The 71,162-nt window shown below is 34.1% G+C and overlaps 7 protein-coding genes across 8 annotated transcripts; all 7 read left to right on the top strand.

Moving 5' to 3' along the window:
• The first annotated feature begins 5,286 nt into the window (after positions 1-5,286).
• LOC133299435 (U-box domain-containing protein 54-like) lies at positions 5,287-6,735 on the top strand. The gene is made up of 4 exons (XM_061498890.1): positions 5,287-5,415; positions 6,003-6,127; positions 6,226-6,341; positions 6,453-6,735. The coding sequence occupies exons 1-4, from the start codon at positions 5,316-5,318 to the stop codon at positions 6,691-6,693; spliced, it is 582 nt and encodes a 193-aa protein (XP_061354874.1). The 5' UTR covers positions 5,287-5,315; the 3' UTR covers positions 6,694-6,735.
• A 1,617-nt stretch (positions 6,736-8,352) lies between these two features.
• On the top strand, positions 8,353-10,805 carry LOC133299434 (U-box domain-containing protein 35-like). The gene is made up of 4 exons (XM_061498889.1): positions 8,353-8,757; positions 9,761-9,879; positions 10,208-10,323; positions 10,403-10,805. Exons 1-4 carry the CDS (start codon positions 8,430-8,432, stop codon positions 10,659-10,661), a joined length of 822 nt encoding a protein of 273 aa, XP_061354873.1. The 5' UTR covers positions 8,353-8,429; the 3' UTR covers positions 10,662-10,805.
• An 867-nt stretch (positions 10,806-11,672) lies between these two features.
• LOC133299420 (DEAD-box ATP-dependent RNA helicase 21) lies at positions 11,673-16,121 on the top strand. 2 transcript variants are annotated; one of them, XM_061498871.1, is made up of 2 exons: positions 11,673-13,964; positions 15,608-16,121. In XM_061498871.1, the coding sequence occupies exon 1, from the start codon at positions 11,832-11,834 to the stop codon at positions 13,950-13,952; it is 2,121 nt and encodes a 706-aa protein (XP_061354855.1). In that variant the 5' UTR covers positions 11,673-11,831; the 3' UTR covers positions 13,953-13,964; positions 15,608-16,121. The 2 variants fall into 2 exon arrangements, with proteins under 2 accessions (XP_061354855.1, XP_061354854.1); XM_061498870.1 differs by having other exon boundaries at positions 11,673-13,998; positions 15,608-16,117.
• Positions 16,122-24,217: 8,096 nt separating this feature from the next.
• Positions 24,218-32,675, top strand: LOC133299423 (C2 and GRAM domain-containing protein At1g03370-like). Its single transcript, XM_061498879.1, has 9 exons — positions 24,218-25,088; positions 25,466-26,710; positions 27,937-28,119; positions 28,276-28,559; positions 28,673-28,789; positions 28,904-29,166; positions 31,186-31,354; positions 31,478-31,747; positions 31,967-32,675. The coding sequence occupies exons 1-9, from the start codon at positions 24,740-24,742 to the stop codon at positions 32,156-32,158; spliced, it is 3,072 nt and encodes a 1,023-aa protein (XP_061354863.1). The 5' UTR covers positions 24,218-24,739; the 3' UTR covers positions 32,159-32,675.
• A 17,676-nt stretch (positions 32,676-50,351) lies between these two features.
• On the top strand, positions 50,352-53,003 carry LOC133299429 (BTB/POZ domain-containing protein At5g47800-like). The gene is made up of 5 exons (XM_061498884.1): positions 50,352-50,675; positions 50,751-50,820; positions 50,913-51,311; positions 51,405-52,145; positions 52,423-53,003. The coding sequence occupies exons 1-5, from the start codon at positions 50,617-50,619 to the stop codon at positions 52,984-52,986; spliced, it is 1,833 nt and encodes a 610-aa protein (XP_061354868.1). The 5' UTR covers positions 50,352-50,616; the 3' UTR covers positions 52,987-53,003.
• Positions 53,004-56,891: 3,888 nt separating this feature from the next.
• On the top strand, positions 56,892-63,773 carry LOC133299425 (calcineurin B-like protein 3). Its single transcript, XM_061498881.1, has 9 exons — positions 56,892-57,153; positions 59,071-59,225; positions 59,891-59,973; positions 60,205-60,264; positions 60,652-60,760; positions 60,900-60,952; positions 61,739-61,819; positions 62,746-62,858; positions 63,484-63,773. The coding sequence occupies exons 2-9, from the start codon at positions 59,102-59,104 to the stop codon at positions 63,539-63,541; spliced, it is 681 nt and encodes a 226-aa protein (XP_061354865.1). The 5' UTR covers positions 56,892-57,153; positions 59,071-59,101; the 3' UTR covers positions 63,542-63,773.
• Positions 63,774-66,452: 2,679 nt separating this feature from the next.
• LOC133299416 (uncharacterized) lies at positions 66,453-69,736 on the top strand. Its single transcript, XM_061498868.1, has 6 exons — positions 66,453-66,504; positions 67,685-67,756; positions 68,295-68,397; positions 69,189-69,222; positions 69,309-69,377; positions 69,662-69,736. Exons 1-6 carry the CDS (start codon positions 66,453-66,455, stop codon positions 69,734-69,736), a joined length of 405 nt encoding a protein of 134 aa, XP_061354852.1.
• Positions 69,737-71,162: the final 1,426 nt, after the last annotated feature.

Raw genomic sequence — 71,162 nt, 5'->3', positions numbered from 1 at the left:
ACTCTTCAAGCCCAATGGGCTCTCGTGTGAGGGGGCGTGTTGAGATATATAGTCCCACATTGGTTATATGTGCAACTAATATGGAGTTTATAAGGTCTTGGGCACTCCCACCCTTTGAGCAGCTTTTGGGGTAGTGTATCCTAAGGTTCTTTACACAGATCGACATATTCTTTTGAGCACAAATGTGGAAGCGATCATTTTTATAATCTATTTGAGTTATTAAACTCTTCCGTCCATAAAGATGAAAGTTTTCCATGAGAGTTAGCATCCTGCATGGGAGCTTCGCGGACATCAGTTAATCAGTTAACACATGGCAAAGAAAGAGGAGCAAGTATAACTTTTTATCATGCCCCTTGGTTTGACAGTACATGTAATTAAAATTACTTTACATTTATGGATGGGAGGGAAGTATGATGGCTTATTAGGAGAAAGAAAACATGTGGAATTGGTGTGCCACTTAATTATGGGTGTAAACGGGGGGTTATCAAGTACCTACAGGCTACAGTATGGCTTATCCCATATCTATTTTTTAAATAATTTAAGTTTAGGTTTTTAAAAAAGTTTATTTAAAAATTCGGATATGGATCCTGACGTTAATCGGCAAGTGTACCGATCGCACAAGTAATATAGTAATACGAAAAGGTCGAACCCACAAGGAGTGTATCTAATATCAGAAAAAATCTATCCTTTTAAAATGAAAAGATTCAAGACGTTTTGACACGAATGTCAAGATTTGTGTAGAAATTGAATTGCAATTTAAAAAGTATTTTTGATTTTCTATTAATTGGAATTAACACAGGAAAAAGGTTTAGAGAATATGAGAGAAAACGTTGTAGTTAGAGAACACTCACCGATGATCCCCGCCTTTTACTCCGGATTGATTTCAAATACCAATATATATAAATATAATCAGACAATTTATCAGATAAAATATCAATGGTCAACCCTCAATTCCTTGATGAATTAACCCTTTAATCTCATATGGAGTGCTCTATAAAATTAAGCATAGAGATCGATAAATTAAACGTCTGCAATACAAAATACGTCTATCCCTAGAACACATTCATACCATCGTTCTACCCCCTTTCTAGATTAAAAGCCACAGATTCCTCTTGTTGGCCCTAATCCCCAAATTACCATTAACTACTAGATTGATCAATTCTAATAAAAATGATATCAATACGATCAGAGTAGAAACGAAATATAAAAAGATATATATAAAAGTATAAAAACCCAATCCATCGTATCAGGGGTTCACAAGGGCTTGTGACCCTAACCACAACAAAGGAGTTTAGCTAGCCATAGACATGGTAGCTATACAAGAATCCAACATAAAACAGAAATTAGATCCAAAAAGATGAAGAAGAATGAATTCTCTCTCTGAAAAACTCTCCAAAACTTAGCCTCCACCCGTGTGTATCTGCCAAACACCAAAGGAGCATAACTTTTATCTCATTTCTTCCACTTTTCCAAAAATACCCTCATAAATTCGCAACTTTTGTACTTCCCGCGCTCCATCGCGCGGGATCTTGCGCTGTATCGCGTGGAAACTCTGGTCAATGTATGATAGCCTGATCTGAAAATTCTAGGTTGGCCACGCGGTACCACGCGATATAGCGTGGCTTCTCTGGAAAATGGCCCATGACACGACCAGTTTTCCTCTTTTTTGGATTTTTTTGTATTTTTTTGCTAAAACCTATATAAAAATAAATAAAAAGTGAGAAATAAAACTGAGATAATAAAAATCAAAATATAAAATAACTATGTGTAAAAACAACTACAAATAGACTTAAAATCTAATATTTTTGTCTAGGAAAACCATATATAGATCCACTTTAAAAAGTCTAGCCTAAAAGTCTGCAGGCTAGCTTTTTAATTTTTTTAATAATATAATATATTTATGATATATATTGCTCACTTAAAAACATATTTTGAGATCATGATTTGTAATATCAGTTTTTAAATTAATATGATTGATGTTATTTTAACAAATAATAAATATTTATTGAAAATTTAAAATATAATATTAAATTAAATTAGTAAAGAAGTGCAAATTATATACAGAGAGGGATATTCTTATTACAAAAAAAAAATTAATATCAATCCATTACCTATCTAATCATCATTGGATCAACATTTTCTCTCTTTATAAACTTTTCAGCATTCTCTCCCTGATCAATGGTGATTAGATAGGTAGTGGGTTGGCAGTAAATTTTTTTGTAGTAAGAATATCCCCCTCTTATATGTATATATACATATATGAAATTTTAATGTGATTTTTATGAACATTTTTATGTCATCTTTATAAACATTATTTAATGTGATCTTTATTATGAATAAGAAATTTTATCTTTTATATTTCAGTTTGGTTTGGGCCTATAAACTTTAGTTTGTAATTTGGTAGGCTTTATAAATCGTGTTAGGCTTTTTAGTTTTTAATAGACTAGTATAGGCTCTAAATATTTTATATAAGCTTAAGTTATCAAAGTTAAAGTCTGACCTCATATGACCCATTTACACTCCTAATGGCACTAGTTCCGTAGATGCGTGACTGATGTGGCAGGCTGACGCGGCAAGAGGTCATGTACTAATCAGGTGCGAGACATGCCCCGTATTGATTTTAGTAGGCATTTGATTGTATTAGTTTAAAAAAATTTATCCAATAAACTTAAGCAATTCTTTTATCCAACAATTTTAAAACATGTTTTTCCCCTTGATATTAAAATAAAGAAAAAAAAATTTAAGTATAGTTATTATCTGAATTCTAAGTCCTAACATTGTCTCTCGTTTAGGAGCCAGTATGTAGTAGTTCCAGTGCAATGCACTGCCAGAGAGAGAGGGGAGGAGAGAGGAGAGGAAGAGGGAAAAAAGGGGAGCAGAGAATTATTTTTCCTCGTTTAGGACTTCTTTTGTAAAACTAACAAAGTAATAATGATAAAATCATAAAATAGAGAAAAAAAATGAGTTTTATATTTGTTATGTTACATAACATAACTCTATTTCCTCCACACACAATGGAGAGAGAAAGTGAAATGATGAAAGGAAAAAAAAAATATATAGATCCCATTTTTTGACGTATGTGTAAGAAAGTGAAGTTATATTATGTAACTTAACAACGATAAAACCCAAAAGAAAATAATATATAAAAATACAAGACCTTTCGTGTTTTCGCTATACACAAAAGTCAAACTCATGGTTAAGATACAAGCACTTATTGCTCAGGACCTGAGAGGTTACTCTTACTCATATTTCTAGAGATGCAAATTCATGTGCAGATTGGTTAGCTAAGTCTGCTCTTCAGAAAGGATCTGAATTTTGGCATCATCAAATCATGCCAACTCAGCTTGCTCGTCTTTTTGATCAAGATCTCCATGGAATTATTGACCCTGGATAGTTTGTAGCTTGCTCATCTTTTTGATCAAGATCTCCATGGAATTATTGACCCTGGATAGTTTGTAGTTTTCTGTTGGTTTTTGTTTGGGGCTATGCCCCTTATTGTTATAAAAAAAAAAAAAAAAAGTCAAACTCTACCTTTGTTTCACGTCCTAATGCCAAATATGCAACTTAGGAAGGAGGAAGCAGTCTGTCTGATTGCTTATTCTTCGTCAAGAGAAAACCTTTGGTGCAATTGCTTTAGGTATATTCATATTAAAAAGAAAAAGTTCTTGGATCTTAAAAGTATTTATACAAAATAATATGGGTAAAATTAGAGAAAAAAAAATTTCTTTTTTAATAAAAAAGAATACTGAATTCGGTACTAAAGAAATTTCCCTTCATAAGGAAGAAATTTTTTTTCATTGAGGATCTTAGGCTGTTTTTTCTAAAATGCTAAACAAAAAAATTGCTTATCTAAAAACATATTTTTATAAAGAAATAGTTTCTAAAAAATAAATTGTTCTGTACACATATACATGCCACGCGTATAAAATGCAACTTTAAGTGTATACTAATAAAAAATAAAAATCAACCGACTAGCACGATGTAGTTTCTTAACCCCTCATTCAAGTAAATACAGTAAATACTTTTGTGAGATTGAACACAACTTTCAGCTATATTCTTAGGCACACACGTTTTATAATTAAATTGATCTCTTTCAGGTAAATAGTTTATGGGAAAACATTTTCTCTGAGAATTGTTTTTTTCCTACAAATGATTTTTCAATTTTTGTGCAATATTTTTTTTTAATAAATATGGTACCATATTGAAAATTGAAACACATAATGTATTTATTTATGGGTTATGTTTATCTTATTTTACATAAGATAAACAACTCTTTTACACACCCAAAAAGGAGTTGAGTCTCACCACTCTTTTTTCTCTCTCCTCTTACCTGGGGTCTCACTTATACTTTTATTTCTATAACATAAGATAATTTTTTCCTACAACATAAGAAAAATATATCTTTTTATTTATTTATCACTTTGGAAATTGAGCCAAACATATCAGTCAATATTATTAAATTTGGGCTCCCGTTTTTCCACCATGAGGGGAATTTAAGCCATTTTATCAATATGAGTGTTCTATATCAAAAAAATTTCAAATTTTTTTTGAAACCATTTCTGTATGAACAACGTGGTAAAAAGATTACTACACTGCGCCTAAATTTCAAACTGCCCAGCTTTAACCATGGTAGTGGTCCAAAATTCTTGGTCGATAGAGAATCAAAGTGAATTTACCGATTAATCACGAAACCCGGTCGATTAGTTATTGCAGTCGATCCGATTTCCGAAATTTTATGCAAAATATTAATAAAGTTGTAGGTTTATCACTAATATATAGTGTTGCTATTCTATTTATCATATATTTTTATATAAATTAATTTGAGCGATTCAACGGTGATATCACCGTTGATGAATGGGTAATTCATTAACCCCATACCTTGTTCTTAACAAAACAAAAAAAAAAACAAAAAAAGAGAAGGGAAGAAAATAATTAAACAAGCAAAGGGGGAGATTCTTCCTAATTTCTCATTTTCCTGTCTTTCCATCTTAATATTCAACAACATTTCATTCACGCCGCCACCAGAAAAAAAAGTAATAATATTGATCTCTTCTCTTCTAAACCCAAATATTAATTTGTTCTTCAATATTGCTAATATGTCGGCGCCAACGTTAACGGAGACCTTACACCATTCAGATGAAGGTGGGTCCATGGACATGGAATACCACGAAAACTCCGAAATGTTCAACTATGGTGTGAGTGAGATAGAGGAAGAGGACGACGAGACCCACCACCATGATGGGTCTATGGCCACCAATACCATTAATGAGGAACAAGACTGTGTTTATGTAGCAGTCGGTAAGAGCGAGACAAGCATGAAAGCTCTGTCATGGACACTCATGAACTTGGCTACTCTCTCCACCACACTTTATCTCATTCATGTATTCCCAGAGATCAACCACATACCAAATCCATGTAAGTCCCTCTCTTCCTTCCTAATAGTAATAAATTTCCCATCACTCTTCCTTTCTTTCTTTCTTTCTCTGTCTCAATCAATGGTAGATGCATGGGTTCAAGTTGGTCAAACCCAGTGCACTCATAGGCTAGGCCTACCTATAAGGTTGAAGTTGTGGGAAAGTGGTTGAAAATCTTGGAAGATGAGGTGGCAAAAAAGTCACGGGGGTGGAAACAAATATCTGCTAGCTATATATTGATCCAAAACTCTTATTTGATTGCCAACTTTTTTTCCTTTGGCATTTTGGTTTTTTCACTTCAAACTATGCATCTATTATGAGGGTACATGTAAAACGAACCATTATTTTCAGTAAACAAATGTTGTCCCATACCAAGTAAATGATTAAAGAGCAAAATCTAAATTTTGAGATTGTTCCTGTTTTGAACCAAAAAAAACGGAAATAAATTTTTAGAGTACGTTTCAGTGAAAATGCTAATTTCCTCAAATGTAATTTGTTATTAATAACCAAATCTCTCCACATGGATGATGGATCTAAAGGTGTGTGGATTAATGTGTCTTGCCACTTCGTTTCTGTTATACATGACAGTGGGAATAGGAATGGTTCCAAGGAATCAAGTGAGTGCTGAGCAAGTGGAGAGTTTTATGGCCCAAGAAAGAGGCAAGAGGAGAGAACTCCTCCACAAGTTCCTCCAATCATGCTCTAATTCCAAGGTACTGATTCTAATGAATATTCCAATTATAGACTAAACCCTTATTCAATTCCATAAAACTAAGAGATATATAAAAGTAACAAAAATTATTCAAAACAGGTTAAGGTAGACACCATCCTGATTGAGAGTGACTTAGTTGCAAAGGCTATCCTCGACCTAATTCCAATTCTTCAGATAAGAAATTTAGTGATCGGAGCCAACAAATTCCATCTAAGGTACGGTCTTAATTATACCATTATGTATCCAGGTAGAACTTCAATTAAGTTTAGCCTTACATATATAAGCATTTCATATTTTCAGCACTTACATTTTGGATCGATGAACAGAAAATCAAGATCAAGGAAAGGGAATGGCGTAGCCCATCAGATATTGCACAATGCACCACAAAGTTGCAAGGTGAGAATTATATGTGAAGGAAAGGAAGTAAATGAGGAGATGATGTCACCTCCTCCACAGACGCTTACAGCTCGAACCTCTGCTAATGACACTTCCATGACCAGAATTAATGAAGAAGATCAACAACATGATTCGGTTTCATGTATTTGTTTCAAACCAAAGTTTAGATGATTACTGTGTGTAACTGAATTGCAGCAACTTAAGCGGATACGTTCCATAGCTTAGTCAAGTTCTCTAACTCGTAATGAATGACTTTGAAATTTCAGCAGAGGAGATAAAAGCTAATTTTGGAAAGGAATAATCTTAGGGTTTAATATTTCTTTTGTAAGATATAAAATTATCTTCTACATATACATAAAAATATATAAATTCTTTTTTTTTCTCTTTTCTCCTCACATGACTCCATAAGGTGATGTTACTAAAGTAAAATATGTACTCAAGGTTCTTTTAATGGTCGAAATTTTTTATTTACTTTAACTTGTAATCATGGTTCCCTTTGTGTTCTATCTATCTTTTAAGAGCTCTTTCTATTTCTGATTGTCCTTCCATATATGACGTTTTTCATGGAGCTACCCTTGTTCATTTTGTTGTTACTTTTCCTTATCCTTTGGTTTTTTTTTTAAATCTTTTTTCGGTCAAATATGAATTCTCTCGGCATAGCTAGGTATGACGTACGTTTCAATAATATTGACAATATTGTTCGCGTGCAATTTTTCTGTATTCTTCATTATTTTTGTTGAAATATTTTAATCGATTCATCACTTCGCGATTAGTCTGATTTGAAGCGGATTTTAGGATTAAGACTTTAAACTACTCCTAAAGATAATATTGAAGAGGATCAAACATATTAATTATCACCTCCACCTACTTTGTTCTCTTGTGCGTATTCTTCATTCTTCAATAATTGTTTTCATGAATGTGTTAAAAAATTAATTTGGTGTTAAAATATTTTTTTAGTGTTACGTAATCATCCTTATGATCATAATTGTTTTCATATTAAACTAAGCATTTGACTTTAAAGGGGGTGTGCAGCCAGTTACGTCATGACAAAAGGCATATTCTGTTCGGCGTTCTCACTTAACTTTGAATATATATACAAGATATCTATGTACCTATTATACACGACTTTGATAATTTAAAAGCTAAGCTAGTCAATGATTGATTTACAGTTTTCTTTTCCCTTAGATGAATGCTTCTGTATAGAGTGTCAAACTAAACTCCAATTAATGCGATTGATTTTCTTTACATTTGATACATGCAACCAATTACAGTATGGGGTAATCTTACACGTATCAACCAACAACAGTCGGAGTAAAATTTGTACCGTAATTGTTATGGCCTGGAAGTTGTAGCTATCGTTTAAAGTCTTACTCTGTTAGAAATTGTCGATCAACTAGTCAAATGGTGTGGTCAAAGCATCAGATAATAAAAAATGATAAATAAGCATACCTCAAATTTGATATATATATATATATATATATATATATATATACGAATAAATAACTGGATGAAAAGGATTTGATATATTGCCACATATCTTAAGGGAAAACAAGGAAAAAGTCAAATCTAGTACGAAGGACTGCTGTTGTTGCTTTGATTATTCTCAGCCAAAGGTATACAAACACTCTATTGTATAAAAAAATAAAAAAATAAAAAATAAAACAAACTACCAAAAATAAATAAATAAATAAAACATACGCTGTAACCTATCCTTCTATCTTGTTATCTCTGCCCTCTAGTTTCGTCTTAATTACGTATACATAAATATAATGATGAAGCTCTAACCCAAAATCATAGATTCGTAGTCAACGTCTTTTTTCTTTTGTTTTTCCAGATCGATCACAAATCGATAAACGGTAAAAGAAACGAAATATTTGACGTAGAATTGGACAAGGCAAATATATATCATGTCAACAACAATATGGGAAACGGAGCACGATGATGAGTGCTTGCACTATGATTCCTCCAGCTGCAACCAATTGTTTGGAGACGAAGAAGATTCAGAGGAGTTGTTTGAGATCAATGTGAAGGAGCTTTTGGATGACTGTGAGAGCACTGTGTTCTCTCTTGATATTGATCACACAAACCAGAAAGATGTTGTTTATGTGGCAGTTGGTGGTGATGGAGATTCGAGCATGGAAGCGTTTTCATGGGCGTTGAAGCACGCCGTGACACCCTCAACCACCGTCTGTCTTATTCATGTTTTCCCTCAAGTCAAGCTCATTCCAAGTCCATGTAAGTCTTCTTCTTCTTTTCTACCCATTTTCTCTTACGCCTTCTTCCATTTTTCACTTCATTATAGTTATGTCGAAGAAATAAAATAACCCCCTTCAAGTTATTTTGGTAATTGGGATTTGATGATTTCTTGTAAAAAAATATGTTTGTGGTTATTTTCAAACCAAATTTTACGGATAATATATAAAATAACTCGTCATACTATAAGATCCATATTGAAATTCTATATCATAAACTTCATGTTCATTCATTAATTACTAATAGGGTTCGCTTTTTCTACAATTACTGCAGATAATTTATCTGCAGTAAGTCCAATACGATGTTTTGGGACGAAAATCATGCTCTTTTTTGTAATTTTAATTTATTTCAGGGTTATTATATTCTTTATAATTATAATTTTTTAATATTTCAATCCCAAAACGACGTTATTTTGAAAATAAATGCAAATAACTTATATGCAGTAACTGCAGAAATATTTTTCTTATAGTTTTATTCATAAGAAGATAAGAAGGTATTTATTGTTAATTTTCAAAATCATATTATACATACTAACATATTAGTAACAGAAAAATATTTCTGCAGTTAATGCAAATAAGTTATCTGTATTTACTTTCAAAACGACGATGTTTTGAGAATGAAAGATTAGAAAATTATAATTATAAAGATTATAATAACCCTGAAAGTTATCTGTATTTGTTTATCCTTCTAAAATGGTCAATTTAAAGAAAGAGCCCTTCTATTATCTCTGAGAAAAGTTTAAAATCTTAATTTTAAATCCATTCCAAATTTCAAATTAATCCATAAAAAATCTACATAGAATTACCGGCGGATAATCTCTTAAATAAAATAAAAGAGCCCTTGTTACTTCTTATCATCTTGATTGACCAGATGGTGTAAGCCATGGGTGGAAAAACAATATGTTGCCGCCATTTTAATAAAGTACTAATTAGCTATGTCTGTATGTGCTTGGCAATATTATATTATTTTGAATGTTCAATAACAGTGGGAAAAATTCCACGGAGTCGGGTAAATCTAGAGTATGTTAACATCTACTTGACCCAAGAGAAAGGCAAGAGGAAATTGCTCCTTCGAAAGTTCATTGACCTATGCATTGATTCAAAGGTACAGAAATCCCTGCTTTGTAAACGTAATATATATATATATATATATATAGGGCAGGATATTCTTACACCGATGTAAGAGTTAGAAGTCTTACACTCTATCTTGGTCATTGATCCACTTGTATTCAATGGCTCACATTACTAAAAAATTTGAGCCCTTAGATATAAGTGAGATCCGTGGACAAGATTGAGAGTGTAACTGTAAAATGATCCTGACCCATATATATATATATATATATATATATATATCATCTCAGTTCTTAAGGAGACTAGGCTTTTTAGCATTGATTGAAGATAGATTTAATGATGGGAACATTACTGACAAGCAGGTTAAGGTGGAGATGATGCTTATTGAGAGTGACAACGTAGCTAAAGCAATCGTGGACCTTGTCGGGAATCTTAATATAAGGAAATTGGTGATTGGAACTACCAAATCTAATTTGAGGTACGTACCAGCAGTTCATATGTGACTCAAAATTTATAATGATAGCATTTTCTAATTGTTTTATTATTTGGATGAGTAGAAAATCTGGGTCTAGAAGTAAAAATGCCATAGCGGACAAGGTACTCATAAATGTACAAGAAAGCTGTGATATTAAAATCATATGCGAGGGAAGAGAAGTGATTGACCAGATGATTGACAGCACTTCACCACCCTCCAGTGACACGGGCAGTTCCAGAGTTTCACATGATGAAGATGGATCCCGAGGTTTTGTCCCAATTAAGCGTTTTTGGCCCAATATGTTATGGTTATTTAGGTCCAGATTTTTATCACCGAGATGAGTAAATACTTTTTTTTTGGAAACAGATGAGTAAATACTAAATATGTATAAGAAGGCTTTTTTAATTTTGGGAGTGTTTTTAGGCTTGGAATATGCAAGTGACTGATTGTTGCTGTTAGGATTCAGTCGTACCTTAGAAAATAGAAGTGGTTTATACCCAAAGGATACTTGTAAAAACAGGGAAAGTCGTGTCTGACACGTTCCGACACGGCGACAAGCTGCCGAACACTTTGTTTTATTGAGAAAGACCGATGTAGTCAATATTTGTAGGTGGAGTTTTAATTTCTCAAGAATTAATGTATTTGCTATCAAATTTCTCATATAAATTTAGGAGTTCACTTTGTACAAACAAAAGTGGTCTAACTAAAGTATATTTTATTTTATTTTTCTGAACTATTTGATATATGTTATGAATTATTATTTTGGCGGAATACCTCTAGGTCCGATATTAAAAGTCAGTTTGGATGGGTTTTCAAAAAAAATATTTTTTGTGCCTTACTTATTTTTCAAATATTTTTTATAAAAGATAAAACTATTTATATTTTTTTTTAAATATTTGGTTTTTGAAAAGAATATATTTGACTTTTAACTTTTACTTTTTTTATAAATTAAAATTTTTAACTTAAAAAAATAAATTTTTAGCTCTTTTTATAACTTTTTTTAAAAGTAGGCATCCAAATAAATTTATTTTTTCTTTGAAAAGTTCTTTTTTATTTTCTTACAAAAATTAACTTTTGGAGAAAAAAAAAATCACATCCAAACCTGCCATAAATCCTTTCTCATGAAGCAACATTCAAAACTGCCAAAAGTAACTTGTTCAATTATTATCACTGTTATGGTACCTCAGACTAATAAACCTATACAGTATACACCTAAATATATGGGCCCAATTCTATTTTATGTGTGTTGAAACTGGGCCTTGCCCAAATATGGCAAGAACCAGCCCTCCCAAGTTCTGTCATTTTTTTTTTATTAATTTTCAGAAAGGAAAACTGCTTGGAAAGCAAATAGAGTAGAGGAATAGAAGTGTCTGGAATCAGGTCTGGTATTGTGTTTGAGCGCTGCTCTCCCCTCCTGCTATTAACCAAGCGATCTCTTTCTCTCTCTCTATAATTTCATATTCTTCTTACTTTACTCTCTCTCTCTCTCTGCCATTGCAACTTCAAAAACCATGAAACGCTCCACCGACGACGTAACCACATCCAAGCCAGTCTTCCTAACCAAAGCACAACGCGAGCAACTCGCCCTTCAACGCCGCCAAGAAGATATCGCCGAACAGAGGCGACTCCAGGAACAGCTGCTTTCAGGTAACCGCCCCTCCGATCCCAAACTCTCCTCCGACCGGGATAGGGATAGGGATAGAGACAGGGATAGGGATAGGGATAGAGATAGAGATAGGGATAGGGATAGAGACAGGGACCGCGACCGTGGCCGTGAGCGTGATAGGGCACGCGATCGAGACCGTGAAACTGAGCGAAGAAACAGAGAGAGGGAGCGCGAAGAGGAGGGTAGGGCTCGCGAGCGTGCTCGTTTGGAGAAATTGGCTGAGCGAGAGCGCGAGAAAGAGATGGAATCAATCAAGGAGCAGTACCTTGGTTCCAAGAAGCCTAAGAAGCGGGTTATCAAACCCAGCGAGAAGTTCCGCTTCTCCTTCGATTGGGAGAACACGGAGGACACCTCGCGTGACATGAACGTGCTGTACCAGAATCCTCACGAGGCTCAACTGCTGTTCGGGCGGGGGTTTCGTGCTGGGATGGACCGCCGTGAGCAGAAGAAGCTGGCGGCCAAGAATGAGAAGGAGATGCGGGAGCAAATCCGTAAGAAGGACGGTGTGGAGGAGAAGCCGGAGGAGGCAGACGCACAGCGGCGAAAGGAGGCCGCCGCTGATATGTATGATACGTTTGACATGAGAGTGGACCGCCATTGGAGCGAGAAGAAGCTTGAAGAGATGACAGAGAGGGATTGGCGTATATTCAGGGAGGACTACAACATCTCTTACAAGGGTTCGAAGATTCCTCGGCCAATGAGGAGCTGGATTGAGAGCAAGTTGAGCCTTGAGCTCTTGAAGGCTGTGGAGAAGGCTGGTTACAAGACCCCTTCTCCCATTCAGATGGCTGCAATTCCTCTTGGGTTGCAGCAACGTGATGTCATTGGCGTTGCCGAGACAGGTTCGGGGAAGACAGCTGCTTTTGTTCTTCCCATGTTGAGTTACATCACCAGGCTTCCTCCCATTAGTGAGGAGAATGAGGCTGAGGGCCCCTATGCTGTTGTCATGGCACCTACTCGTGAGCTTGCGCAGCAGATCGAGGATGAGACTGTTAAGTTTGCTCAGTATATGGGCATCAAGGTTGTTTCCATTGTTGGTGGACAGTCTATTGAGGAGCAAGGGTTTAAGATAAGGCAAGGTTGTGAAATTGTAATTGCCACTCCCGGTCGTTTGATTGACTGCTTGGAGCGACGCTATGCGGTTCTCAACCAGTGCAATTATGTTGTTCTTGATGAGGCTGACCGTATGATTGATATGGGATTTGAACCCCAGGTAATGGGGGTACTGGATGCCATGCCTTCCAGCAATCTGAAACCTGAGAATGAAGATGAAGAGCTTGATGAGAAGAAGATTTATAGGACCACATATATGTTCAGTGCCACCATGCCACCCGCTGTGGAGAGGCTTGCTAGGAAATATTTAAGGAATCCTGTTGTGGTGACCATAGGTACTGCTGGAAAGACTACTGACTTGATCAGCCAGCATGTCAACATGATGAAGGAATCTGAGAAATTTTATAAGCTTCAGAGATTGCTTGACGAGCTTAATGACAAGACGGCAATTGTATTCGTTAACACCAAGAAGAATGCAGATATGGTTGCCAAGAATTTGGACAAGGAAGGCTATCGTGTGACTACTTTGCATGGAGGGAAATCACAGGAGCAGAGGGAGATTAGTCTTGAAGGATTTAGGACCAAGAGATACAATGTTCTTGTTGCAACTGATGTTGCTGGACGTGGGATTGACATACCTGATGTGGCTCATGTCATCAACTATGATATGCCTGGGAATATTGAAATGTACACACATCGTATTGGGCGTACTGGTCGTGCTGGAAAGACAGGTGTGGCTACAACATTCCTGACTCTTCAGGATACTGATGTCTTTTATGACCTCAAACAGATGCTCATTCAAAGCAATAGCACTGTTCCACCTGAATTGGCAAGGCATGAAGCTTCGAAATTCAAGCCAGGATCTATTCCCGACAGACCGCCTAGACGAAATGACACTGTGTTTGCGCATTAGAGAGATTTTGAGGTAGGCACTTCTTTAGAAGGCATCCACTTTGCAGGTAATATGAAGTTTTCTTGGGTAATGAACATTTTGCTAGGGATGCTTAGCTGCCTAATCTGCTTTTCGCGGTTATATGATCTTGTATAAAGTTTAATTACAGCAGTCTTTCTATCCTGGTGTCATTATGGTTGCTTGTGTTCTGCTTAAGTAGGGTTACCATCTTGCTTATTATTTCTAACAGGAATTAATAGTTTTAGATGAGAATCTTTTGATTAAATTTTGTCATTTGGCTTTAATATTTTTTATCTTATGCTACAATGCTTGCTGTCTTTTCTGGTTATGTTTAAGGCTTTATCGAGGCCATGCTAAATTGTTACCACTTGTTAAATTATGTTTTGGTTTTGCTTAAGACTTAAAATTAGTTTCTGAAAATTTGCTGATGTCAAATCAAAGGTTGAATGGGTTATATTCTGAGTGCATCATATAGATGAACTACTAACTTATTTGTGTCCAATGTTGCTTCAGGTTTGGTTAATTTCAGTTCTATTTTTTGTGCCATTACCTCAGTTTATCTATTACCACCGTGGTCTTGTGCTGGTGCACCTTGAGTATAATAAGTCATATCAGAATTTTTTATTATTATTATTATTATTTTTATTTAACAAGGGAAATGCTTTACAAATATCAGTCTACTTTAGCTATTAGCACCTTTTGTCTCAATCATCAATAAGGCATATACATAGACATGTGTTAGGCTACCAGTTGTCCGAAAATTTATGGCTGATAAGGAAATGGCGGAAATGAGTTGTATGAAGTTTAACACTATATGGCTAGGTTTGAAAGTTTATCTGTACCATGATAGTAAATTGATAGCTGTAGATGCAATGTTGAATTAAGAGTTAGGTATTGGGATTCTAGGATTGGATGATCTCACAGACTGAGATAGTCCTAGAACTATGACGGATAAAAGCCCTGAAAATTAAGTCATTAAGCTAAACTGGACGATAGTACTCTGGGCATGTAGTATATTTCATGCTTAAAGCACAATGTATTTTTACTCAAGTAGAAGGAAGAAAGGTGCCATGTCCAAGTGGTTTCTATCTCTCCTAGTGAGAGGTGCCAAAAAGCGCATGCCTTACTAAACAAATACATTAACATTAAAGAAAAACCAGTAAAATATTTGACTATTTTGCATTGATTTTTGGCAGAAATTAACTACTCAAGCATAAAATTTTTAGTAACAATGAAAGACATTCAATTAACGAAACCCGAAGCTGCAAGTTGCTGAGAGTATCGAAGGCCAACTACTAGTTATTCTTTTAACATCCTGACTATTTTACCCCGTTAGCATCATAGCTAGCAGGTTGGATGGTTAGACTTTCAGAATTTTTTTACTGTTATCAGTAAGGTGCTAAAGGCGTGCCTTGCTTGAACCAGGAAGGTGCTCCTAAGGCACCAAGACTTACTGATCCTTTTTTAGCGCCTTTCCTCAATGCCTTAGGCACACCTTTTGATGCCTTTGACTGCAATGCTCAAATAGTCTGGTTTCATCTTGACTGTATGATCATTATGTTGTTAAAGTTGTTAATGCTTAGCTTTTGCGTATTGGTTTTCATTTTGTTGTCTGTGTTTTCATGTTGTGTTGAGATTTTATTCCATTTCTGCAGGTTCTTTGTTCCAAGTATAATTTTTCTGAAATTGAAGGTGCATAATCTTTAACTTATATATTGTTGATTAACTTCGGACAATCTGGCATATACTTCTAATTTATACAAGTCATGTATATGTGTCTTGTACTCTTGTTGATTTGTTTAAATATTCAGCTTATTTCTAATTTGCTGTCGCTTATGACTACTATTACTGTTACTACTACTTTTTCAGTTTTACCCTTTGCTGCCTAATTTAATTTGTGAATGTTTGTAGCATCTTTATGAATTAAGCAACTTAAGCTAGCCTTCTGAAATATAGAGTATCAGCTTCAATTAGATTTACAACTTGGTGATCATTGATATATGGTTATACAGAAAGTATGCAACAAACGACTGATATTAGTAATCAGATGACAGCAAACTATTAGTAAAATTTTGGGTTAGAAATGTATCGTATACTATTTAAATATTGGATTTAGGTTTTGAAAGTTATAGTTTAATGATGGAGGAATTGGCTGGAAATTGTTGTATGGCTTCAAGTTGGGAAAACATGTCCTAAGGTTGATATAGTAGTGTGAGATTTATGAGGAAATAAAAGTATTTAAATTGAAGAGAAAATTTGGAGATAGAAATTTCTGTGGTATAGTTGCAATTTTGTTAAGGAGTTGTCTCTTAATTGCTGTGTAATTATTCCAATATGAACACGAGGCTTTGTTCAAAACTTAATTTCAAAAGAAAAACAGAAAATATAATCGAATGCTCTTCGGATGACTCAACAGCCATAATTGTCACATAAAGAAGAACCGACTTTCTATTTTTATGATCAATAGGTTATATAAATTGAATGACTAGGGTCGTAGAAAAGTTCGTACATGATCTAAATTTTCACTTAATCCCCTTTGCTTGAAATGCTTGTTTGTGTTGAGCACAATTTAGAGATCCATACGAGATTTTTGCGTAACACTAGTCTGATATGTGATACGACATCGATATGATAGTTGTTGAAATTAGAGGATATCTCTGGTGCTTCAAGTGACGCTCGTCACAACCAAATAGCAAAATAAGGAGTGTACACGCTTGGATGGGTGAGTTTGGGAAGAAAAATGAGAGGGTTGATTTTTTATTTTAGAGGTAAAGACTAATAAAAGGTTTTTGAATTAAATGAATAAAAGATAATTGAAAGGTTTCCGAAAAACTCGTTTCATCGTTTGATTTTAAAAATTCTCCAACTAAAATAATGTTTTTTAAAATGAAAAACCTGTGTTTCTGCCCTTATATTTCTACTCATATCGAGAGTAAATTTGTATAATAAGAATGATTAGGTAGAAAGTTACTATACCTTTCAAACTTCAAAGCAAGAAAAATCTTAAACGCGTTTGAGCTCGTTTCTAGTCTCAACGGGAACATCTGATAACTTACCCTTACTATTGTCATATTCGTTGAAGTAACAATTCCCCCCGCCCCCCTTTATTGGCTAGTTTTTAATATAATTATTTTTAAATATTTGTTGTTGCTTGTTGCTCTTATGATATTATTTTTTAAATGATTTAATTTTTTTCCTTTATATTATAATAGAAAAGTAAAATTTTTAAAGTGTTTTTTATTTTATTTTTCAAATTTCAAAAAAATTTACGGGAAATAATTTTATCTGAGGTAAGAAAAGAAATATATTTTTTCCTTTTTTAAATACCGTCAGTACAAAAAGTTTTATCGCCAAATAAAGGTGCGCGGCGATATTAATCATATCAGAATCAGTCCTCTCGCGTGCATAAACAGTTATATTCTTTTTTTAATTGAAGTGTGAGCAGTGCGATGAAGTTTCACCTTGAATAGATATAAATCAACCCTCTAATATTAAGATTTTAGGTTAAAATGTAATATTAATTTATTTATCATGGTTTGTCATTTGGTGAAAGCATTCCTTACAAAGGATTTTGAGTTTCCCCTACTATTCTTAAAAAACTAAAACTAAAAATTATTTATGAGGCTTGTTATATTGTCTATCATTTTTTTTACTACTTTACTACTTCTTTTTTACTGTTAGATTAAATTAAAATTAGCGGTTTAAATAACTTAAAATTTAATTAAACTAAATAGATGTTTACCGAAAAAAAAATTAAACTAAATAGACAAATCAATAGATCCCAACTGCCATTGAATCCTTAATTTGAAAATGTATATTATAGATAGAAAAAATAAATCGTGGATAAGATAATTGACATCTGCATCTCACATATAATATTTGTTGCAGAACCCATATTCAATCTGCTCTCACAACGACAAAAACCGTTGATTTGAATTTAATTTAACGATAAGAAAAGAGGTGATAAGAAAAAAATTGTAGACAATATAACCGGCCTCATTGTTTATAGTTAAAATAACATGCACTTCAGTTAACATTGTGGTGGAACTGGTGGTGACAGTTAAACTGGTTATAAAAGAGAAAGTTGTTTACATTGATTAGATTTACACTCAGGAACAATCTTTGGTGTCACAAATAGCGCACTTTATAATATCTTAGCGGAAAATTCAGGGTCATACTTCTAATGCAAATCGGATAGTTCCAAAGAGATACCGACTTGGGTGTCAATTTGTGTTTTAAAATTGGCTCCTGTAGTGCATTCCAATATATGTGTCAATGCTTTTCCTAATAATTGCAAGTAGGGGTGTAAACGGGCTGGACTGCCCAAGTTTACGTTAAAAAAAATTCAGCATATCTGGCCTACTGACCTATTAAAGACTTTATTTGTAGGCCAAGCTCGGCCCATTTTTAAAAATAAGAAAGCCTAACATGGCCTACAGGCCTTGTAGGCCTCCCACTGTTGAATTTGGTGGTTTTCGCATTTTCTGAGAACGAAGCTAATGCTACGTTAAAGAAGTCATGTGTAGCAACTGGCAAAGCAGAAATTACATAGGATGTTAAACATCAATTCGTGAAGGAACTGTTACAATTAAAATAGTTGAAAGCTAAGAGGGAGATTATGTAGCTGAAATGAAATCTTTTCTATAATTCGCCTCGATTACTATTTTTTTTTCCTCTTGGGTTTTTGGTACAAAGTTTAGGAGTGGATGTTACGTGTGATTTATTATTACGTACAAGAATCGAACCAATATTCATAATATTCAATTTTACGATGAGCAAACTTCATTCACAACATCGATTTTAATTTATTTTAATAAATTAAATAGGCCTGCCTACAAGGCTGTAGGCTGGACTTGACAAAATTGGCCTATGACCTGTTTGTTAAAAAAGATTTTTTATAAGCCTAAGCCTACTCTACTTTTCTGAAAGGCCGGGTCTGGTCCGGACTCAATGTAGGCCGGGCCGGGCTAGCCTGGCCCATTTACACCCCTAATTGCAAGGATGTTGCATAGGGGTGTTAATGGGCCGGGCCAGGTTGTGTTGGATTTTAGTTTTAAAAGGTTAAATTTGTGTTTAAATGTATTAGATAGGCTTAGCCTGTAACCTATTTTGAATTTAATTATCGGTTTGTTTTCTGATTTATTTATAAAAAATTAGTCTGTTAAAAAAAAAAATAAGACAATAAAAATTTATCGAAATGGAGTACACGATCAACACCACTAATAATTCTACAAATATTTATAAACTCAATATATATCCAAATAGCATAAAATAGAACAAAATCATTTATAAATTTTGCGTAAACAATTTAATATATTGCGATGTTGTCTCTTCCTACATAAAAAAAACAAAAAGCAAGTCAGATTAATTTTGACATTTAATTATAATATAATAAGATATAAAAGAATTTAAATTAAGTAAATTAATACCATCTATTTTTTTATACCATACTTATTACGTAACCAATTAGCACCGCAAATTAATACTTGAATCGTATTTTCTGCCAAACTTGCCCGATAAACATCAATGACTCTTCCCCTAGCACTAAATGTCGATTCAGATGCGACTGTAGAGACTGATACTACTAATATATCTTTTGTCATCTTTGATAAAATATTATACTTTATGCTATTGTTTTTCCACCATTCCAAGACATCAAATGAAAGATGAGAATTATCCTCACTTAGAAATTGTTTAGAAGAAGATTAGTTAGAGTTCACCAACCACCAACCTTATCCTTCAGTGAACCTTTCTTCTCTGCTGCGGTTGTGCTGGTCTGGTGTGGACTCCGACAGTGTAGAGAGAGACGAAGAGAGGAGATGAAGTGAAGTGAAAGAGAGAAAGTAAAGTGATGATGGACCACGAAGAGAAAGTAAAAATTAGATTGAGTTTAATAATTAAGTAGTATAAAAAATATAAAATAAAAATAAGAGTTAGTATATGAGGCCAACCTAATAGGTTATAGGGAAAAATGTTTATCCTTTTAAATGACACAACTTACATCCTTTCACTCTCACAAAGAGGTGGGACTCACACCTTTATATTTTTTTGTCAACTCTCTCTCCTCCTTTATCTATCTCTTTCTCTCTCTTAAAATGACACAACTTTACATCCTTTAAAATGACACAACTTTACATCCTTTAAAATGACACACACTTTTCCCTAGGTTATAAGACCAAACTTTTGAATTAGAGTCTGTAATCTCTTTTATTAAATGAGTTTTTATACAAGTTCAAATTTGTATCCAACAACCAAAATAAATAAATTATATCAAGCCTACACAGGCCAAAGCTCCCGACTCTTTTAACACGCATGATGGTGTGCTTGATGTAAGTTTGTTGTAATAAGATTGCATGCAGATTGCAATAGATAAGTAGAGATCAGCAATTATTTATTCGGAAGTATAAAGTTAGTAAATTTCTTAAAGGGGCGTTTAGTAGAGGAGAAATTTTTGTTAACCAGGTAAATACAATTACCAGGGAAATAAGGGGTAAATAAATTTACTGATAAAATAGATAAAAAGTTGTTTAGTAGGACGAAATATTATCGGGTAAATTCAGTAAGTTTTAAAAATCTATGTTTGGTAGAAAGTAAAATATTGATAGAATAATTTGCTAAATTACCAAAGTGGACATTGTTAAATTAAGAGTAGAAAAGTACTCATCGCTGACTGTCAACCGTACATTAGGGTCATTTTGGACATTTTATTCACGCTATTTCTTTCCTTCCCCAGGCAGGGACTTTGACCAAAATAACACGCTTTGAATAATATTTTACCGGTATGCCATGCTCCATTTAGAATTTGCCAAAATGCCACGTTCAATCCCGCTACACCACCAAGCGAGACTGTAAGATGACACATGGCGGTCAACCATGGAGCCCCGTTCCCGCCGGTCTGACATGCTGGAATGGCTTGTCAATCAGACACTGTAAAGTTCTGAAAAATTCGCCACGTGTCATGTTCCCACCATTCGCGCTGGTCAGACCAGCTAGATTGGTACACATCGTACAACTTCCTGACTTCCTGATGCATGTCGTACGCGTGGCTGGTTCTCCTTATTCGCGCTTGTCAGTAAAGCGGGATATGTGCAACTGTGCGTCTATATAATCCCACTCCCCAACCCCACCACCGACCCATCACTTTAATCTTTTTGATCTTTCCAATATTTTTCTCTCTCAAAACTCTCTTTCTCTCTCTCTGCGGACCACAGCTCCATTGAAAGGTTAGTTTATATTTAATAATTTCTTTTTTCTTTTAATTATCAGCATATGTTAAATGTTTAAAAATCATAGGACAGATGACATTAATAATTTGATTAGATGAACTAGTAGTATAAGTTAATTTTGTATTGTAGTTAATTATTAGAATTATTAATTAGTTTAGTATTTAATTTTGATATTGTATTTAGTATTAGCATTTGTTAATAAAAAAGTATAGGATAAACATATAATTATTTTTTTATTATATAAATTAGTAGAATAAATAAATTATAGGTTAGTAAATTTTTGTAATTAGTAATTAGGATAGTAATTTTTTATATTGTTGTGATTATTAGGATTTATTAATAAAGAAATTATAGGATCAAAGACATTGTTAATGTTAATTATAATATTTAGTTGAATATTATTTAGGGATTGTTAATTATCGTAATTAGTAATTAGATTTTGTATTTAAATTTTATTTTTTTTAATAGTGGCATTTGTTAAAAAAAATTATAGGATACAAATTTAATTATTTTTTATTATGTAAATTAGTAGAATAAGTAAATTTTAGGGGAGTTAATTTTTGTAATTAGTAATTAGGATAGTAATGTTTTTTTATATTGTTGTGATTATTATGATTTATTAATAAAGAAATTATAGGATGAAAGACATTGTTAATGTTAATTATAATATTTAGTTGAATATTATTTAGGGATTGTTAATTATCGTAATAAGTAATTAGATTTTGCATTTAAATTTAATATTTTTTTAATTAGTAGCATTTGTTAATGAAAAATTATAGGATAAAAATTTAATTATTTTTTATTATATAAATTAGTAGAATAAGTAAATTGTACGATTTAAAATTTTTTTAATTAGTAATTTGGGTAGTAATTTTTTAATATTGTTGTTATTATTAGTATTTATTAATAAACAAATTATAGGATAAGAGACATTGTTAATGTTAATTACAATAATTAGTTTAATATTATTTAGGGATTGTTAATTATCGTAATTTGTAATCACGTTTTGTGTTTATATTTAATTTTTTTTTTCAGTAGCGTTAATAAAAAAATATAGGATAAAAATATAATTTTTTTATTATAGGTTCATGGCATCCCCACCTGGGAGGCAGGCCCAGCGCGAATAAGGGGGTGGTGACACGTGTCGGGAAAGTACAACTCAAACCAGCTAGACAGCCCAGCGCGATTCAGGGGGTGCTGACACGTGTCTGAAGGTACACCCAATCTAGCTAGGTTGACCAGCGCGAATGGCAGTAGGGTGACATGTGGCCTGCTTTGCAGAACGTACAATCAATACAGCTAGACTGACCAGCGCGAATGGTGCGAGGATGACATGTGTCTTGCTTTTCAGAGTGTGCAGACTGGTTGATTGACAAGCCATTCCAGCTTGTCAGACAAGCAAGAATGAGGCTCCATGGTTTACCGCCACGTGTCATCTTACAGTCTCGCTTGGTGGTGTAGCGGGATTGAACATGACATTTTGCCAAATTCAAAATGGAGCGTGGCATGATAAAATATTATTCAAAGCGTGTTATTTTGGTCAAAGTCTCTCCCCAGGGCGAAATACGACCTGAGATGTGAGTTTCTAAAACAATATAATCACTGTAATTTTTCACACAAAATGAAATGACTGGGTATTCAATTTTCATGGCATATTTTTGGTAAACCTTCTACCAAACATTGTAATGTTCAATTCCGAATCTCCGTTGCCTAGGTATTTCAGAGGAAGACTGCTACCAAACGCATCCTAAGAGAGTGCACAAAAGCATAACTACAAACCAATTAATTTAATAAAATTCTCCCATATCCGAATAAGAAACCCAAACCAAATTAGCCATATGGCAAACACAGCAATAACAACAAATATATCAGCAATAATATAAGCTATTATCTAGAGATAGCAAACATCCAAAGCAAGGTTTCCACGAACCAATCTTGCATGGACCACCATCTCCACCAACCTCCAAAGGGTCAGTGGGTCACGAACCTCCACCAAGATTTCATCAGAGTTCTGCAAGACACAGACTATAAAAACACCCAAATAATATGGACAGAAAATGGGGTTAACATGTTCGACTTCGAAACCCCAGCAGAGCTCTCAAATGGGGTTTTTGAAGAAAAATAGGGGAGTGAAAATTGATCGAATGAAAAATTATACACTTCAGCAATTGCAATTTCTTCTTCTTCATGGTGTTAACAGCTATTGCAATTGGTATACATGTATATAACCAAAACATAGCGTTTCACTATTCAAGAGATGAAATGAAGAAAATGCCCATTAAACACACCAATATATAAACAAGATGACATGCTCCGTTAAGGAAATACACACAACAACCATCCTAATTCCTAATACCACAAAATGGTGATAGCTTAGTTGGCGCACGAGAGTTAAGTAGGCAAGGGTGAGAGCTTTGAATCTCTCTAGTATCACCTATCACCTTTGAGAGGGGTTGCTTTAATCATCATGAATCCACTTCGAATCGGATTAGTTGCGAAGTAATGAACCAATTGAAATATTTTAAAAAAAAAAAATTTCCTAATACCATGTTAAAATTACTTAATTAATTTCTATTATCTTGTAAGATATTGGGAAATTTTAGGAGTTAACGTAGATTATATGCCTTCTAACTAGAGATTTTTTCTCAACCAAAAAATCTTAACCGTATTAAAAAACTTGGAAATTTCTATTTACCAAGTCAATATTTAGGTTGAGAGAGAGGAGACATGCTGCTGTTTTACTCAGCATAAAATTCTTAACCATGAAACGTTGACATCTTTCTATCTTTTGGATTGCTCTTTTATTATATATTATTTGTTGACCTCGTTTATTATATAAACTATGCTGTAGTGTAGGATTTTATCACAAAAAATGAAGAAGAAGAAGAAAAGTATATAGGACTTTTTTATTAGCAACATAGCATAGGAAGAGTATATTATTGATGATTGCAAGATATAATATAATAGTCTTGCTCTTGCATGATACGCGCGCGGTGGCCGTCACCGCCAATACTAAATGCGAAAGAAAAGAAACAGAGTTATTGATTGAGCCCAATTCCGCGTGTCTCTCTCTCTTTCCAATTTTGATATTCAATTTTTTCCATTATTAAATATTCTTTTTTTATTTCCAACCATCCAAATAATCTGGGTCTTGTTAGGGTTTGATTCTCCGAGTGTCCGCTCTTAAAATTCCTTATTTTTTTTTGTCACGTTTCGGTTTTCTCCATTTGTGTAAAACATCGGTGATGAATTTGTAACAAAAATTAATATTAAAATGACCTTTTTTAAATTTTCTGGCAGAATCAATATTTATTTATTTATTTATACATACTTGTTCTTCTGTCTGATTCCTGGGATGGTTTTTCTTCTTCCAAAATGATGCGTTTGAGCTGTGTCGATCAATTTGGTTCTGGATTTCGCGCATTCAATCGTTTCTGTTTTTTAATTTTTTATAATAAATAATTTTCTCCTTCTGCATTGCCCTTTCTGAAAGATCTTTCTGGGCTGCCCTGTTTTTAAAAAAAGTTGACATTTTTGGGTATAGATTATAGTTATTATATAATGAAGCTCGTGGTTCGTGTGATTGAGGCAAAAAACTTGGTAGCCACGGATCCCAATGGGTCAAGTGATCTGTACGTGCGGTTAAAGATGGGAAAGCAGAGATTCAGGACCAAGGTGATCAAGAAGAGTTTGGAACCTAAGTGGGATCAACAGTTTACTTTTTGGGTTGACGACCTTAAAGAAAAGCTTGTTATCTCTGTCATAGATGATGATAAGTTCTTTAATCATGACTTGGTGGGAAAGCTTAAAGTGCCTGTCTCACATGTTTTTGATGAGGAAATTAAATCCCTTGGCAATGCTTGGTATTCTTTGAGACCCAAAAACAAGAAGTCCAAGAACAAGGAATGTGGTATATTATACTGCTCAGCTAAACTCACCTCAACCCTTATCTAATTGTTTACTGCTTACTTGGCATTTGTATGGCATTTTTTTTTTTTTTTTCCATTCTTCCCCTACTCCCCGTTTTTCATCTTTTCTCAGTTTGCTTGTTTGTTTATTTTCTTGTGTGAAATTCATGCTGTTGTTATATTGGTTTCATGCCAGTTTATATGACTGATCACAGGGTGTAAATTGCATTACGTCCAATTTGAGACTTTGGATTTTACATCTCAAAGGGTCATTTGTATTAAGTCCTTTTGGAAAATAATGTGCTCGCTAACTGTGAACGTGCATATATGGATCATGCTATTGAACTTAAATTGTGACAATTCCTTTCTTTTTGGACAGGTGAGATTCTTTTGAGTATATCTCTTTTCCAAAATAATGCTTCCGTGGAGTCAAATGGTATTGGTGATCAGTTATTATGTCCAAGAAAATGTTCCGATGCAACTACTGATTCTCTTTCAAGATCTTCCACTGGCCGTTCAAATTCATCTTCTCCAGTAAGGGAAGAAATTATGTGTTCAAAGGATGAGAAATCTTGTCCACAAAAAACACTTGCTGGCCGACTTGCTCAAATTTTTAATAAAGGTCCTGATATGTCTTCAATTTCACCCGGTAGAAGCATTGATTTGGACCAATCTGAAACAAATAAAACTGAAGTTGGTGAGATCAAGACTGAGGATCAGTCCTCTAATGACTCTCTTGAAGAAGTTATGAGAAAAATGCAGTCTGCAGATCAAGGAAGTGAAATTCCTAGCAATTTACCTGGAGGGGTGCTTATAGATCAATTATATATTATTGCACCAGAAGACTTGAACATATTACTATTTTCACCCGATTCTAATTTTCCCAAGTCATTGGCAGATGTACAGGGGACCACAGAACTTCAAATAGGTCCTTGGAAGTTAGAAAATGGTGGGGAGAGCTGTAAAAGATCACTTACTTACATAAAGGCTGCCTCTAAATTAATTAGGGCTGTCAAAGGCTATGAGGAACAGACATATTTAAAAGCTGATGGGAAGAACTTTGCTGTTCTGGCCAGTGTCAGCACTCCAGATGTTATGTATGGCAGCACCTTTAGGGCCGAATTACTTTATGTGATCACACCTGGACCAGAGTTGCCATCAGGAGAACAGTGTTCACGTCTGGTGATATCATGGCGAATGAATTTCTTACAGAGCACAATGATGAAGGGAGTGATAGAAAATGGAGCTCGGCAAGGTATGAAAGAAAGCTTTGATCAGTATGCCATTTTGTTATCTCAGACTATTAAGCATGTTGAGTCAAAGGACCTTGGTTCCAGCAAGGAACAAGCTTTGGCATCGTTACAGGCGGCAGAGCCCCAGTCAGATTGGAAGCTGGCAGTGCAGTATTTTGCTAACTTCACGGTCATCTCAACATTCTTAATGGGGTTGTACGTGCTTGTTCATATTTGGCTGGCTGCTCCTGGCACGATTCAAGGACTTGAGTTTGTTGGACTGGACTTGCCAGATTCAATTGGTGAATTTGTTGTTTGTGGAGTCTTGGTTCTTCAAGGTGAACGAGTGCTGGGTTTAATCTCACGCTTCATGCAGGCCAGAGCACATAAGGGTAATCCTATAATTTCCTTTTTTTAATGATCTTTTAATTTGAGAATTCACTTGAATTTAAACACCCTAGATGTATATCAGAGCAAATGAAAATTCTGTTGTTTTTTTCTATTGGTCAAAGAGTAATGCATTAAAAGAGGAAAAAAAATAAAAGCTGGTGAACAACAGATCCTCCTAAGAAAAACAGAAAACAAGGGAAGTCGAACTGCAGTAAAGAGCGAAGTATATTAACTTATAAGAAATTTCTATATTCTCTCTGAGTCTGAGTCCATCGAGGATTGCCTTTTAAAAAATCATGGGCTAAAAGCCTAAAACGCATAAGGATACCTTTACCCTTTCCCATAAAAGATGTGGAGCAATAAATCATTGGTTAAAAAGCCAAGTTATGCTCTATCTATATACATGATTGGTGCATACAAAATTGAATTCCATAAAGCCTTATACTTATTGGGAAAGAGCTCTATTAACACAGAGATAAACCTAAAGGTGAAGAATAGAGTTCTTGTCTTGTGCAGACACTCAGCTCTGAATTTCATTAAGTAAAGAGAGCTTGTTTTACAAGCTTTTACAGTGGTACAAAATAATATAGAATAATAACACATAAAGCTAAAGATTCGGAACTAAACCAATAGACTAACTGAAACATCCCTATATATCTAACAAGCTTCAAAATATCTGGAAAGTCCTTCTGCTCATCAAAAATAGAAAAAGATTCATTCCAAAAATTGCCAGGTTATACCTCAAAAAGGACAACGAACTCTAGAAATACATCACACAAGCATTAGGAAATAAAGCTTGACGTAGCTTATATGCACGAAAAAAATTATGTTTATCCTACAGAGTACAATAGGCCTAATGTAAGCTTAAATGTTTCATGGAATCATTACATTCCCAAAATTCCTGCTATTACAAGATATATTTGCAAGTATAGTAACAGGGTATGCGAGTGATTGGAATGCCCTTTTGTGATTGCTAAATCCTTTTATTTTATGGAGGAAGTAATATGAGCCTGATAAATGCTAGGGTAGTCCGGACATGGAAATTTTCATCAGTTACTTGTTTAAATTAATCGATCTGGCTTTCCTTATTTCCTGAATTATTATTGCTTTTTAATGTCGTGACCGTGAGTTTGTTTCTCTCTTGTTTCTTAATTATTTGGCCCTTATTTCCATAATTTGGTGCTTATATAGTTTTTTTTTTTATCCGTTTCCGGTACTCCAATATTAGGTAGTGATCATGGAATTAAAGCACAAGGAGATGGATGGCTGCTAACAGTGGCCTTAATTGAAGGAAGCAATTTAGCTGCTGTTGATTCTAGTGGGTTCTGTGATCCATATGTGGTGTTCACTTGCAATGGGAAAACAAGAACCAGCTCAATCAAGTTCAAGAAATCTGATCCTTTATGGAATGGTGAATATCATATCATTTTTCATTTGGTTGTTCTTATAACTCAAATCTGAACCTCCAGTGATCTCTCTAACACATAAGTCTAGTTTTGCCCTACATTTGATCTCGATTATTGGATGATAAAGTATTCTTTGTTAAGAAAATTGTCTATCTTTGCAGAAATATTTGAATTTGATGCAATGGATGACCCTCCTTCTGTGCTGGATGTGGAAGTTTATGATTTTGATGGACCCTTTGATGAAGTTGCATCTCTAGGACGTGCTGAAATCAATTTCCTGAAAACTAACATCTCAGATCTTGCTGATATATGGGTTTCTCTTGAAGGAAAGTTGGCTCTGGCATGTCAGTCTAAGTTGCACTTAAGAATTTTCTTGGATAACACTAGAGGTGGGAATGTTGTAAAACACTATATAAGTAAAATGGAGAAAGAGGTGGGGAAGAAGGTATGCATCCATCTATGTTGCCAGGGATTTGGTTGTTTTTTCTTTTTTGTGTTTTACTCCTGTTTTATTCACCCTATTTGGTTTATTTTTTTCCCCTATTTACAAAATTGTAGATTAATCTGCGGTCTCCTCAAACAAATTCAGCCTTTCAGAAACTCTTTGGTCTTCCACCTGAGGAATTTCTCATCAATGACTTCACCTGTCATTTGAAAAGAAAAATGCCCCTGCAGGTTCGGTTGGTCTGTTATGTGATGTTTGAAAAGCGTGGTCAATTTCTATTTTGGTTTTAACTGGCACAAGCTTCTTTGGTATTATCTCATCAAGTTGCCAATGGTTCCCTGCAGGGCCGGCTATTTGTTTCGGCAAGAATACTTGGATTTCATGCGAATTTGTTTGGACACAAGACAAAATTCTTTTTGCTTTGGGAGGACATTGAAGACATTCAGGTCATTCCTCCTACATTTTCATCAATGGGCAGTCCGATAGTTGTCATAACTCTTCGGCAGGGAAGAGGTGTGGATGCAAGGCATGGTGCAAAAACACAAGATGAACAAGGCAGACTGAAGTACAATTTCCAGTCCTTTGTGTCTTTCAATGTTGCACACAGGTAGACAAGAAATTTTAAGTTATTATAATTATACAAGCTTATTTCTTCCATATACTTGTCTGCTTATCTGCAAGACTGCAACTTAGTACTTTGTTCCCTGTTTTACTTATTTTTTCTTTACCCATGTATTTTAGGGTCTATAAAACACTGGTACATGTTCATTTTGGTTGATATATTTTATTTGTTTTTGATGGTACAAGAAACAGAAGTAGTATTGATTACTGGAAAATCAGAAGGATAAACTCTTACAGCAAATGACTCCAAACAATTAACCAACAACATCAAAGAAAACTGACCCACAACTCAATGGCTCCTTGCCAGAAAATGTTGTAAGACTCTGCTGAGAATTACACAGACACTACAATGGTGGAAAGCAGAAAACTGATAAGAACCTTGAGGTGCACCACCCCAAAAGATAGCTCAAAGGGTGGAAGTGCTCAAGACTTTATAAACCCTACATTAGTTGCCCATACAACCAATGTGGGACTTCAAGTCTCGTACCTTGCAAATGAGATCGTAACATTCCACCATTCTCAGCAATCCTGGTGCCCACACTGGCTGGCTTTGCGCTAGCCTTTTACTAGCCCAGGGCGAACACTGCAATGCCGGCGTCACAACCTGCTCCGCTCGATTGCAACTGGGAGACATAGTATAAGGCTCTGATACCATTTGATAAGAACCTTGGGATGCACCACCCCAAAAGCTAACTCAAAGGGTGGGAGTACCCAAGGTCTTATAAACCCCACATTAGTTGCTCATACAATCAATATGAGACTCTAAGTCTCATACCTTGCAAACGGGTCTCTAACATTCCACCACGCTCCGCAGCCCCGGCGCCCACGCAGATTGACTTTGTGCTAGTCTTTTACTAGACCCGAGTAAACCTTGTAATGCCGACGTCACCACCCGTGCCGCTTGATTCCAATCGGGAGACATTGTGGAAGGCTTTGATACCATTTGATAAGAACCTTGAGGTGTATCACCCCAAAAGCTAGCTCAAAGGGTGAGAGTGTTTAAGGCTTATAAACCCTACATTAGTTGCCCATACAACCAATGTGGGACTTCAAGTCCCATACCTTACAAATGGGGTCATAACAAAAACACCATGAAAAAATAACCCCAAAGACCAACTCCCTCAACAAGGAATTGCACCCCATCCTCATCGACTTTCATTCCTCGAAAATTCTATTCAATTCTTCGATATCCCCTAATCCTCACTCTCTCTCCTTATAACTAACTTCTCATTACTCTCCTCCCACATTCTCTTCACCATTCACCGCCTGCCATGTGTAATTCCCTATAACAGCATTCTTCTCTTTCTTTTCTTCTAATCCTTTGCTGTTATCACTATTGGTCTTGGTTAGCTCCTTGGGCTGATCATCCTGAACCCTGCTCTTCCCCCACTTCTTACGCCCATAAGCCAACTTCAATGGTCCATTAACAGTTGTCGTTTTGATAGGCAGTTTATGTGAAAGATGTCAGTATTGACAGTTCATAATTGTAACTCTTTTGGTTGATTCATATCTTGATATTCTAATGAATATTGTTAACTTCTATCTATATCTTTCATTGTTGTGAATTGTAATGTACTAGAGAGTACAGAAGTCTTTTATTTTATAGGTATTTGTAGGTTAGTTGGTAAGTAAATTTATATCTAATTGTAATTTCATGGAACTAGAAAAATAGTGTGGAAGTAATTTGTTTGATGTGCTTATGAGTAATTTTCATTTCTTTCATTACCCAGTTGTACAAGATCAAGTTACTTATTGATGGCTGAGGAAGAAAAACCCTGCCAATTTGTGATTTTTTGTTTCATGTTGACCAAGGTGTGGTTCCATAATTGTTTGTGTAGCACAAGAATTGTGAACTTTGAATGCTTTGTTATAAGAAATATCTCATAATGTTTTCTTCCGATTATATTTGGTCGTCCAACTTCTCGTAAGATGCTTTTAAGAAATTATCTGTGAAGTTAATAGTGATCAACTACATTATAAGATATCTTATCTGGTGCTGATATAGGACCATCATGGCTCTCTGGAAAGCCAGATCCTTGAGTCCTGAACAGAAGGTCAAGTTAGTTGAAGAAGACTGTGATACCAAAAGCCTTACCAGTGAAGAGAGTGGGTCATTCCTTGCCCTTGATGAAGTTAGCATGTCTGAGGTTTATTCTTGTGTTCTTCCTGTTCCCGTAATCTCTTTCTCTCTCTCTCTCTCCTTTTCACTGCAAATCATTGGTTCCTTTTTTTTTTTTTGGGTATAACTTCACCAATGTTTGTGTTTGATTATAGTTTTTTTCCTTTAATTAATTTAGGCCAGTTTCTGGATGGAGCTATTCAGTGGGGGTGAGTTGGACCGCAGGGTCATGGAAAATTCTGGTTGTGTTGATTATTCTTATACCCCTTGGGTATCTGAGAATAGCAATGTCTATGAGAGGGCAGTATATTACAAATTTGAGAAACGTATTTCACGTTATAGAGTTGAAGTGACAAGTACTCAGCAAAGAACTCTTTTGGATGGTAAGGGCTGGCGTTTGGAAGAGGTTATGAACTTCCATGGAGTTCCTCTTGGTGATTATTTCAATGTGAGTAAGCCAAATTTAGATTTTTCCTAAACTTTTATCCTCTTGCAATTGTTAAGATAAGGCTACCTACTATAGATCCGCATAATGGGTCTGAACCTTCATCGGAATTGCCGTTGCCCACTTATTTGTTTTCTAGGATTTTCCTGTTTTTGTCATCTTCCTGTTAGTTTTCATCTTCTGTACCATCATTGACTATTGTCTTCTAATAATATTCCACAGCTGCGCCTTTGCTATCATATTGATGATTTACCCCCGAAAGCAAAGGGATGTAAAGTACAGGTTTTGTTTGGAATTGAATGGCTGAAAAGTACAAAACATCAGAAAAGGATTACGAAGAACATCCTAAAAAATCTACAAGAACGTTTAAAGCTGACCTTCAGTTTAGTTGAGAAGGAGTTTTTGGCAAAATAGCGAATGAATCTTCCGGAATTTGACCTTATACAATTAAGGAAGCTAGCTGATATTCTCGCAGCATCATTACACACTTCTTTCAGAACTAACAAATAATATTTCAATTCTTCAGCTCAGATTGGAATATATGATGGCTTCAGATTAAGGTCCATGTGTTTGTGCTGTTTGGGGTTGGTTTGCATAACAATCCTAACATCATTAAACCTGCTAGCGGTGTAATCTACGGGTGAACTGCTGATCTGAACATGGTAGATATTACTTCTTTTCTTTCAATTTCAAGGGCGATAGAACCACAGCTTTAATGATGCTTAAAATTGTTCAGCTATAAAGATGCTTATTTGCTACCAAAAATTGTTCAAACCAGATTACTGATTGGAGATATTACTAACTGTTCTGTTGTAAATGACTAGTTGGATTCTGGCGGACGATATTCAGATTGCATCAGCAGTTGCTAGCAATCCAAATTTTGCGTTTGTTGTATATTGTCACTTTTAGATGATAAATTGACATCTTGTTAAACAAGGGTCATGTATCTTGTATCATAGCTAATGTTGTCTTTGTTTCAAAAGGATAGGTGACAAAATGTTTACTCGGCAATTGTGAAGAGTTTTGATAGGTATGATTGTTGTAAACAATCAAAAAGAGTAATTGGAATTCTTGCAATTGCACATTTTAATTTGCGAAAGCATAATATATTGTTCTCATGACACGTCTATTGTTTACTAGCAGCAACATAATAGTTAAAATTTTGATTTATTTTATCAATATTCCAAATGTTTTTATGTTTTATAATTTTTTATTCTCCTTTTGATTTTATATAAAATATTGATTTTAATTACCATGAGCAGCAACTGGACCAACGACATAATAATGGGAATATAGAATATGTATGCTTTACATTGATAGAATTGGATGTATATGTACTGCTATATCTAGAAAACCTTCTACAATTCCACATAGTCTCTTTAAAAGAGAGAGAAGTTTTTTTGAAGAAAATAGAATAAAATAAAAATCGTTATAATGTCTAGAAGTTGTATTGCATCGCAAATAGCCAACTTCTAATAAGGTAAAGGCAAATTTAAGCCATGAACAAGAGAGAGTGGACGATTAAACAACAGAAATTGAATAAATGACCGAAATTTTTTTGGTAGCTCATAGTTGAAGGAGATGCAATGAAAAAGAATATTATGCGTAGGTGCAAGTTGTAACGTCTGGCAACTTGCAAGGATCAACGATTGTCCCCACACACTAACACGAGACTTTTCAGCGTGCTTTGTCCTCACTCGCACACTTTTCGGGAAAACTTCCCAGGAGGTCGCCCATCCCTGAATTGCTCCAAGTCAAGCACGCTTAACTGTGGAGTTCTTCCGATCCGGGCTACCGAAAAGTAGATGCATCTTGTTAGTATAGGTAGTACCAATTAATTCTTATAAGTCATTCCCAACTGTACCGTCCCATACCAGCACAGTCTCTGGAATCCCTCTCTTTCGGGTGTTGATTCGATTCATTCATGTACCCCCGTCCCTAGAAGCCTGCCAGAAGCCGCTCCTTGTCCGTGCCCTTGCGCACCGGCGATCACTCCCCGCCTTCGTCAGCGCCCGGGATGTTACACAAGTGAATAAAATTTAATGTAGCATTCCAACAGGTTTCTGTTGTAAGAAATTTGGCTCTTTGCTTTGTTAAGTTTTTGCATAGTCTAAGACCCCTGTACTGTATTCTCTACGATTCTCTTATCAAAATCAATTATACTAAGTCATAGTACATGACATGCATCATGTATGTATGTATGTCCAATTACGGGTTTGCAATTGCCTAATTTTTTTTGCAGATTGTTGTATATAGGTTAAAAGTCAACTAGAAGGTACTTCAGGGCAATACTTTCGTAGATATTAGATTGAAAATATTTCACATATAAAGTTCAGAACTTGATGTTTCAGTAAGCCAGCCACATAGAGACTTGAGAGGGAAAATAAATTACTATCATCCTTGAGTGAATGACAGAAATTGACATGTCCTTGCGTGCATAATGGATATGTTTTGTTATTTTCTTTTTGCATGTCATTGCAGAGAATTAGGAATACAAAAAGAGTTGCCTTCTGGGATCATGTTAAAGGAGAGTTGGTTGAGGTTTCAGATGGTGCAGATGTAGAAACAGAACCTGGTCCTGTTGGTGTTAAAGAAGGAATGGAACATATTAATGTCTTGTACAGGTTACATTAATCCTTAGGACCCAGATTCATCCCAGAGAGGTGTAACTCATAAGCTACCAGAAGTTTTAAAATAAGGTCAAAATACCAACAAAAGGTGGGATTTATGATGATGACCTTTATGGAGAGTCATTCTCTGCCAAAGTTGGGTCTTCCTTGGCATATTCACCTGTCAGTCAGTAATGTTGAACAAGCTTCTCCGGGCAAGGATGGGGAAGGGTATATGTTATATGGAAAGCCAGACAATAATCCAAGCAGTGCGGAACTGTGGATGGAGATAATGATGATTTGTTTGGATGACTGATGAAACCACAATTTGGAATTAAAAGAAACGAACTCAGATTCAATTGAAATGGCACATTCAGTCGAACAATTCAATCAGTAAGCACTACAATGGCTGATTCAGCCTTGAAAGAAAAGACAAATTATAACCGAAATTAAAAGAACACCTAAGGGACTCCACAGTACCCTTCCCCACAATTCATCACTGAATTGGATAATATTTTTATGCATACCCACTCTCTTACAAACGCCTTGCTTATATCATTCCTCCTACTCTCTCTCTCCTCTAACACCCACTCTCTTACAAACGCCTTGCTTATATCATTCCTCCTACTCTCTCTCTCCTCTAACAAACTCCTCACCCCTTTTCCCACAATTGGTTATAACCAACTATGATACGTGCTCTCCCTTATCACTGCATCCCATGCTGACTACTTGCACTTGCTCTTGCTCCTCCGCCTCTGCCATCCATGGTCCATTAGCTGTTTGAATGTCTATTGGGCTCTCTGCCCTTGGCCCATCATCTGCTTGTGCGAAGTCCACTGTTATTGGGTCTATTGGGTTGTGTTGGTTTCTTCTCCTCTCCCTTCTTTTGTACACATATTTCAGCTCCTCACCAATACCCCCTTCCTTAACATTCACCTTGTCCGCAAGGTGAAAATGTGGAAACAAAGCTTGGAAGGCATGTAAATCTTCCCAAGAACGTTCACACTCTGGCAACCCCTCCCATTGGACCAAGATTTCCAACTGCCCACCCACAAGTCTGCGGCTGTCTATCACCTCCGCGGGTTGAACCTGCATCTCCAAAGAATCAGACAAACAATGAGGAAATGGCATAACCTGTACCCCTGGATGAACAACCCGTTTCAATTGTGAAACATGGAAGACAGGATGTATTTTAGCATAATCAGGAAGAGATAACTCATACGCCACCGGGCCCACTCGTTTAATAATCTCAAAAGGTCCATAAAATCTTGGACTCAGTTTTTGATTGACACGCCGAGCTAAAGACTTCAGCTTATAAGGTTGAATCTTGAGATATACGTGGTCCCCCACTGCATACACCACATCCCTGCGCTTCTTATCTGCTACTAGCTTCATCTGAGGTTGAGCTTGATAGAGGTTGTGTCTGAGTTCCTCTAAGATATCATCTCTGGTACGTATTAATTGGTCTACTGCATCCAATTTGGTTTGGCCAGACCCCAGCTGAACAATCATGGGTGGATCTCTACCATATAAAGCACGAAACGGTGTCATGTGGATGGAACGATTATATGAGGTGTTCAACCAGAATTCCGCCCACGGAATCCATTTAACCCAACCTTTAGGGTGTTGTCCAATAAAACAGCGAAGGTATGTCTCCACTGTCCGATTTATCACCTCCGTTTGACCATCGGTTTGTGGGTGATACGCGGAGCTGAACCGTAATTTAGTACCTGCCAAACGAAAAAGCTCCCTCCAAAAATTACTGATGAATATACGGTCACGGTCAGATACGATTGCCTTGGGGAACCCATGTAAACGCACTATTTCACTGATGAACACATCAGCTACATGTTGAGCAGTAAAGGGATGTGAAAGACAAATTAAATGGGCATACTTACTGAGACGGTCCACCACCACAAAAATAGTATCTTTCCCTTGAGATTTCGGCAGGCCCCCAATAAAATCCATAGATACTTCCTCCCATACTTGATTAGGAACTCCCAGTGGCTGCAACAGTCCTGCCGGTGAGAGTTGACAATATTTTTGTTGTTGACAAATGGTACAAGCTTGTACAAATGCTGCCACTTCCTGCCTCATGCCTTTCCAATGAAACAATGCTGAAATTCTCTTAAAAGTGCGTAATTCACCAGAATGTCCTCCCCATGGTGATGCATGAAATTCCTGAAGCAGAATGTGTTTGCGTGGAGAGTCTTTGGGAACCACCAGTCTTCCTTTGAACCATAAACACCCTCTACTGACCGTATACCCTGGGTGTGACTCAGAGTTCTGTACAATATCCAACATCATGTGATGAATTGTCTCATCATTCGAGCACTCATCAGCCAACAACAACAAGTCTGGGCTGGACAGTAAGGTGATCCCTTTAAATTCCATTACCCTTGAGAGTGAGTCAGCTGCCCTGTTTTCCACACCCGGTTTATATTGAATCTCGAATTCAAAGCCTAACAACTTGGCTGCCAGCTTCTGTTGACCTTCTGCCATCAACCTTTGCTCAGTAAGAAATTTTAGGCTTTTTTGATCCGTGCGGATGACAAATTTATTCCCCATGAGATAATGACGCCATTTATGGACTGCCACCACTATAGCCTTGAGCTCTCTTTCATAGACAGATAGCTTGCGGGCAGCCTCTGAAAAAGCTTGGCTGAGGAATGCAATTGGCAAGGAATCTTGCATGAGCACTGCACCCATCCCAATGCCTGAAGCGTCGGTCTCCACCACAAATTGTTTTTCGAAATTAGGTAGGGACAATGCAGGCAGCCGCATCATCACCCGTTTCAACTCTTCAAAAGCATCATCAGCCTGCTGGTCCCATTTAAACTTATCTTTTCTCAAGAGTTGGGTCAAAGGCTTTGCTATCATACCATAATTCTTGACAAAGCGCCTGTAATACCCCGTAATGCCGAGGAATCCCCTGAGTCCCTTCAAATTGACAGGTTTGGGCCACTCCTTAATAGCTGCCACTTTGCATGGATCTGTTTTCACCCCCTCCTGGCCAATGATATGACCAAGATATTCCAACTCTGCTTGACCAAAACTGCATTTCTTGAAATTGGCTTGCAAACTATTTTGTCTAAGGACCTCCAATACTTGTGTTAAGTGCTCCACGTGTTCAGCTACCCCCCTGCTATACACCAAAATATCATCAAAAAACACTAACACAAATTTTCGTAAGAAAGAACGAAAGATGTTGTTCATTAGTGACTGAAACGTTGATGGAGCATTCTTTAACCCGAAAGGCATCACGAGATATTCGTAATGGCCCTCGTGTGTTCGAAATGCCGTCTTCTCAATATCACCCTCACACATCCTGATTTGATTGTATCCGGATTTTAAATCCAGCTTCGAGAAGATCACAACTCCTCCCAACTCGTCCAGCAGCTCGTCGATGATTGGCATAAGGAACTTATCAGTAATAGTACCCTGATTCAGTGCTCTATAATCTACACAGAATCTCCAACTCCCATCCTTCTTCTTCACCATGATTAGAGGACTGGAAAATGGACTGTTGCTGGGGCGAATCATGCCAGATAATAACATATCTTTGACAAACTTCTCAATTTCTGCCTTTTGATAGTGTGGGTACCTATATGGTCTGATATTCGGTATGTCAGCCCCCTCTTTCAATGGTATTCTATGGTCACACTCTCTTTGGGGTGGAAGTCCAGTAGGCGTTTGAAATACATCGTCAAATTTGTGAATTAGTTCCCCCAGCTCCCCACTCACCACCTCTGTCTCCCTTTCCTTTTTCTCCAACAGTCCCAACGTGATCAGATACATCTCAGCCCCCTTCCTCCAATTCTTCCCCACCTTCTTATACGACATCAGGCTCTTCGTTAAAGTTGGGTCTCCTCGCAGCTCAGCAATCCCCTATTTGGTGGGTACCTTCAAACTCAGCTCACGGAAATTGGCTCTTATCTCCCCCAATCCCTCCAACCATTCAAATCCCAAAATAGCATCCACTCCCGTCAGAGGAAACAAGTAAAAATCTTGTATTACCACCAGGCCAGGGAAGGTGAATAAAAGTTGCCTACATACCCCACCGCTCTGGATACAGTGTCCGTCACCCACTTCAATTGTGTGACTTTGCTCGGTGTCGATTGGAACTCCCAAGTCTTTGGCCAACTGCTCGTGAAAGAAATTGTGCGTAGCCCCTGTATCCACCAACACGACGATTCGACGCCCCAGGAGTTCTCCCCACACCTTGAAAGATCGATTGGACGTGACTCCGACGATACTATGTACACTCAGTCGCATGTGTGGTTCCTCTACTCCCATTCCTGGATTCCCCATCTCCTCCCCTCCTTGCTCGTCTTCGCCATCTATCCCCAACAGCATGACATTAAGACGTGGATTTCCACAGACATGGTCCGCGGAATAGGGTCCATCACAACGGAAACATATCTTCCGTCGTCGATAATCCGCTATCTCTTCCGTCGACAGTCTCCGGTAAGCCGCGCCACGTCGTTCAGCAGCGCCGTCGGTGGCCGCGTGGGTTCCTGCAGTGGAACCTTGACTCTCTCCATTGCTGTTTGCGTGCCCTAGTGTCCCATTATGAGCGTTGTTTGGTGTTTGGGCTCCTGGGTTCCTCGTTGAAAGAGTGGCATTGGGCCCTTTATTGATAGGCCCATTTCGAGACCCAGTTGCTCCTCCACTACTTTCACCCGTTACATTATTAATCCGGGTTGTGAGTGCGGGCCGTGAATGATAGCCAGGCCCATTTCCCCCAAACCCACTTCTGCCCCAACCCATCATCTTCTTCCCAAACACGTTCTCTTTTTCTTCCACCTTCTGGGCAAGAGACATCATCTCCTCCATAGTTCCCACTCGGTGCAGACGAATCTCAGCTCGTATCTCCTCCTTCAGCCCATTAAGAAAGGCCGCTCGCATTATCTCTTCATCCGCGTCTCTCAACGGCACCGCCATCATTTCAAAGCTTTCACGGTATTCTGCCACCGTGTTCGTTTGTCTGAGGCACATCAACGCTTCAAACGGATTTCCGGATGAGGATGTGTGAAACCTCTGAAGAATCGCCGCTCTGAATCGCCCCCAATTAATTCCCGGATTCCGAGCTTCCCACCATTGAAACCAGTTCAAGGCCTTCCCCTCCATGCAAATCGAAGCTGCTTCAATTTGTTCTTCAGGTGGTATTTGATGGATCCCGAAGTACCTCTCCGCGCGATAGATCCACCCATACGGGTCTTCTCCTGCAAAATATGGAACCTCCAAACGTCTGATACGGTCTCCCTCTCTCATGTTCCTTCCGTTACCTCCTCCTCTGTTCTCGTTTTCACCGTGTTGATTTCCTCTGTTCTCCAGGTTGCCGTCGCGTTGGTCTACTCGGTCCATGTAAGCCAGCACCGTCTCCCTCAACTGTCTCATGGACTCTGTCATCTCTTCCATCCTTCCTTCCACATTCGTCGCTCTACGTTCTAACATTTCAACTCTCCCTTCCATTCTCGTATGAACCATATAACGCTCCAAGGATCTGAAGCTTTGATACCAAATTGATGAAACCACAATTTGGAATTAAAAGAAACGAACTCAGATTCAATTGAAATGGCACATTCAGTCGAACAATTCAATCAGTAAGCACTACAATGGCTGATTCAGCCTTGAAAGAAAAGACAAATTATAACCGAAATTAAAAGAACACCTAAGGGACTCCACAGTACCCTTCCCCACAATTCATCACTGAATTGGATAATATTTTTATGCATACCCACTCTCTTACAAACGCCTTGCTTATATCATTCCTCCTACTCTCTCTCTCCTCTAACACCCACTCTCTTACAAACGCCTTGCTTATATCATTCCTCCTACTCTCTCTCTCCTCTAACAAACTCCTCACCCCTTTTCCCACAATTGGTTATAACCAACTATGATACGTGCTCTCCCTTATCACTGCATCCCATGCTGACTACTTGCACTTGCTCTTGCTCCTCCGCCTCTGCCATCCATGGTCCATTAGCTGTTTGAATGTCTATTGGGCTCTCTGCCCTTGGCCCATCATCTGCTTGTGCGAAGTCCACTGTTATTGGGTCTATTGGGTTGTGTTGTTTTCTTCTCCTCTCCCTTCTTTTGTACACATATTTCAGCTCCTCACCAATGACTAATGAACCTTTGCTGACTGGATTTTGGAATGGATTTGTGGTAGTTCTGTATGAGTTACACTGAATGGTGTTATCCATATTTGAAATGAAATAAAGTTCATGTAAAGCCATTCAATAACCCAGTCAAGTTTCTGGTTCACCCGCAAAGCTCTTCAAATTGATACCTCAAATTGACATGCTGCCAGGGATACATGTTGCTTTACTAGTATGTATGCATCTTGTTAAATAAATTTCAGGCTTGCTCAGAAGGGGGCTTTGGTGACCAAACGGCCTTTTAATATGTGCGGTTGTACTAATTATAATTAGCTGTTTTATTTAGAGTATTAAAGAGTGGGTAATGTTTTCCTCCTTTTACATGACACAAGCAATCTTCTTACACAAACATAAAAGTGGGCCTATCAATTCTTTTACTTTTCTTTTATTTTAAAAATAATGGACCCCACAATCTCTTGTCTCTATGACATGATCTAAGAACTTTCCTACAAGATAATATTAATTTTTCCCTTAAAGAGTAGTGGACACTGGAGGACAGTCAGATACCTGTTACATTCATCTCTTCACAAATGAAAATAACAAGCCTACTCACCAGGAGAGTTCAGGGAAGCTTATGAAAAATTTTAATCTCTTACAAAAGACACGGTCTTTATTTTAGTCCCTTACAAAAAAAAAAAAAAGTTTCGAGGTGACTAAAAAATTCAAAGTTGATTCATTTAGTTAAAATCGCGGTCCCTCACAAATTCAAAAAAAAAATCCACATTAGTCCCTCAAAAGGACTAAAATGGATTCACTTTGAATTTTTTAGAGACTTTGGGACTAATTTTTTTTTTGTATGAGACTAAAGTGAGGACCGTAATTTTTATTAAGGACTCAAAAAAAACTTTACTCAAATTTAAATTTTAATGTTTGGGTGGGGTATCGACCCGATGGTTCCCCAAGTTGTGTTTTTGCTTCCTCAGCAGCAACCTGCAAGATCCAAGAATAATTTCTGACATACTTGAATGAAGGGCTTATCTATTTAGTTACCTGTGTCGGGAGGTAGAAATCAGACGTGGAAAAAGCCCTTCTTTAGTCCACATAACCTACTCCTAGGTTTGGAATTTGGAGAAATCTACAAAAGCAATGAGATTTGATTTTTTTTTTTTTGATAAACGAATTGAATTTAAAATAGTCACCAAATATCCTTTAACAAAATATTGCAATATATATATATATATATATATATATATATATATATATATATATATATATATATATATATATGCAGAGAGAGAGAGAGAGCATGAATTTAGCAACCTAATCATTTCATACCTAGATTATGTTAAATTTATTTGAGCAGATTTTGAAGTCCTTATGTTAAATCTATTAAACACACATGATGTTTCAATTGTAATATGAAATCAATGAAATGAATTTTAATTTTTAGTAGAAATAAATATATATTAAGATTGGCATTGTTGGAACAGACACTGTCGTTTTTTTTTTTGTTTCTTGTGGTATTTTCATAAATATTAGGTAAGAAATTAACTTTTCTTATATAAAATAATACGGTTAAATTTTCCATACAAGTAGTATATCATGAATTAAACTTTATTCTTTTATAAAAGCACTGTTCGTAACAATCGACATTGTTATTTTTTTATTTTGTAATATACATTGTTATATAAATAGACTTGCAAAAGCTTACAAAAAAAAATAGACTTGCAAAAAATTAGGGTTCTTGTTTTTCAAATAAAATAGTGTAGACCGATATAATACACATTAATTGTTGTGTGGGACCTATCACATTTTTAAGTTCGATTGCAGTACCAGTGTACCACAATATTCTCACGGGACCTAACAGTACTATTGTCATTGTGTGTATCATTATGTAGTGTAGTGTTATATGAGAACACCCAACAGTACGAAGAATAGAAAGACTCTTTGTACTTAAAAAAAAGAATAGAAAGACTCCAGCGTGATAGGGATCGTAAATTTCAAACAATATAGCGCTTTGACTAATCATAATCATGTGCTTCATTGCTGCAAGATTAATTAAATAGACAAAATTTATAAAAAAAAAATGAACATATTTGTCAAATGATTTAATTTTAGCACAGTATAATTTTTTTACTTTCATTTAATAATGAATTATCGTGTCATTATAGAAGTATGACTGGAACAATCCTAAAAGCTCAAACTTTCTAAAATAGTGTATCAAAACATGATTTGATACTAATATAAAAAACTTGGTACTGTATCAAAATTAAACTAAAAAAACAATCTGAAGAAAACCCGGAATTCACTTAATTAATTTAAATGATTTAATTCCATAATTATATTTGTGAAACAATTTCTTTTTTTGGTCCTGAAATTTCGTTTGATGCATACTTGGGTTTTTGCTCTGTTTGCCAGCTTAGCAAAAATCCTAGTTCCTAATTGAAGGAAGACTTAGCCTATGTTTGGTTTGACATTTGAGAGGCTCAAACATGAGTTTATTATGGGTAACATATCTATGGTGTCGTTGGAGTCTATGTTATACTGATCATGACACGATACGATATTTTGATATCTTAATTTTAAGAAATATTTAAGTTTTAATACGTTAGGACATGTTTTGATATTAAATAATATTTTTAATTTATGTAGTGTATATTATATTTAATATTTAATAATTTAAAAAAAAAACTAAATTTATAATGTCCATCAGTTTTGTAAAGAAACATAAGATGTAAATATTTACTATTATATTTTCAAATTGAAAATCTCTTATACACTTCAGTGAAATTTATTTGGTATCTATTTTTTATTTTTATTATATCAATTTGATAAAACATCAATTAATTTTTCATAACATGTACTGAAATTTTAAATATTATAAATGTCGAAATGTGTTAAGAGTGCCGGAGAATATTAGAATGTCAGACACTACCCTTCAAGTTTTTTGAAGTGTCATTATTTCATAAGTTAGAGAGACATATCACCTGCAATAAACCCATCAAAAATTGCACCATCTTTTATTTTAAACTGTGTGAGTCCTACATATCATTTGTCTTTGTAAGTGAACACAACTTATCTCTTACAGCTGGAATATAATATTCCCCTTTATTTATTCACAAAATGAAGCTTCCTTTTATTTTCTCTCTCGTAAGTCGTGGTTCCAATGTGTTGTTTGCTCCAAAGTTAATTCAAAGCCCAAACATGTGTTGGGTTGTTTTGAGTTTGATTTAACAAATATTTAAATATAATTTATTTTTAAATTAAAACACACTTAAAATCATAAATTTCAACTATCAATGACCCAAACGAAATTCACAATTGAAGTTAATTGTGTTGTCCGGCCCAAAGCTTGGAAAGAGAAAGGGTATGGACATATTGCATTTCGTTACCTTATTCCCAATCTAATTACACTTTTTTCTATTTATTACCAAAAAATTAATATTTCATATGTTGTTATATATTTACTATCATTATCGTTTACATAAAAAATCATATTTGATATATATGTTATTATTTACTATCTTTATCGTTTACATAAAAATTAATATTTTATAATTCATAATGTATTATCTTTATCATTTACATATTCTAAAAATCATCAAGGCTGGCATACTCCAACAATTATTGTTGGCGCCATACATTTTTATATCTCATTTTTTTGTCTTAAACATAAAATTTAATATTTTTAATCAATTTTAATTTTAACAAAATTGGAATTGAAACTAGAATTTTAAACAATAATTCCAATTCTATATTCCAAACGAAAGCCAGTTTAATTTCAATTTAATGTAACACTTGCATTGTCCTCCATGTCTTTTGTTTTTTGGGTACAAATTCCGAGTCTTTTTAAATCACAATTAGAAAAATTAAAGAAATTATTTATGAATTGGCATTTTGGTGAATAAAATAGCAAAAGAACCATTTAATTAAGCCCGCGCGAAGTGGAAATTTGGTGTATTTTATTGTGACTTCTACTGATAACGGAAGATGTAAATTAGTATTTTTTATTTTTTTTCTCTGAAATGAATTGTCATTTGTGTGTGTGTGTCTATATATATATATATATATATATATATGCTTCTCAAAATCTTGAAATACATGGGAATATCAGGAATAGTCATATGAAATTAAGAAATACCATGCTTAACTTTGGAAATAATATCCAAAAAAAAAAATTGGCATATGAAATATTATTTAGTCCTTGTTTATAAAATAATAAACAATATCTGACAAAGTTGTGAATGCAGGATTCGGAATAAGATTCTTCGACAAGGGAACCAAATAGGACTCAGTATTGCATTCAATGAAGCCCATTAGTCAAACATGTAGAATCAAAATGTGGGGAATTTTTAGGGGTACCAACTTGACTTGGTGGTTGTAGGTCCATTGTGATGGAGTATGAATTGACTACGCCCATTTTGAAACAAAGGGTTTCCAACCCATACTTATTGCGCAGTACTGGACTTACATATATATATATATATATATATGAGAAATACAAGTCTCATGTTGCATGAGACTTGCTATCTCATGCCATAGACTCAAAATATGTGGGACCTACTCTTAAAAAAAAAGTAAAAAAATAAATAAAAGCTAGCACGACTTTTGATGTATGAGTAGGAGGAGTATGTTATCTCATGTAACATGAGAAAAACATACCCCTATATATATATACTCGCATGTCTTTAGCATTATTGATTATGTCTACACCAATTTATGTTTCATGCTTGACCATGTCTTCAGAATATTGCTCAAAAGTGACACACTAGCATGATTCATACGTGAAGGCCTGCTTTCTTCAATGTCAAGTTTTCAACTCCCACTTCACTAAGCCAGACATAATCATAACTAATTAACTGCTTTTATAAAAACATTTCCTCGTTACCATAAAACACTCTTAAATTTGCATCCTTATCAAAGGCAATAGTTTAATGCAAATAATAACCTCTTTGTGATTGATTGTTTACCCACTGTAGCTCGTGTATTTATATTCTGACTAAAAATTAACTTCAATTTGCAAATAACTGCAGAGGTTGGTTAGATGGTGTGTAGTAGCTTGAAAAAGCAGGTTAGGTGCAGTGACTCACTACCCTCTAAGTTAGCAAAAGAAGAAAAATGGTGGTGAGTCATTTCCTTTGCCCTACTTTATATAATTAAGTATCATTTTAGGATTGAAACTTGATCCTCTCATATTAAAATATATATGATATGATCATGTGGAGAATCATAATTATATAAATGTGGATCAATAATAATAAAGAAAAAGAAAAGAAAAGTATTGAAATAAATAATTATAAAATCATAACTGTTGATTTACCTTTATATTGTTGTGATCTTTTCATATGATCGTGTCATTTTTTTTTTCAATCCATTTCCATCTTTTTACCTTCTTTATATGAGTCAATTCCACAACCTTGGATTGAAAACCATGCATATATATAATTTATTTTTTCTTTTGAATTCCTCATATATACAGGGAAACTAATTTATATATTTTAAAAAATTAAAGTTTGAGGAGCCAAAGGAAGAAATGAAATTAGGCAATTTATGAAAATATATGATAATGTATATGCATCAAGTTCTGATACGTTGTTAATTTTCACCATTATTAAATTGACATTAAAAGTATTATATCTCATTTGTTTTAATATATCATAACTAGAGCATCACTTGATGTAACAAAAAGTTGGAAGTTTCCCTTTCTCAAAGACATGATGTAGTAATCAACAAATTCAAAACCTGCGGGAAGGAAGATCTTCTCGGGCATAATAAGAAATCTAACCAAACAAAAAAGTGGGGAATGCGAGGCAGCTAGTTAGTTGATTGAGTATTAACGTATAAAGTCTTTATTAGTATTACATCAAAAGTTGGAAAGTTTCTTTCATCTACTTGAGGTTTAAAAATAATGCATTTCCATCCCATCGCATCGCATGACTTAATAATCCTGGAAAAATATATATATATATATATATATATATATATATTTGGAAAGCTTTCCTTATATAACCTTTCATCATGACTACGCAAGGTTAATTAAGAAGCAAAAAAGCACATCAATTGAATTGCTGCATACACAGTAAACAAATGTGTGTGGTATTGGACTGTCAGAAGACGACTATCTTCATGTAGAGCCACATGATCGGGCCTTTCAAACATTAGTTTGCATACCGCAGAATAATAACAAAATCTAATTAAGAAACTCAAAAGAAATTAATGATAATGATCCTTATGATCATGATCATGTTATTGAGATCATGATGTTCATCATGACCATCATCACATCAGCTCCTGGTCACCGCATCATTTGGGTAGGACCATTAAGTTATCAAGGAAATTGCTGTCAGATTATATATACATATATATATGTTATGTACATTTGGTTGTAGCTATTAGATTGACACCAAAACCAAATCAATTGTTTTTGTCCTCGTCGTGTAGCTACTTACTCTATAAGCCTCTTAATTAGTAGGTATCACATCTTCTTTGAGCCAAAGAGAGATTGAAGGGATTGGTGGGGTCTATTGTGAATGACACAGAATCATCTGGGGTCTCCAAAGGGTGAGCAAAACGATTGACGCACGAGTGAATGAACAGGAAAAGAGAGAAGAAGCCCACACGCATGAAAGATTAAGCAAAACCATAAGGTGACACGGAGGAGAATGAGAAGTGCTTGTCTGTGTTTGGCCTCCAAAACAACCAGCACATTAGTCAGGGTAATCCCATCAGGGTTATACAAAGCAACGGCACAGGGAAAGACACGTGGCCGACATGCACATGAGGGAGGTCAAACCATTGGGTTAATAGAGGAAGTAATATCCTGAGGTTTAGTGGGGGGAAGCATTATGAGGAATGCACAGAGGATCTTTTATCTATGAAGAAACTTGGCCCCATGCAACCTTCTTTTCAATTAGTATTAGGAGCACTCCAAAGTCATAGCCCACTTGCACTGCATGCTTTTTGGGATTCAATCATAGAGCACCAGTTTTCAAGCTGTTGGGTGAAGGAAAAGAGACCTATATTCCTCCTTTCTTTTCTTTTTTTTAAAGTTTTTTCCCCTTATTTTTTTTTTCCCTCTTATGTTCCATTCTATTTACTATTCAATGAGTTTATCATGGCATGCTTTTGATACATTACTATGTTGACTAATCCCAACGAACCACTCCTTCTCTCTCTTCTCCCTGCTGTAACCTCTAGCACTCTTGGGTTAGGAGACATTGAGGTACTCATTTTTTCTTTAGTTGGTGTCTCCCTGGCTGTTTCCTACAGAACCTCATAAGCTACAGGCACATCCTATTCCTCTCTCTCTCTCTCTCTCTCTCCGAGGATTACTTGCATAAAACTACCAAAACACCCAACTTTCAGCTTCACATGTTCATATACGTTGGTGCTAGGCCACTAAATCTTTAGCTTCAGTTCAAATATTGGTGCTGCTTCATCTACTTTCTTCATTTTGTACAGCTACTTCAAAACTACGCAGCTTTTTCAATTGTGGACCTTTTTCTGCTTCGTCAATAACACCAATAATATGGTAACAGGTATGTTCTCTTCTTCCTTCACCCTTTTAAATTCTTGGGACATTTCCCATTCCTTTTCTTTGGTGTTTGATGAAGTGCTTTATCCTGTTAGTACAGAGAGAAAAATATGGAGTGGAAATTTAATTAAAAAAATTTCGGTTTTGACTTCTCATTCCTTAACCAATTAAAAGCTTAAAGTTGCTTTTTCATTCTGTTATAAAGATGAAGAGTGCTTTTGCCAGAGGATAATAAAATTTGTGAAAAAGGAACACACTGTAGATTCTGCTTAAAAAAATCCAAAAGAAAAGGGACAAAAAGAAAATGATAAAAACCTTCTTGTTGAGGTGAGAGGAGGGTACTGGCGGGGGAACTTATCTATTCCAGAAGAGAATATACACATAATTGGCTAAATACCTAACTGAATGCCATCCAAGAATCAAATGGATGTCATTGATTCACTACAGAGCAAAGGTAGCTTATATTATTAGCTATACACTTTTCTGAATTTTCATGATGTTCATGAAATTGGGATCTGTGAGAGTTGCCTCTAAGAAAAAGGAAAGGTGCCGTGGTGATGCTTCGGATGCAATCTTCTTTTGAAGAAAAACATGAAGGGTTTTTCTTCTGTCTAGTTGAAAGCAATAAGTGCTGTGCCACACTGGTTTTTGCTTTACCACCATTTGTCTGGGAAAGCACAGACCATGCTGCATGTCAGATTTCAACAAATGAACAGTGGGAATAATGGCCTAGCAATAATATCATATCCTCAATCAAAAACAGTTGTAGATTCTTCTGCTTTTTTATTTTATTTTATTTTATTTTAATTATTCAAAATTTGAAGGATAGCTCAGATAAAACGTGAATGGCAGGATGCTTTTATGAACTAATGCTGTACTGTTTCAGTAATTCCTGAATAAAATTGAGGAGAAAAGAGAAACAAAAGAAGGAAGGAGAAAAAGTTGGTTCCACCTTTCTTGATTCCTATATACTTAATGGGGAGTAGGATAATTGAGATCACCATAGCATTGGACCACTCCGGGCCTATTATATGTTTCAACTGAAAAAAAGTACACATTAGTTTATATATCAAAATTCTTTAGAGACACAGCGAAAGTGACTTAACAAAGTAGCCTCACAAAAAAATGATCAATAATACTTTCCTTCTGTTAGGAAGCTTTTGGTAGCACACTAGTTTTTTGCCTGGTGCATCACTTTCTCTCGGATTTCCATATCTTTGTCTGAACATAGCCATGTATCCTTATACATATGGAATCAAAAGTATATTTTCTAAAGAGATTGCAGTGTGTATTAGTACATATCCGTTTCGGATATATATAGGCTATATTTTGAGCCAAATCTGAGCCACTACAAAAGCTGTAATGATTTTTGCTGGTTAACCTAATAGTTAATTCTCAATTTCCAAACAACCATAAATATTGTTTACTATGTATTCTCTATCCAAGACCCATCACTCAAGGTAATCATATATGTTTATGCATGCACAATGAATTTTCTGCCATGGTGCCTGCTTCTTTTAAAAAAAATTATTATTATAAATTTGGGTGGGGTTGGATGAGTATATTCAATACCCAAACTATTCCACTAGAGAATTTATTTGCTGCATTCTACTTTAGAGTAGTTTTTGAGTCTTTTTATGATAAACAGATTATGAAAAAATTGGGCTAGGGTTCAAGTTATGTAAGGATATTGTGAGTAGAGTCAACGTTTTAACTTGATTAATAATTATCGCTTTCCCATTATCAGCTCCCTTTTTATTTTTATTTAGTTTACAAAAATTAGGAACAGAACAATATCGTATGAATAACAAGGTTGTGTGCCAACATTTATCGAATTCTCATGTTGTTAAGTTTGTTGTTACATATGTCAGGAACTGACTCAGGAGGCAGAAAAATCTGAAGCCGGAAGTTAGTCAGTGAGCCACAAAAGTTTTAACTAACTTGGACTGCTCAATTCGGATTTAATGTTTGAAGTAACTTCCAAAGGTACTAGAGTAGACAGATGTGCATGTGATCTAGCAAAACTCTCTAAGCAGTTACTATTCTGGGTGTATGAAGGCATAAACTGGAATTTGTTGTTTATTTTTTTCTTCAATCTGTGGATGAGGGCAACATCATCTTCTATTGAATTGAAGGGCTTTCAGGGTTGTATACATATCAATGAGATTGGCAGTGGCAGAAGAACCCTTGCTAAATAAATCAAACTTGAGGTAAAGTCTTGTTGCAGATTTCTCTTTCTCCTTTATTTAGTGGAATTTTTCTCATTCATAATTGACAGAAAGATGTCCTCGTCTTCTACCTTCATCTATTGTGGTTTCTAGTTCTTTGTCCTCCATCCCTTTGCTTCAAATGCTGCCATGCTCTAGTGTTTCATGGTCATGAATCTTCTTGATATTTATTCATCCAAATATGTTTATCAATCTCATGAGCTACTAGATAACCCTTTGGATTCACTTGTGAAAGAGTTCCATTAACGCCTTCTGTTCTCTCTCTCTCTCCAATGGCTTTATGGGATCTGTTGTAATATCATTCAAAGTGCACTCTTCTGAATTCATGCAGGCTTTGAAGTAGAGATTTTTCTTTCTTTTTTTCTTGACGATTTGGTATAGATAACAACAGATAAAAATGAAGTTCATGAAACTTGGGACAAAGCCAGATACTTTCTACACTGAGCAAGCTACCAGGTATTCGCAGCAACCCTTTGGTCAAGAATATGGTTACAACCTTTTTACAAGTTAACATGTATTCTTATACTGCAGGACCCTGATATCAGATATAGCTGCAGACCTTGTGATTCAAATCAATGATATTACTTATCTGCTACACAAGGTATTGAAATTACAATGAAAGTATGGTGCGTGTGAAAAGAAAACCAAAATTTAATCTTGGTTCATCTATAATTCTGCTCTTTTTAGCTGCAGTTTCCGCTTCTTCCAAAGTGTGGCCTCCTACAAAGGCTTTGTTATGATTCTAGTGATTCGGAGAGTGTGTCTCTAGAACTTCATAATATACCTGGAGGGGAAGATGCATTTGAACTCTGTGCTAAGTTTTGTTACGGAATTTCAATCAACATTAGTGCACATAACTTTGTATCCGCACTCTGTGCTGCCAAGTTCCTTAGAATGAACGACTCCATTGAGAAGGGAAACTTCGTAGGAAAACTTGAGGCTTTCTTCAATTCATGTATTCTTGAAGGTTGGAAGGATTCCATTGCGACGCTTCAGACTACTTCTACGTTACCAGAGTGGTCTGAGAATCTCGGTATTGTGAGAAAGTGCATTGATTCAATTATTGAGAAAATTCTCACACCCCCACCACAGGTCAAGAACTTAGATCCATCAAATTACTTCCTCACGTTTCTGTGATTTTCACTTCTTTGGATATTTTTGCTTATGAATGATGATTCTGTGCAGGTCAAGTGGTCATACACCTACACTAGGCCCGGTTACACAAAAAAACAGCACCATTCTGTTCCAAAGGATTGGTGGACGGAGGATGTTTCTGATCTTGATATAGATCTTTTCAGGTGCATAGTAATGGCTATTAGATCAACCTATGTGCTTCCCCCACAGCTTATTGGCGAGGCTTTGCATGTCTATGCCTGCCGGTGGCTACCGGGCATCAGAAAGCTTAAAAGTTCAGGTAGTTCAGCAACTCAAACAGAAGAATCTAAGGAGAAAAACCGAAAAATTCTTGAAACAATTGTAAGCATGATTCCTGCAGATAGAGGGTCTGTTTCAGTTGGCTTCTTGTTTAGACTCCTCAGCATTTCAATTCAACTCGGTGCCTCATCAGTGACAAAAACAGAACTAATAAGAAGAGCTAGCCTACAGTTTGAGGAGGCAACAGTGAGTGACCTGCTTTATCCTTCAACATCGTCTTCTGACCAGAATTTTTATGATATAGAGTTAGTTCAAGCAGTGTTGGAAACTTTCTTGAAGCTTTGGAAAAGAATGTCCCAAGGTGCTGGGGATAACAGCTACTTTTTAAGATCAATCAGAAATGTTGGCAAGCTCATTGATTCCTATCTTCAAGTGGTTGCAAGGGACGATAATATGCAAGTGTCAAAGTTTATATCTCTTGCGGAAACTGTGCCTAGTATTGCCCGAGAAGAGCACGATGATCTTTACCAGGCAATTAACATCTATCTTAAGGTGAACTAGCGATACCACAAACCTGCAGTGACTTAAACTTAGGCTAAACTAAACTTGTTTAATTTTCATTGCCTTTTGCTTTAATGCTGGACAATTTCTCATGAAAAAGTTAACATTTCAGCACTTTTTGAGGATCTTGAGACTCTAATTATATAGACATACACGCACATATCATAGTAGAATGCTATAATTACCTTGAGCATTAAGCTACATCAACATAAGCTATTAAGTTCTTTGAATACTTTTATGGTGTGATTTAAGTTGAATGCATGAACAGGTGCATCCTGAGCTGAGCAAGGCAGAGAAGAAGCACCTGTGTGCGATTCTAGATTGCCAAAGACTGTCCCCAGAAGTGCGTTCCCATGCAGTCAAAAATGAGCTTCTTCCATTAAGAACCGTAGTGCAGCTCCTCTACTTTGAACAAGAAAAAGGCTCCAAGGCAACCACCAGCAACAAACTGCCAAAACCACATGACATACTTATTGGAGCAAAGCATAGACCAGTTACAAGAGATAGCCAAAGCAAGCAATCTTTAGGCTTAGATAAAGAAGAATTCAACAGAGAAGAAGTCACAAGAACCTCTCTTCCTGAAAGTAGAGAAAAAGATCACTATAAAACTAAAAGATCAGATGGTAAGTTGCCATTGGACTTAGAAAAAAAGATGGTTCTAAGAGGAGACATTGAAGAGACAGAGTCAGAGAAGGTGAAGGAAGCCAAAGACAAAAGTGCTTCAAGCTGCAAGTTGGACTTGGATCCTAAGAAAATCGTAAGGGCAAGAAGTAAATCAGACCATGGCATGAAAAGGGATAATAATAATAATATTACTAACAATAATCATTGAAGAATTCCAGAGAAAATCACAGCCTCCTATCTGCAATTTGTAACTTCAATTCTTATTATTTCTTTTTGGTTGTGTCATAAATTACTGTAAGCATTGTATAAATCCTTTGTACTACCTGTTTCCTGTAAAGGGTTGTATTTAGGGAAATGATTTTTCACATCATTACTTTACAAGTTTTTCTTTACACCTTTTTTTTTATTAAAAAAAAAAATAGAGAGAGAAAAGGTGTGTATTAAGAAATATTTTTTATTTTATTAAAAATAAGTGGTGTAAAAATAATATAAAAAGGTAATGTAATAATAACATTTTTCTTGTATTTAACTATGTGGTCATATAATTGATTGGTCGTATTTCATCGTAACAAATTTAATTTTTTATGATTGAGTAAATATTGATGATTATAATTTTTAACTGAACTTTATCATAACTAAATAGAAATAATGTTATTTACAAAAAAAAAAAAAAAAAAAAATAGAAATAATGTCAAGTTCATGTATGTGGTATTCTTTAATAAATTTACAAAAATCAAATTGAATATTGAAAAAGAAAAAATTATTTTTCCTCAAGATAATGCTATCACATGAAACTCAAAATTTTTATTGGCGGAAATCAACGGGCAGTTGGAATTTAGTGTCAAATTTCAAATTTTGATATCAATGTCAAAAGATCATATATATATATATATATATATATATATATATATATATATATATGAGGTATGATCTTTTCACACTAGTGTCAAATTTGAAATTTGACACCTCATCTGAGAGCCATTAGATCTAAAAAGATCAACGACTCTGATTTGTAAACATGTGACACCATTGATCTTTTTTGATCCAAGGGCTCTCAAATGAGGTGTCAAATTTCAAATTTGAGGATCTTTTGACACCAGTGTCAAATTTGAAATTTGACACCTCATCTGAGAGTCGTCAGATCAAAAAAGATCAACGACTCTGATTTGTAAGCATGTGACACCATTGATTTTTTTTTATCTAACGACTCTCAAATGAGGTGTCAAATTTCAAATTTGACATCGGTGTCAAATGATCCTGCCACTATATATATATATATGATCCTGCCACTATAAAGTTTAAAGTTTAAAGTTTGACACTGGTGTCAAATTTAAAGTTTGACACCTCATCTGAGAGTTATTAGATCAAAAAAGATCAACGACCCTGATTTATAAGTATGTGACACCATTGATCTTTTTTTAATCTAATGACTCTAAGATAAGGTGTCAAATTTTAAATTTGACACAAGTGTCCTGTCCTACATATATATATGTGTGTGTGTGTAGGATCCTTTGATATCGGTGTCAAATTTCAAAATTTGACATCAAATTTTAATCTTTGATTTCCATCAATCAACAGTTATGATTTATTACAAATCAAACTTATTAATTACTATTAATTTCTAATAAATGATAACTGTTGATTAGTGAAAATCAACGGATAAGATTTAGTGTCAAATTGAATTCTCATATTTAAGAAAATCTTTAAAAAAATGTTATTTTATTTTGTTTATAAATCAATTTACATATTTAAAATACATTAAATATAAATTTTTCTTAATGATTTTATTTTATTATTTTTTTTGGGAAAAACACCATTTTAAAATTTTTGAGCAAAAGAATTGCCCAGTTAAAGTTGATTGGATAATTTTTTTCAAAGTAATACAGTCAAACATGTCACATATGCTGACGGGACTAGTCTCGTCACTGACACTGACGGGACTAGTGCCACGTTAGCGCCACGTAAGCAGTTTTGTTACTATAAAACTTCAGAAGACCATAACTTGTGACTCGGGTATCCAAATCAGATGATTTTTTTTTATTTCACATAACTTTTCGAGATCTACGCAATGACATCTCATTTGATATATTTTATCTCCCACAAACATAATTTGAATTGGTAACAATTGTACCACAATCACGCGTTTAAATCCAGAAGATCTTCAAACTATGTTTGTGGAAGATAAAATATGTCAAATTAGATTTCATTGCGTAGATCTCGAAAATTTATGTGAAATCAAAAAAAAAATCATCTGATTTGGATACCCGAGTCACAAGTTATGACCTTCCGAAGTTTTACGATAATTAGACTGCCTACGTGGCGTTGACGTGGCACGAATTCCGTCAGTGTCAGTGACGGGACTAGTCCCGTCAGCATATATGACATGTTTAACTACAGTACTTTGAAAAAACTTATCCAATCAGCTTTAACTGAGTAATTATTTTGCTCAAAAATTTTAAAATGGTGTTTTAGCCTCTCTTTTTTGGTGGATTTACTTTATTATCTTTTATTTAATAGAAAACTGTGCATGAATAACATTTTTAATATGAAATTCCTTAAAAGAAAAACAAATCAATCAGTATTCAGTAGGCTTAGCTTGATAAAGTACCATTATGGGTGAAGTCTTTTTCAGTACCATTAGCTTGTTTATGTACCTTGGTTTATATACGAGAAATGATTGGTTTATAAATTTTTTTAATAAATTTTTTTAAATTAGAGGAGGATTATATAACCCTTCCTGTATATCGAGAGGGTTATATTTATAAATTTTTTATTTATAAATTTTTACAAATTATATTATGTATTTTCAGAAATATATTATGTTACATATATACTTTCAAGAATATATAATATAATTTACAAAAATTTATAAACAGATCATTCTATATATATATATATATATATATATATATATATTTAGCAACTTGTTTTATACTTCACTATTCACTACCCACAATCATAGGTTTATTTTACGGAGTAGGTTATATTTACAAAATTTTTTGTTTACAAACTACTCTAAGTACGATCGGTCATACTTTAATCATGCAGTGTACGACCGGTCGTACTTAGTGTAATTTGCAAAAAAATTTGTATACGGATCCTATCCCTTATTTTACATCTTCTTTTTTATAATTCTTGTTCAAAACGGTTTGTGTCACCTTTTACCAAAAAAATTATGAAATACAAATTTTGTCAATTCTTTTAATACTAAATAAATTAATAAAAGCAATAAATTCTCTTAAATTCTTACAAATTGAAAAAAGAAATAATAATATTTTTTTTCTTTTTATTTTCTCATTTGCCAAAAAATTATTAATTCTTAGAAATTTGTAGAAATTTTGAAATCTCACCATATAAATGAAAATTGTATTTCAAAATCCTTGCAAAATGAAAAATAATCATTTGATTATAAATCTTTCTTTTCTTTTTGCAAAATATAAACTTTAGTGGATCAAATTTTTTGGACAAAAATGACAAAAAAAAAATCAATAATCAAATTGTCACTCTCAATAATAAATTTAAATTTTTTAAATTTGTAGGAATTTTAAATCTATGACCGTATAAATAAGAATCATATTTCAAAATCCTTACAAATTTGAAAATAATAATATGAGTATTGATTCCTTATTTGTTGAAAAAAATCGAGTGCATTGAATTTTTTGGACAAATTAAAATAATAGTAGTAATAATAATAAAATTATACTTATTAATAATAAACTTAATAAATTATACTTATTTAGTTAATTTTAATTAAATCAGGGATAGATTGATATATAATTTCTAAATAAGATAAATTTATAAATATTTCAATTAATCTCAAAACTCTCACTTAGTATACTTTATTTTATCTTTAAATAAAAATTTTATTAGACTTATTTTTGAAGAAAATCTAACACACATAATAAATTGATTCATATCTGAATTTAGAATCAGAGAAAATAAAAAAAAAAAAAATTATCAGAAAGGACAGAAAATTTGACAGTTAGAGTGGAAAATATGCAAGTTGGGAGCACAGATGAAAAGTGAAACCACCAGTCAAGAGCCACGTGTGCAGCAATGGTGTTAGCGTCATCTTCCAAATTCACGCCATTCTCTCTCTCTTCTTTCATTCATTCTTTCCATAATTGATAATTGACACAGCCATTTTTGGACAATCTTCAATTTTGCAATTATTGACCTTTTTATGAAGAAATTGTTCTAAACCCCGTTTTCTCCATAGAACATATATATATATAAACCAAAAATCTTGATTCTTTACGATTTGTTCCGAAATTGCAATTTTCAAAGACAGACAAACATGTCCGAGAATATTGACTTCAACTCCCCTTCGTTTTCCATTCTCTCGTCCTTCTTCTTTCTCTGCTCTTTCTGAAAGGTAAACCCCACTTCTCCATTATAACACTTCTTATCTCAATTATTTTCAAGTTGTGTTTTTTATTTGTTATTTAATTAGTCTCTGTAGATCTAATTTCAAAGCCCTAATTTTTCTTTAATGCGATTTTGTCAATAGTCAACGAAGTTGTATCTGTTTATTTTTTTTTTGGTAACTTGTATCTGTTTATTATTTCACGGTCAGTGCGCATTCAAATCCTTTTTTTTTTTTTTTTTGGTTCTGGATTCGAAATCTGCAATAGGGTTTTAATTCAGGGCCATGTCTAGTGTTACATTGTTGCTGCGTTTTTGCCTTGACTGTTGCTTATCGAGCTAAAAATCCCATCTTTTCATGTGGAATTGTGCGCGACTTTCTCTGAATGTTGTGCTCTGCTGTTGAAACTGTGATTTTCGATTACCTGGTTTTGGAAGTAATCACGTAGCTAATCTGCTCTGTCATATTGAATCTGATTGCCTCTACCTTGTTTTTTTAACCTATTTAATTGGGAGATTGAATTCGTGGTGTTCCTGCTATGCAATGGTTGGGGATGTAGAATATTTGGAATTGGTTTAATATGTTTTGTTGGGTCTGATATAGAATATTACTTGAATTATTAATTTTTGAATTGATGGCGCCTAGTGCTGTTAAACTCTTTTTCTTTAGATTGTGGAAACACTTTCCAACCATGCACTGCATGGAAATATTCAGTGGATGGATCTGTCCAGTTAGGTCTGGTATAAATTTTTAATTAAATTGTTAAACTCCCTAGTAAAATGGTGATGACACTAAGTTGATGTTTAGTTGTAGCTTCCTAGAGGGTGGAAACCTTTTATAGATACATACTGCATTGAAATATTATGCATGCACCGCATATTCATATACATTTCAATTTATTGCTACATGGCATAGCATATTTACTTCCTGTTGTCGATTGGAAGACCATTAAATCTGTGAATATCAAATTAATGTGATGAGAAAGGTGGATGGCTTCCATTAATGGTTTCTGATATTGAATGTTGCTTAGATTGCTGACAACGCTATTAATGCTGGCTGTTTCCTCACACATGCTTTTAGTTATACAATTCTAGAAGCATTTGTCGTATTGCAGCGTGCTTGGTTTATCATCAATGACAGTGGAAAGGAAACGTTTTGATTCTCAAACTGAATGAAGTTGTATCCACTATCCTTTTCTGTGCCTCTTGTCTTGAATTTAAGTGGCGTCAAAGAGACCTTTTACAGGGAATGAGAAATATAGTTTTGATCCCTCAAACCATGTGGCCTATAAAACATTGTTTGAGAATGTTTCTTCCCGTCCTGTCACCACAGGCTTGAATCTGTTTTGTTGCTTGTCAAACAAAACATCAAACCAAGCATAAGTTTAGGCTTGGTTATTTGCAATGTTTTCTGGATCTATCGTTGTCATTTATATGTGGCCACTTTTATTTGCACGTATCACTATAAGTGTGTTTGCACATGAATATATGAACTTAAAGCATGATTGATTTGTCGTCATTTTCCTTTATATTTTGATAAATCCCTCAGAAATATTATATATACTGGCAGACATAAGTTCAACATGGTTTTCTTACAGTTAACATGTCATTTAATATATATATATATATATATATATATATATATATATATATATAAATACTCTATTTTTTTGGCTTCATGTCCATGAACAAGTTAGAGATCAGCTTGGATTTAGAAAGTTTAGGCATTAATGTGATATTTATCATTTCATCTTCAGCACTGTTGTTATATAATTTTGCCCTTTGGCTGTGTAAACATTCGGCATGATTGGATTATTTTAGCTAAGAAATTAAACTTGTTTTCTTTATCAATTACTAAAGTTAGAAAATTTGTCTTGACATTTACACATTTAATTAGGATTACCTTTTTTTTCTTCTTGGATTTCAGGTATGGAGTGTTTTGACATCTTGAAGAGATCATGGTGCAGTGCCTAGACGGATTAAAGCATTTGTGTGCTGTTCTGGTAAATTGTTGCGATGCCGATTCGTCAAAGCAACCTAGAGGTCTAGAAAATCCAGAAGTTCTTGCAAGAGAGACAGTGTGTATGTTATTATTGCCTTATTTCTTTCAATCATATGTTGTGAGGAACTTTTCTAGGGTGCAATAAACCAGTCATTCATTGTTAGTTCAATTTTGTCGTTAGCAGTTCTGAATTAGCACCAATTATCATTATTTTCTTGTATCTAATTGTGCCCATATATCTGTTTTTATCCTTGTCTTTCCATTTTGGTTATCACAATATTTTGGTAGACAATGGTTGAAAAGATTTGGATGGTCATATACTTTGACCACTAACGGGTAATGGCAGCCTTACATTATTGAGGGCAAATCGGGTAATAAAGGTAGAAATAAGAGATTCTGGGATACAGTTAGATTCTGAGATTTATAATTTAACACTGACTAATTGTAAAATCTGGACGGGAGATGATGCTCATCTCAATAATACCATATTAGTTTCAGAGTGTGGTTATAGAAATTGTTGAAGGAGAACTTCTGAAGGCCTTTGATGTCTCGGTTAACAGTTAGATGGCAATGGATCTATATAACTTTATTGTTTAGTTACTGAGCCTCTTGTTAAGACTTGATTCACTTAGAATGGAATATTCATGTGTTCTTTCTCTCAAGTTTCTTCTTTTATCCAAAGCATAAAAAAAGGGGAAAGAAAGAAAGAAAAAGAATATATTTATTTGTTTTATTGTCAATGCAGTTAGTGTAAGTGAGATTGAAGCGCTGTATGAACTGTTCAAAAAGATCAGCAGTGCGGTGATTGATGATGGACTAATTAATAAGGTGAGTTATGCCATCTCATATTCTGTCCTATCATTTTGAGTTATGGTATTTATATTTTCAACCTTTCTGGATGATGGCTTTCTTCCTAGCATACCCTTATAACTACACAAGGTATTTTGTTTTATGTAAAAATCACAAATTTGTAATCCACACATCTCTTGCATTGGTCGTTTGTAGTTCTAAACATTGTCTTTTTCTTTATTTTGATCGTTTCCTTGTTTTACATTGCAGGAAGAATTTCAATTGGCATTGTTCAAGACAAACAAGAAAGAGAGCTTATTTGCAGATAGGGTATGTAGAGTATTATCTTGTTTTGTTTACAATGGTTTTATAAATTTTAATGCATTTTTAATTCTAAGTATAAGACATATTTTAATGCATTTTTTTTTTAAAAATTCAATTCTTGTTCCAGAGTTGTGGATAAGATCTTCAACTTCAGTAGTAAAATTGATTTTGAACTACCTTTTTATACGTTATAGCCTGTTTGATTTAGTTCACCATGTTGCTATATAGCCTAAAAAATGTGGCCTTATATGTCATCAGTATTTTTGGCTGGTTTTTTGGGTAATGTTTACGATCTGATGACTTTGAAGTCAGTAACTTGCTGTATACATGTGATATATACCTTAGAAATGTTGTTTTTCCTTTTCAAGATTTTGTACTATTTGAATTCTGTAGGTGTTTGACTTGTTTGACACAAAGCACAATGGGATACTTGATTTCGATGAGTTTGCACGTGCTCTCTCTGTCTTTCATCCCAATGCACCAATTGATGATAAAATTGAGTGTAAGAATGACAAATATTGAAAAGACTTTAAATATCTTCTAGTCAACTATTTTTATTTGGGAATGGAAAGGGTAATTATTGGAGAGGGAGGTAATAATGCATATGCTTGTTGGGGATTCCCAACTTTTCCTTCTTGCAGTTTCGTTCCAGTTGTATGATCTCAAACAGCAAGGATTTATTGAAAGACAGGAGGTAATTTTGTTTTTTCTTATGATGTTGAATAAATGAAGTTTTGTTCACTCACCATGTAGGACTACTATTCTATATTGCATTTAGGCCACCTGACAACCAGTGTGTAATAAAATCATTTATTGGGAACTTGCATAATTTGTTTTTCTGAAGCCCAATGCATGTGTATTTTCAATTCTTTTTTCGTCCAAGGCCCTGTATTGAAAACCAGTCTAGCTCGTGAGTTTTCAAAGGTTGATTGTGAGCCATCTTTGCCTCAAGGCCAAGGCTTTGCATTGGGAGAAAGAAAGAGTAATTATAGACGATAATCTGTTCAGGAACTAAACAACTTTATCATTGTTTTAGGTGATATTTAGGTATGTGACCTTATATTGGGACAGAATTTGACAACTTGCTATTGTAAGTTTCTGATGTGAGAACTGAGAACAACCTAGATGAAGTCGATAGTGTATTGTGAGGCACTCACTAGGAAAAATGGGTTGAATGTTTCAAGCATCAAGATTTAAGATTAGAAGCCTAAAATCATACCTGAGTCAAAATAACTGAATTTTTTCTATTCCAGCTCTAACATTGGGAGCTATGCATTCTCAGAAATTACATACTACTTTTCTTTTTCCTTTTATCTTCGTAGAATTTAACTGCCAATGAATTTAAAACATGTTTTAGAATCATAGTGCAAAATTTGTAATTGTTTTTGTTTCCTTGGAATCTGTCTGATACTCTGATCTGACATGGTTCTGGTATCAGCATGTATTTGAGATGCATTTATGATCGTTTTTTAATGTATAGGTAAAACAAATGGTGGTGGCCACTTTAGCTGAATCTGGTATGAATCTTTCGGATGATGTGATTGAAAGTATCATTGACAAGGTGCTTCATTTATCTGATTACTTGAATTGCATGCCAAATCTTATGTTCAGTATTAGACTAGGTATGTTTGTTACATTTTTCTTTCTTTCTTTCTTTCTTTCTTTCTTTCTGTCATTCATTCTTTTCTTTTTTTTCTTTTTTTTGCATTCTTTCCTTTTTTATTTTATTTTAGGTTTTTTCTTAGTGTAAATATGAAATTTGTTATTATTATTTTTCACTCTTCTTGAAAGTCTCAAGAAGTAAATGCAATATTATTAAGCATGTAAATTATATGTAATGCATGTGTTCTTCGGAAATTAGCAGTTTAATTTTTCTGTTTGTGATTGATTTTACAACTGGCAGCTAGTTCTGTCTTTTCCCAAACTTTTAGTGTATGTTATTTTGATGGTAACTGTTTGTCCTTCGTTATGTCTAACAATAGTCATTTACTCCCTTAGTTTCAAAATAATTATCACTTTATTTATTTTAGTTTGTTTCAAATTGCTTGTCACTTTAGAAAACCAAAACAGCATTAATTACTTTTTCCCAACTTTATCCTTGCCTTCTGGTATCTCCACTAAGTGGAATTAATGGAGTGAGAGGGTAATATAGTAAAATAAACTGATATTTCCTTGAAATTGAAAATATTTAATGACTTTATCCTTGTGCAAAATCTTACACGACAATTATTTTGAAACCGAGGGAAGTATTAATGGGAGGAGAATTATGTGTACTCTATGCTATGTTTTCCTAGAATTTGAACCTAAGTCTCTACTAATTTTCTCTCCTAAATTAATTAAACCTTCTTCAGCCTTATTCTCAGGAACTTCGTAAGTTTCCTTAGTTTTATGTGTGTTGATTTGATGATGAGAGCATATAAAAAATCATTCTTGTGCTATCATAATTGTCTCTGGAGATCTGTCACTAACAATTTTTAAGCTATTTAGACATTTGAGGAAGCTGATACAAAACATGATGGGAAGATTGACAAGGAAGAATGGAGAAACCTTGTCTTGCGGCATCCATCCCTTCTGAAAAATATGACTCTTCAGTATCTTAAGTGAGTTTCTTCTGTTACTAACAACACGATTTGAATTCTGGAATTCTCTCGCCAATGAGGGAAATCTTGCCTAACATATTTGGATGTGTTTGTTAAAATGAGCCACAATATTACTATAAATTTAATCTACTGCTAATAAATAGAATGGGTGGTTTTTTCCTTCACTTTTATAGCAAATGTTTCGAATCCTTACCATTTCAAATGTTTGTTATGTACACTGATAGGGTTGCAAAAGTATATAAAATTATTGTAAAACAGAAAATTGTATTTTTGATGATTACAAGCCAATGCATCCTTCTTCTTCCCTTATGCTTATCTCCATGTGTTTGTCACTTTCAAATTGCAATAATAATAATAATAAAAGAAAAAACTTATCGAGTCTGAGTGGACTATGCATGTAAGCCTTTTGGGTCATTCACGTGGGATACATAGAACAAGTTTTGTTTAAATGGTGGCGATTTGGCATCAATACAATTACCTTCTCATTGATTTTGTCCTGAATGGCATCTCTAATATATCTATATATTCTATATCTCTAAGACACAGACATCTTTAGTTGAACGAGAACTAGTTTTGTTATCAAGCTCTAGCATCTGACATTTGAATTAACTTGTTTCCTTGGCAGAGATATCACCACAACATTTCCCAGTTTTGTGTTTCACTCACAAGTTGATGATACTTGAGGAAACCACATCATCCATGTCAGTCTTGACTGGGAATGGTCTTTGTTTCGCTTGGGAATGATGGGGTTCTGTGCGAATGATTCGGTTAGGGGTGGATATGGACTTTTGTTTATTTTTTCATTATGAGTAGATCTTTGTCTTCCCTTTTTGAATAGATGAGGTTTGTAGATTGAACAAATGGGTTTGCTTATTTATTTTCTTTATTTAAGAATAAAATCTGATTTGATTTATAAATTAAAGCTTTATTTGACAAGTAATAAATTTAGAATTGATTTGATTTGAAAGTTTTACTTTTGTTGTGTAACAAATTAAAACATACTCAAATTATATTAATTTTGGGATTTAAATCAACTTTAATTTTGATTATTGAAATTCAAGTTTTTACTATCATATGTGGATTAATTTATGGGATTTATTAATTTCCTTTGATAGAAAAGATAGCTTATTTCATGCATAAAAACAAGTTATGTGGGTCTCACCATTTTAAAAAAAAATAAAAATGGCACTACTTTTTATGTCTCACTAACATGAGATAATTGTCTTTTATAAAAGGAGACAATTTAAACCCTTAATTTACCCTATTATAAATATAATAAATTTTGGGGATAGTAGTCTAATTGTAAGAGATTAGTATCTCATGTCATAAACACAAAGCATGTGAAGAGTATTCATTTATTTATTTTTAAAAGAGTGGACCTCGTATACTTTGCGTAACATGAGATACTAGTCTCATAAGAGACTAGTATTTTCCAAAAAATTTATACTTGATTTTAATAATTAATATTTTATATTTAATGACTTTATTTTGTTAGTCACGTAAACTGTTAAAAACAAGTAGAATTAACTCAGTTTTTTTTTTTCATTTGAGTTTTGATTTTGATAATATTTTTAATATCAATTTTATATTTTTACTTGTTTGATTTTCAATTCATAAAAAATAATATTTGGACAAAAACTTAAATGAGTGAAAAATGTAAGAGTAGAAATAAAAACCCAAATAAGTAAGGGAAAAGTGTGTCTTTTGTAAAGGATACAACATTTTGTCATTTTAAATAAAATGATTGTTTATGATGGGTGAGATTTGCCATACAGTGGAAGATCACGGTGGAGAAGAGTGGAAGATTATTGATGGAATTTTTTTAAATATGAATGATACAATATTATGTCTTTTGAAAGGATAAACTCATAAACACTTCTCCCATAAACCAATAACTAAAAGAATCTATTCAAACTAAAATCTAAATGAATCAAGATTATAAGGAATAAATATTACATAAACCTAATTTTAATTAAAAATTATCTCAATTTCTTTTTCATTAACTTGTTTTCTTTTAATTATTAAAAGCATTTATTTGAAGAACTCATTAGATTTATAAATTAAATGATATATTTGACAAGTAATAAATTTATAATTGATTTGATTTAAAAGTTTATTTTAGTTGATGAGTAACAAATAAAAACTTACTCAAATTCGATTAAATTTTATTGGATTTAAATCAATTTTAACTTTGATAGGTGAAATTGAATTTTTTTTTTGTAAATAAAATTAAAATTTTTATTATTATAATAGAAATAGAAATTTTTATTATTATATAGGGAGCAACTTATATTGGTGTAAATAATATACACGATCTTAACAATTAATTAACTTGCATTGCATCTACAATCTTTAATTTATTAGTCATATCAACAATTAAATGCAAGCAGAATCAATAACTAATATTTTAGTCTCTACAATTCTTTTTCATTCTAAAGTTCATTTTGATAAAAAAAATTAATATCAGTTATTATATTTTTTCTTATTTAATTTTTAATTAAAAAATAATAATATTCGAATGTATTTGGACTAATTAATAATTTTTATTATCAATTCATTTTGATAATTTTTTATTTGAGTTTTAATTTTGATAATTTTTAATATCAGTTCTTATGTTTTTACTTATTTAATTTTTTATTCATAAAAAATTAAAATTTGAATATATTTGGATTAAAACTTAAATGAGTGAAAATTATAAGATCCAAAAATTTATTAGTAGAAATAAAAACTCAAATAAGTAAAAATATATAAACTAATAGATATCTAAAAGAAAGTGTTAAAACCAAAATCTAAATGAGTCAAGATTCTAAGGATTATAATATTGTTTAAAGCAGATTTTAAACATTAGCTCAAAAAGTATTTTCATTAACTTGTTTTCTATTAATTATAAAAATTATTTGATATGTTTTCAAGCATTTATGTTAAGAGATGATTTGATTTATAAATTAAATTCTTTATTTGACAAAGTAATAAATTTCGAATTTATTTGATTTAAAAGTTCTATTTTAGTTTTGCAACAAATAAAAACTTGCTCATATTTGATTAAATCTAATTCCTTTTTAATTTTAATTATTTTAAACTCAAATTTTTATTGTCAAATGTTATTCGCTAAGTCTTTTATGTTATTAAATGTGAGAGCTATCTACTGGTTCAAAGAATGTCATTTATCCTATTTCAACTAAAGGTAATAAAATAAATTATTTTATAATCAAATCTATTCTTTTTTAATGAATTCTAAACATGAAAATTATTTTCTATATTGATTCAAATCTTGTTCTTTTCGTAATAAGTTATAATTAATAATAATTACCAAATATCCCATAAAATTTAAGATTAAAATATTCTTAAATATATTTTAATATTTAGAGATGCCTATATAAAAAATAATTAAATTAAATGATTCGCACCTTATTATATGAATAAACCCAGATGGTTCTTACGTTACAATTGACTTACAACTCATGACACTGTGCCTGTGGTGTGAGTGAGTGAACCCTTTAATACTATATAATACTACTCTTTAACATATCATTAATTCATTGCCTTGCTACTGTGCTTCCTGCGTTTCCTTCTACTTTCAAACAATTTTTGGCGATGTCGTCGGAGAAAGGAGGAGAGGGTACTCACTCCCTGTCAAGCGAAGGAGGTATATATATATGTCTTCACCATCCATCTCCTCTTTATTAAATTTTTTATTTTTTTTTCTGTCAACCTTTGTTATAAACTTTTTTGTTTTGCGACTCAAATATTGGTTGGTTCCATGATTTTCATATGCAGATATATATGATGTTCCTCACATTACTGTTTAAGTGTTTCTGGATTTTGTTTTTACTAAAGAGAACACCGATTAATTATAGCCTAAAGGTTCAGTCTTCCCTTAGGTTCCTTGACGATTAGCCATCCGTTTCTCATAAAAACAACTTTATCCAAAGCTTAAGTTATTAAATAAAAGGGATCAAATAAAATCTTATGTTGTATCTCACGCCATAAATACAAAGTATATGAGATCTATTTTTTTAAAAATAATAAAAAAAATATTGGTATAACTTTTGATATATGAGTAGTAGGAATATGTTATCTCATATACCATTAGACAAACATACCCCTAAATAAAAATACATAAATCATTTTATATTATATTTCTTAACACATTCATTCAATAGGATTTAAGCATATTCAATGTACAGCCAATTAAACAAAGAACCCTTTTTAGAGATTAAATCATGGTGCTGAATTTTTTGTCAGAAGATATAGGGCATCAAGGATCGATCGAAATATAAACTATTTAGCCACAGAGACTATTATATTATGTCATAAGTCAACTACTAGATCTCCCATATGAATAATTTTTATATTATATGTGTTTGATACCATGTAATAAAAACCAGCTCTCATAAATGGTTTAGAATATGAATGAAGATCGTAAAGGGTTTTATATTACATCTCTATCAAGTTTAGAAGATTCTTAAGTCTCTGTGATGCCTGTTTGGGGGGTTCACGTGTGAATACTGGTTTGGATTTTGACCTAAGATTACTAGCGTCACTGAAGTTCTTTGGTTTTAACGCTGATTTCTTTTATGTATTTGTCTGTGTAGGTTGGAGATGTCTTTGATTATTATTATTATTTTATTAGCAATTTTGCATGCTTTCTTTTAATGCTTTTTTATGTCTATCTTAGTTGTTCTTTTTTTTTTATTACTTACATGAGATTGCATATGATCATATTATGTTCATCTTACCATGGTCAGCCAACGGGACATAGTGCCAACATTTCAAAACATTTTTTGATTTAAACACTTCATTACCCACTATTTTTTTTCTGGTAGGATCACCAAATGGGAAAGATGGCAGTTCTACAATGTCACCAAAGGGAAAAGGGGTTCAGTTTGCTAATGAAGGTGAGCATCATTGTTCTATTATCTTGGTACGACTGCTCCCAATTAATAGGAGTGTTAGAGATATATAGTTCCACATTAGTTGTATGAGCAATTAATGTGGAGTTTATAAGGCCTTGGACACTCCCAGCTAACTTTTGGGGTAGTGTATCCCAAAGTTCTTTCCATGGTACCAGAGCCTTGTATTCCGCTTCTAATCCAAAGGGCTCTTGCGTGAGATATATAGTCTCACATTGGTTCTCTCTGCGGGAGCACTTAGCCTAGCCTTTGTGAACTAGTTATACAATCTCCTTATTTATATGATTGTTTAATTGCATGTAATCTAGAAGTAAGCATTTAATCCTGACATCGCAACTCCAAAAGATATTATTGGCTTCTTTTTTTTTTTTTCTGACTTACCATTCTGGAACATCTTCATCACAATCATTAAATAATTTCTGTTCATTCTTAATTTTTTTGGAGGGGTATGTATTAGATTTATTGTATCTGTCGTGCCTTCTAATTTCTGAGCCATTTCTTTTTTATGGACCTTATTTTTAAGGTGGTCGGAGTAAAGGAGAAAAGAAAGGCAAGATTCCAAAAGGTGTAAAGATTCCTATGTGGAAAGAACCAGAACCATCAGACATTGAAGTTGGGCAGGGTTGGTGCTTGTCTTGACGATTATCATTGTGATTTACCTTCTAATTTTTGTGTGGTCTAGTAATTCTATTGAACTGAGTTCCTAAGTACTTGTAATTGAGCCATTAATTATACTGTAACATTTTCATTTACAAAAATAAAAATAAAAATAAAAAATAAATTAAACCTAGATTTGCTTTTTCAATATAAATGATTTATGATATATGTTTGCTTAGATTCATCGATAATTTGTTTCAAGGTTTAAGCTTGCGAATGATCCGCAAATTAATATCTACGACGACACTAAAATCCCTTTTGGTGATATGTGCAGAACTTCCAGAAAATATTAAATGCCTGATGAACTGTGAGGCTATAGATATTTTACAAGGAATTCAGGATCGGATGGTCACGTTTGCTAAGGATTCAAATATCAAATTTCCTGAGTGAGGGAAACTTACAGAGCTTTTATTTTTTGTTGAAAAGGATGCATGGATTATTTAAGATATGTCATTTAAATTTTAGATCTGTTTGAGCGAACTGAACTTTTTCTTTATTTTCCCTCGTAGATTATTTGCCAAGACACTGAAGAATGCCACAAGTTTTACCAATTATACAAATTCCAAATCTGTTAGAAGCATTCTTGAGTATCCTTAATTTTTCAGTTTGGTGTGTGTTTTATATATAGACTGTGCTATCTATGTGTTTCGGTTTGGTGTAAAGGATATATAAATGGTATTATTGCTTTGCATGACTTTTCTTCTCTTATCTCCATAATATTGTTCATTTGTGTTCTTCTCTTAACTCAAATATATATTAGGCCTCTCGCAGATTATGGTGTCTCTGATAGTGAGGTATATATGATCAATCTCATTCTTATATCCTTTTTTTTTTACGTAATATATATGTAGCATTCTTGACATGAAGTATTCCGCTGCAGACGTGTGTGATTGGTAATGTTTGTCCAGAAACTGTTGATGAAGTTTTTGCATTTGTCCCATCTCTAGAGGTATGACGTATATATCCAAGTCTTAAATGAATGGGCAGTTTATTCTTTTCATATAAATAATATAGAGAAAATATTTTCTCATGTTGCATGAGAATTCAATTCTCATGTTGTGACCCTTCGATTTGCGTGCAAAGCTTTTCTTTTCTTTTTCTTTTTTTAATAAATGTGGGGCCCACCACTGGTTGAGTCACAACATGAGAATTGAATTATCATGCAACATGAGGAAATCAAATCCCAATAATATATTACTGAAAGGAATATGGTTTTTTGTACTGCGTGTTCAGGATAAGAGAAGCAAAATTGACGTCCAAGTTCTTAAAGATGTATTGAGTGAGCTTGCTAAGCTTAAAGCCACATAATGAAAAACTCGATGGCTGATGAGTTTTCTGTTGGTAATGCTTTGGATCAGTATCTTTATCTTTCATTTGCACCTTGCTTTATTACTTATTTGCATTTTATTGTATTCTGAATGAGTTTATTACTTACTAGACAATGTAATGTCAAACTTAATTTATCCATGCTTTATATATATTCGTTTGAGTTTTCATTCGTATCCTATTAGGGTTTATTATACAGACTCTTAACGTGGATGTCAAGGAGATGAATTTATATATGTACTAGACGTACCATTGAACGAGTATATGGTAACAACAGGATAACTTGGTGGTTGAATAAATAAACTTATTTAGTTTTTGGTCCATTGGGCTTACTATATATTTAGCCCAACATCTAGAATTATACTTTAGGAGTTAGTTTAGGCCAAGATCTACAAATTTCTATTCTACTCAATTTCATGAAAGTTCTAGAGGATAGTTGCACCTATCATTATTAATAAGGGTAATTGCACCTACCATAATTAATATTTGTACTAGGCTAGTATAGAAAACTCTAGAATTATTTAGTGTTATTGTTTTGTGGAAGTGCTACTAGTATAAATAGGGATCATCTCTATCATTTTGTATTAAGCCAAAGAAAATGGTTGTGCAGCAATAAAAATGTTCTCTTCTGTATCTATTTATAACTTTTACTTTTCTAAAAAATCTTCCTCCCAACATTGGTACGTAACAGCAAGAAGCATTATTAAGTTGGATTGGATAATGATCCAAAGCCAGCAAGGAACCTTGTTATGCCAACTTGGATTGGATACTTAATTACAATATTAAGTTGCGGTCTTCGCCTTCATATATTCAGAAATAGATAACAATAACATAGATTGCCCAATAAAAATCACCTAGTTTGAAACTCGTGAACTCAGGTTATTAATGTGGACAAAATATAGGTCCGCAGCTGAGTTACGTACAAGTTACAACATTACCTAATTTGACCTAGCTATTCATTGTTTTGCACTTCAAGATTGTAGATAATTTTGGAGCCTTTTCCTTGTCCTCCCAACTAATTAATGAATGATCGATGGGTTGACTTAGATTCCTTGTTAATTTTACCATACAAATTCCTTGTGTCTTTTAAGCGAACCCGTCAATTATGAAGTCAAATATTAACAGGGATTGAAATCTTCCGTCTTTTCTTCCGAAAAATATTTTGATATCCAGTAAAGGATAGCATAGGATTTATCGTATACTTCGTAACAAAATTAACAAACCTCTTTTCAGTTTTCATTCGTCTCCAAAAAATAAAAAGTTTAATTGAACCAAAAAAACATGCATGAATTTCACCACTTAAGAAAACAAAAAGCTTTTGTGGGCTCAAGCAAACCAAATTATGGTTCTCGATTTGATTCATTTTCAAATCAATCAATGTTTGTACGTAGTTCACTCATTGCCCTAT

This window comes from Gastrolobium bilobum, unplaced genomic scaffold (genome assembly GCF_033153095.1).
Source record: "Gastrolobium bilobum isolate Gb01-03AN ecotype WA unplaced genomic scaffold, APGP_CSIRO_Gbil_v1 utg7477, whole genome shotgun sequence".
Lineage (NCBI taxonomy): Eukaryota > Viridiplantae > Streptophyta > Magnoliopsida > Fabales > Fabaceae > Gastrolobium > Gastrolobium bilobum.
This window is presented reverse-complemented; position numbering and strand designations above follow the sequence as displayed.

Excerpts from the sequence above, each read along its gene's own strand:
- LOC133299425 (XM_061498881.1), top strand. The coding sequence starts at position 59,102 with ATGGTGCAGTGCCTAGACGGATTAAAGCATTTGTGTGCTGTTCTGGTA. Across the intron at positions 61,820-62,745 it reads TTGAAAGTATCATTGACAAG|ACATTTGAGGAAGCTGATAC; the intron begins GTGCTTCATTTA and ends TAAGCTATTTAG. Across the intron at positions 62,859-63,483 it reads ATGACTCTTCAGTATCTTAA|AGATATCACCACAACATTTC; the intron begins GTGAGTTTCTTC and ends TTTCCTTGGCAG.
- LOC133299429 (XM_061498884.1), top strand. The coding sequence starts at position 50,617 with ATGAAGTTCATGAAACTTGGGACAAAGCCAGATACTTTCTACACTGAG. Across the intron at positions 50,676-50,750 it reads TACACTGAGCAAGCTACCAG|GACCCTGATATCAGATATAG; the intron begins GTATTCGCAGCA and ends CTTATACTGCAG. Across the intron at positions 51,312-51,404 it reads TTCTCACACCCCCACCACAG|GTCAAGTGGTCATACACCTA; the intron begins GTCAAGAACTTA and ends GATTCTGTGCAG.
- LOC133299420 (XM_061498871.1), top strand. The coding sequence starts at position 11,832 with ATGAAACGCTCCACCGACGACGTAACCACATCCAAGCCAGTCTTCCTA.
- LOC133299423 (XM_061498879.1), top strand. The coding sequence starts at position 24,740 with ATGAAGCTCGTGGTTCGTGTGATTGAGGCAAAAAACTTGGTAGCCACG. Across the intron at positions 26,711-27,936 it reads GCAGGCCAGAGCACATAAGG|GTAGTGATCATGGAATTAAA; the intron begins GTAATCCTATAA and ends CTCCAATATTAG. Across the intron at positions 28,560-28,672 it reads AGAAAGAGGTGGGGAAGAAG|ATTAATCTGCGGTCTCCTCA; the intron begins GTATGCATCCAT and ends ACAAAATTGTAG.
- LOC133299435 (XM_061498890.1), top strand. The coding sequence starts at position 5,316 with ATGAAAGCTCTGTCATGGACACTCATGAACTTGGCTACTCTCTCCACC. Across the intron at positions 5,416-6,002 it reads CAACCACATACCAAATCCAT|TGGGAATAGGAATGGTTCCA; the intron begins GTAAGTCCCTCT and ends TATACATGACAG. Across the intron at positions 6,342-6,452 it reads GCCAACAAATTCCATCTAAG|AAAATCAAGATCAAGGAAAG; the intron begins GTACGGTCTTAA and ends ATCGATGAACAG.
- LOC133299434 (XM_061498889.1), top strand. The coding sequence starts at position 8,430 with ATGTCAACAACAATATGGGAAACGGAGCACGATGATGAGTGCTTGCAC. Across the intron at positions 8,758-9,760 it reads CAAGCTCATTCCAAGTCCAT|TGGGAAAAATTCCACGGAGT; the intron begins GTAAGTCTTCTT and ends GTTCAATAACAG. Across the intron at positions 9,880-10,207 it reads ACCTATGCATTGATTCAAAG|GTTAAGGTGGAGATGATGCT; the intron begins GTACAGAAATCC and ends ACTGACAAGCAG.
- LOC133299416 (XM_061498868.1), top strand. The coding sequence starts at position 66,453 with ATGTCGTCGGAGAAAGGAGGAGAGGGTACTCACTCCCTGTCAAGCGAA. Across the intron at positions 67,757-68,294 it reads GGTTCAGTTTGCTAATGAAG|GTGGTCGGAGTAAAGGAGAA; the intron begins GTGAGCATCATT and ends CTTATTTTTAAG. Across the intron at positions 69,223-69,308 it reads ATGGTGTCTCTGATAGTGAG|ACGTGTGTGATTGGTAATGT; the intron begins GTATATATGATC and ends ATTCCGCTGCAG.